The sequence below is a fragment of the Amblyomma americanum genome, chromosome 1 (genome assembly GCF_052857255.1).
Source record: "Amblyomma americanum isolate KBUSLIRL-KWMA chromosome 1, ASM5285725v1, whole genome shotgun sequence".
NCBI classification, from domain to species: Eukaryota; Metazoa; Arthropoda; class Arachnida; order Ixodida; family Ixodidae; genus Amblyomma; species Amblyomma americanum.
The window spans coordinates 120732998-120805086 of NC_135497.1; the positions used below are offsets into that span (position 1 = coordinate 120732998).

The 72089-nt window shown below is 46.7% G+C and overlaps 1 protein-coding gene across 1 annotated transcript; it reads left to right on the forward strand.

Moving 5' to 3' along the window:
* Positions 1–34411: 34411 nt before the first annotated feature.
* Positions 34412–36962, forward strand: LOC144113558 (uncharacterized). The gene is made up of 2 exons (XM_077646693.1): positions 34412–34502; positions 35598–36962. The coding sequence occupies exon 2, from the start codon at positions 35633–35635 to the stop codon at positions 36917–36919; it is 1287 nt and encodes a 428-aa protein (XP_077502819.1). The 5' UTR covers positions 34412–34502; positions 35598–35632; the 3' UTR covers positions 36920–36962.
* The last annotated feature ends 35127 nt before the right edge of the window (positions 36963–72089 follow it).

Consider the following 72089-nt stretch of genomic DNA (forward strand, 5'->3'; position numbering starts at 1 on the left):
AATAACCAAATAATTGAAAAAGATAAAACAGAAGATGTCCAACGCCGCCTGTGCGGACGCCGGTTAGCCCTCGTGAAGAACTGACTCTTCATCGCAAAAACTGACTCTTCATCGCAAGAACTGACTCTTCATCGCAAAACTGACTCTTCATCACAAAAACTAACTCTTCATCGCAAGAACTGACTCTTCATCGCAAAACTGACTCTTCATCACAAAAACTAACTCTTCATCGCAAGAACTGACTCTTCATCGCAAGAACTGACTCTTCATCCCAAGAAGTGACTCTTCATCCCAAGAAGTGACTCTTCATCGCAAGAACTGACTCTTCATCACAAGGACTGACCTTCATCACAAGAACTGACTCGTCATCCCAAGAACTGACTCTTTATCGCAAGAACTGACTCTTCATCCGAAGAACTGACTCTTCATCACAAAAACTAACTCTTCATCGCAAGAACTGACTCTTCATCGCAAAACTGACTCTTCATCACAAAAACTAACTCTTCATCGCAAGAACTGACTCTTCATCGCAAGAACTGACTCGTCATCCCAAGAACTGACTCTTTATCGCAAGAACTGACTCTTCATCCGAAGAACTGACTCTTCATCGCAAGAGCTGACTCTTCATTGCAAGAACTCACTCTTCATCGCAAGATCTGACTCTTCGTCGCAAGAACTGACTCTTCATTGCAAGAACTGACTCTTCATTGCAAGAACTGACTCATCATCGCAAGATCTGACTCTTCATCGCAAGAACTGACTCTTCATTGCAAGAACTGACTCTTCATCGCAAAAACTGACGCTTCATCGCAAGATCTGACTTTTCATTGCAAGAACTTACTCTTCATCACAAGATCTGACTCTTCATCGCAAGAACTGACTCTTCATCACAAGGACTGACTTTTCATCACAAGAACTGACTCGTCATCCCAAGAACTGACTCTTTATCGCAAGAACTGACTCTTCATCCGAAGAACTGACTCTTCATCGCAAAAACTGACTCTTCATTGCAAGAACTGACTCTTCCTCGCAAGAACTGACTCTTCATCGCAAGGACTGACTCTTCATCGCAAGAACTCACTCTTCTCCAGCGGTGCTGACATCCCTGAAATCAGAAGCGTCGATGGCGTGTGCAGCGATTTTACATCAAATGCCGCTCGAAGAACGTCTTCTCTCCCACATGAAGATGTCACGCCTCCCGTGTGCCGCAAGATGGTATACAGACCAAGAAACCCGCAGCGGATGCAATCAAAGCCAGCTAGATTCGTTTACCAGTGACGACAACGGCTTCACGTGCATCCCGACCTCGTCGTATAGCCTTGAAAAAATGTAAGATATTATGCATTTTGATAAGGCAGTTCGGTCTAGCTGACGTATACATCAAATTACACACAAATGCCGCTGATATTGCGGCAGCTTAAAAGAAGACTGTTTTTACCAGAGAATAGCTGAAGGCTAGCATAATATTACCCCTGTGCACAGCGGTGTCCCGTATCTTCCGTTACTGTCTGTGTGGTTCTTTTCTGCGGCGAGCGACAGCGCTCCGAAGATGACAGCAGATGAGGAACAGCCACAGCGGGGAATATACACCTGTCGCGTGCAGGCGCATCTTTCTGCACTTACGGGCGTCGTTGGAATTATTGCTGCAGGGCTGGAAAATGTCATACATGCCTAGTAATCAAATAGAAGTAATACTCGGCGGCGTCAGAGAACGAAGGGCGCAATATCATGCCAAGATACTGTTGGTTGTGTACAGAAATTTCGAGGGCTTTCAGAGCATTTCATGTGTATACCTTTGACAACTGAAACAAAGTTTATGGGCGTCTAGAGACCTGTGCGGTAGCGCTAAATGTTCGCATCTTGTTTATCGCATCGCTGTTAAATTTTACTTTATACAGGTGCCTCGCATGTGTCTTTTGTAACGTACGAATAGTGTTGCAAATATACAGGGTGATGAAAATTAAGCTTTACAGCTTTCTTACCATTAGGCATTGACTGGTAAGCGAAATCCACCTCTGCACGTTATTTATGCGACCAAGGGGACACAAAGTGAGATGATATATGTAACTGTCAAGCACCTGATTAACTAAAATATATCCTTTTTTTCACAGTAGCTAGCGTGAATTTTTATGCTCGAAACAGAGGCGGTCGCATTAATAGTCTGCTCCATTTGGTAGAATTTGAAGCCCGCGTGTTGCGAGGTGTTCGTACCCAACGTTTCCGCTAAGCTAATTTCGCGTAATTACGCGTGCAAAGGCAGCGGCGGTCGTTGCCACGTGGTGCCCCATACATCCTCTGGATATGCAAGGAAAGAAAAATAGCCACACGCATTCAGGCACCGAAATAATGGATATGGTAGCCGGTTAACCTAAGTCAGCGCTGGTCACAGGGATCGCTTAAGTGCCGCAGCGTTCAGCCGTTTGTTTCTGTACTGGACAGTGCCTTCAACGCACCTCGCGGCGTTCGTAAGTTTCGTTTTGCTGTTCTAAATAATATGACGCTTGTTCGCTCTTCAACGGCTTCAGTGATGATGCAAATGATGTTATACAGCTAATGCACAGAATTAGAGGCTGCCGGTTAAGGCATGCAGCGCGAGAGCACGGGGCCAAGATGAAACCCAGCCGGCGGTAAGGAGAGAAAAAGTCGATAGAGGCACTTCAGGCTGCTTGCGTGTGAGAAGGCGTAAGGCCGCCCGCTCACTTTGTAAACACAGTCGCCGCTCGCTGCGGCTAACTCGATTCCACGTTGCTGGCAACTCTACAGGCTCTGCATGGCTCTACGTAACCGCCGTCGCGACGCCGCCGCACCCTTCTGGTCTGCGCGCTAACTTCGTGAAGGCGGTCGCTGCCGTACCGCGGCTCGCGCAACGCCTTAAGGGTATGGCGCGATAGCTAATGGCTTATTGCCCACACATGCGGGATTGGCCATTATCGACTTTACATTCATAGATCCCTGGGAGTCCTCATACCACTCCTGGCACAGGGGAGCAGCGTTTAAGCAGTGCACCACTGCCCTGGGATGGCAGGTGCTGCCATCGGTGGAATTTGTGCGATCCAAGTTACTCTTCCGGAGCAACCTCGCGCGACCGGAAGGATGGAAGATAGGAGCGTCCCCTTCGAAACGGGGTGGTGGCAGTTGCCACCATGCTTGGCTTTTTTTATTTTTATTTAATTTTATTAGAAATTGGTCTTAAAATTCGCCATTTTATTTAAATACATTTTCAGTCCTGCATTTCTAACCTTATGTCACCTCTGCTTTTGAGTCACCAATCCTCCAATCGCTCTTTGCTAACTTCACCGCAGATTTATTTACCCAATCATTAATTTAACCGACACATGCAAGGTTGCACGAAGACGCTATATCTTATGGGTGCCACCGAGTGTACCACACACACACACACACACACACACACACACACACACACACACACACACACACACACACACACACACACACACACACACACACACACACACACACACACACACACACACACACACACACACACACACACACACACACACACACACACACACACACACACACACACACACACACACACACACACACACACACACACACACACACACACACACACGCGCACGCGCACGCGCACGCGCACGCGCACGCGCACGCGCACGCGCACGCACACGCACACGCACACGCACACGCACGCACGCACGCACGCACACACACACACACACACACACACACACACACACACACACACACACACACACACACACACACACACACACACACACACACACACACACACACACGCGCACACGCACACGCACACGCACACGCGCACGCACGCACGCACGCACGCACGCACGCACGCACGCACGCGCACACACACACACACACGCACGCGCACGCACGCACGCACGCACGCACGCGCGCACGCACGCACACACTTAAAAAAAAGCTGTGGTTTAGCTTTGGTTACACCTGGTGAGAAGGGAAAGAAACCTCCGACTCGGCTTCGCTGGTTACATGTACCACCTGAATTACTCTCTGCTGTTTCTTCGCCCCCCCCCCTCCAAGCACTCTGCCGCCGTTTCTCGACGCGTGTCGCACGTTCTTCTTCTGTCTCCTCGGCAAGCGTTTTTTCCTAGCCTCATTGAAACGTTGACCTTGACTTTGACGTTGACCTTCGAGAGATTTTGGGGGTGGCCCACCATCTTGGTTTGGCATAGATGCGCCACCATGGCCTGCGTGACTTTGCTCCACGGTTTGGCCTCTAAAGCTTTTCAAGGTCATAAATGGAACTGCACTACCATCTTGAAAACCTGGCGTAGTGAAGCTTTCGCTTAAAAAAACTGCGCGCGCGGAGAACGCCGGCGAGAAGAGTTAACCGGTAAGAACGCGCCGACTCTGCTTAGACATGACAGACTATGCAACCGTTGTGTCCCGTGACTGCGCTTTCATGCCTTGCAGAGAAACTCTCTCCGCTGAGTTGCCGCCTGGGCCCCCGTCACGGCGCCATTAGGTCATGATACCATTAGGCCATGACGTAAATAAAGTTGTTCCTCCTCCTCTCTCGCGCAGTGGAAGTGGAAATGGCGACGGTAGCTCCACCTAGACGGTTACGCGCATTTCTGCGAGCAGGTGCGAGGTCGAGTGGTAGTAACCGCCGCGCGCTACCTGCCTCCCGCCGCACGCTTCCGGGATGGCTTGGTGCCAAGAGCACGGCGTGCACGGGAGAACCTGGCGCGCAATGGCGCCATTCTCAGCGCCTGCTGAACGCGGATAAGTCGGAAGTTCGTCTTACGTGCAATTCCTTCCGAGGAATTGCACGTTTGCATTCTGCAGCTAGCTGGCCCGCTCAGGGTATTAATTGCACGCGTGATAAATAACATCTGAATGTAGACCCGTTGTGGTTCCCCTTTTGTTGCCTCGAGCACGAACTCCGCCGCGGTTAGCTAGCGACGACGCCACATCCACGGAGTGGTAGGAAGGACGACCCACACTGCCATACCCTCACCGCTGCCCGCCAAACTTGCCCCTCCAAAGTTTCCCATAAATCCTCCCTCAGAGGAAGGTACATGCTGCCCACTGAGGGCGTCGGTCAGGTATTGTTGTTGTTGTTGAAAACTTTTATTGTCCAGCAGAGAAAGACCACACCGCCTGGGCCGCTCTGTCTCACCCCCCTTTACAGGGGAGAGGACTTAGGAGCGGCCCAGCCGCACGGGATGGTCGCATTCGATGCTGGCCGGGTTGGTTTCGCCGGCGGCCTCTTCTGCCAGTTGGACGGCGGTGATTTGGAGCTCAGGGTCCGAGCTCCGCAACAAGGTTTCCCAGGCTTCCCTACTGCTAATGTTTTGCGCCCTGCCTGGGGAGTAAGCGCACTCCCAAATTATATGGTCGAGGGTTCCTCTCGCCCCACACTTTTTACATTTATCGTCCTCGCAGTCCGATCGGATATGTCTGTTTAGTACTGGGTTTGGGTATACTCCAGTCTGCAGGCGTCTCCACGCCGTCGCCTGACTCCTATTTAACGCCGTGTTTGGTGGGGGAAAACACCTCCGGCATTGCTTGTAGTGTTCTGTAATCTCTTGATACGAGATTAATCGCCCTTCTCTATCATGTTCGGCCTGAGCCGACCCATCCTGTACAGCACAGGTAAGAGGAATTTGGCTGCGTCACTGATGACGAAGAATCGCCGGCGTTAAGTGTCAGCCCGACCCTCAGCCGCCCCCACCCTAAAACCGACAATCGAGATTGCGGGGAGGGGATACGTGCTCAAAAAACAAAAAACAAAAACGAGGGAGCATGTATGTGCGCTGCCTGGAGGAAGCAATGGATGCGAGATGGATAAGGAGATTATTTCTATGGCGGGAGGTAGGGGAGGAGCAGGGATGTCAGTTTCACGTGAAAGGGTATCAGCTAGCCTGTAATATCGAGGGCAAAAGTGTCCAAGACATGCGAGCGCCCGCAAACAATGTGTCGCTGACGACAATAAATTTCTTTTATCGTGATGTGCATACTTGATAAAAGGGACGGTCGTCCTACAATGTCCCCTGAACAGTGTTCCTATTCTTCAGCTACATGCGCAAAGCAAGCTAGGTGACCGGAACCTACCACGCACTCCCTCACCAGAACAGGATCTGGTCACCCTGGTGTAGTACTTAGCAAAAACCTTTTATGAACAAACATATTAAGCGTCGGCACTCATTCCCCAGCGGCTGCAGAGAAACTGACCAAGGTGGCGGTCAGACCTGCGATGCAACGAAGGGTGCTAAGAATCACTGGTTCCGCAGAGGCCGCCATTGGAATATGAGCGTGGCAACGTTTAATGTTAGAACCTTATCTAGTGAGGCTAGCCTAGCACTGCTGTTTGAGGAGCTAACGGGCATCAAATGGGATGTCATAGGGCTTAGTGAAGTTAGGAAGACAGGTGAGGCGTTTACAGTACGAAAGGGCGGGCACATACTGTGCTATCGCGCATAGACAAGAACTAGGTGGAGGATTCCTCATCAATCAGGATATAGCTTGCAACGTAGAGGAGTTCTATAGTATTAACTATAAGGTGGCAGCTGTCGTAATTACGATCAAAAGGAGGCATAACCTGAAGGTGGTGCAGGCCTACGCGCCTATTGGCGTGTATCCTGCCGGTATCCTGTCGAACCGTCCAACCGCCTACTTCTACTGCACACTCCGTAATGATAGCGGTCAGATTATCGTTCATTGTATTTGCATTAAGACCGTCTTCCTCAGAGCTGAATATCTGTTCTGCGGCGATATCCTGAATTCCTTTGTTTTCCCTCTTACCGCTAACACGTTAATTTGCTTCCTCTTCACTAGCTTCTTCCGTTCTCTCTTCAAGTCTAAGGTAATTCGAGACCTTACCATTATGTGGTCGCTACAGCGTACCTTTTCGACGACGTCCACATCCTGAAAGATGCCAGGTTGATCGCATAGTATGAAGTCGATTTCCTTTTTAGCCTCACCATTGGGGCTCTTCCAGGTCCACTACCAGTTCTCTCGTTTGCGGAAGAAGGTATTCGTGATCCGTAAATTATTTCTATCTGTGCACTCTAATAATAAATCTCCCCTGCTATTCCTTGAACCTATCCCATAGTAGCCTGCCACCCAGTCGCCAGCCTTCTTCTTGCCCACCTTCGTATTGAAGTCGCCCATCAGCACAGTGTACTGTGATTTTATTTTGTTCATTGCTGATTCCACGTCTTCATAGAAGCTTTCAACGATGTGGTCATCATGGCTTGATGTATACATCCTGCCATGATGACCACATCGTTCAAAGTTTATATACTTCATACTTCATACTATGCGCTGAACCTGGCATCGTACAGGATGTGGACGTCCTCGGAAAGGTGCGCTGTAGCGACCGCAGAATGGTAAGGTCTAGAATTACCTTAGACTTGAAGAGAGAACGGGAAAAGCTAGTGAAGAGGAAGTCTATTAACCTGTTAGCGGTGAGAGGGAAAACAGGGGAATTAAGGATGTCGCTGCAGAACAGATATACAACTCTAAATGAGGAAGACGATCTTAATGTCCATACAATGAACGAAATCTGATAGCTATCATTACGGAGTGTGGAGTAGAAGTAGGCGGTAGGACGGTTCGGCAGGATACCGCAAGTTATCTCAGGAGACGAAATATCTGATTAAGAAACGCCAAAGTATGAGGGCGCCTAACCCTACAGACAGAATAGAACTACCAGAGCTATCGAAGTTAATAAAAAAGCGCAAGGGGGGTAGCGGACGTAAGGAGGTTCAAGGAGGGAATCGAGCATGCTTTAAAGAACGGAGGTAGCATAAAAGCGGTTAAAAGGAAACTAGGCATAGGTAAAAACCAGATGTGTGCGTTAAGAGACAAGGAGGGCAATGTCATTAACAATACGGATAAGATAGTTAAAGTAGCCGCCAGAAAAAATAGCGCCAGAAGTGGCGCTTGCGTCCTTTGAGAGTCTTTGAGTAGTACCGCTGTGAGACCGAAAGGGTGTGGGATGAAGCCCACACTCGCGCTTCCGTCACGTAGGCGATGGTAGGTCCTGACTTAGCACACCGGGGCCGGCGTGAAATCCAAGACGCTAAAGAAAACTTGGTAGAATGGGGCTCTCGCTTGGAGCGCGGCACGAAGAGAGTATACCCGAAGTCAAGGGTGCCTCGGCGTCTGGCAGGGGTGCGCAGCACGGAAGCGTACTACGGGGAGTGGCTAGCCCGCCTGTCCGAAGCTCGTGGGTTGGACCCACACACGACCAACGAGGTGGCAGTAGCTGATCGGTCCTCAGCGCCCGCTGGGAGGGCTTTAGAGCCAGAGGATGACCAAACCGAAATTGGTACAAGAGCAGACTCTGGTGCGGGGGTCCACCAGTTATTGAGCTTCGCTCTTTAACAAATGGGACTTGCCCTTGAGGAGTGGTCTGGCCCTGGCCTATTCCGTGAATGGATGGGGGGGGTACTGTTTGGCAGACCGAAAACTTCTTCAGCGCCCGTCCTGTGTTACGTGTTTATTCTGTCTTGTCCTCATTTCGTTGTGCTGTGTTAATCTGTTTCGCAGAAAGTATATATGAACAAACTAGCCCACACCAGAATCCTCATTCATCGTATTTCTCCTACATTGGGCTCTTTTTTTCTGTCCACGGCATAAGCACGATTCTGCTATAGCCCTGGTCAACCTATAGCTAGTTGCTGTCACCACCTGCCAGTCGAGAGGGCTTTCGTATACTGCCTCAAGAGAAGAATCACCCCGCAAGAGGCTCAGGCCTTGTTTGTTGGACTGGCGCCCTCCACGGGGCCACGCGCGTCGCGTCGGCAAGGTCCTGAAGTCTGAGTACTGGCGAGTGGCGACAAGTAAGGTTGTACCAGGACTGCCTCAGATGTGTTATGCAGGACAGCGCCCGTCCTGTGCTACGTGTTTCTTCTGCCTTGACCTCGTTCCATTGGGCTGTGTTAATCTGTTTCGCAGAAAATCGTGAATCGCTGTTCACCAATACCCCCCAAAAGAAAAGTATACAGCGGCTCACCTATGGGGCAGTACTCACCTATGGGGCAGAAATGCGTAGGCTGTCGAAAAGGCTTAAGTTAAGGACAACGCAGCGAGCTACGAAATAAAAATTTTGGGTGTAACGTTAAGAGACCAGAAGCGGGCAGAGTGAGGAAACAAACGTGGGTTAAAGGGCCTCTGAAAGGGGGGTCTGAGGTTGGCTATAAAATGGTTTCATTAAGTAGAGTACAGATCACTGAGCGTTCATGCCACGTACGAGGCCTCAGAAGCGAGCGGATAATTTACAATACATTTTAAAAAATACCCGCTTTCGCACCTCGCGGCGACCAGCGGTGGCGGGCTTTCGAGCAAAATTTGGCAGACGACGTCACATTTTGCAGATGACGTCAGGGGCCGGGGGTTCCCATTGGTTCGCCATACCAACGTGACCAAACGCCAGACCCCGTAATTACTGAAATAAAAACGCTAAACACTTAAATTTTTTGCTTTTTCGGAAACGTTTCTCATCTAAGAAAGGAAAGTAGTCATTTATATGCACGTTTACATCGTTATTGTGTGTGCAGCATCAAAAATTAGCGCTGCAGTTCCGGTTTTCAATACTGTTGTCTGCTCGTAGCACTTGGGTCACTCCGCCGGCGCCGCTGTTCAATCGGGAACTATGCCCAGCGTCTTTCCAACGTGTTAGAAGGGGACGCACTACGGTCACCTAATATAGACACGAAAAGTACGCTCGCTAACAAACGTAGTAGAATTCGGAATTATAGAAACGGTGCTAACGTTCCAGCGATATCGGTCGCGACCTCCGTCGCATGCGCGGCCAGAATGGATGGGCCGTGCTTTGTTGTCGGTTGTAAAGCTAGGGACCGCCAAGGTGTTACCATTCGGCGCGCTCTGCCGAAAGATAAAGGCACGCGAGCTGTCTGGATCCAGCCCATCGGACTCTCCCAGTCGGACAAGCGCCCCCGTGTTTGTGGTCGGCATTTCTCGCCTGACGACTACTGCTACAACCCAAAGTTCGTGCGGCGAACAGGTGTGAATGTGAAGAAGCTGAGGCTGAAGCCGAGAGCTCTGCCGGCGTTATTTCTTCCAACGACGAAAGTAAGTATTCCTGTGTGCAAAACTGCAGTGTGACACCCTAATAATTAAGTCACAACACCAGCACGTAAAGTATATGTGTGTGTGTGCGCGTATATATATATATATATATATATATATATATATATATATATATATATATATATATATATATATATATATATATATATTCAGCGTCGTGCGATTTCTGTGCAGGATCAACTGTGCCGTACGAACATGTACATGCGGGATTTGGCTGCAGGCCGCAGTCCTCGCGACAGCAAAAACATTTCAGTCATTCCCAAGGAAGTAGGGGTACCGCAAAAAAAATGCAGTAGCCAGTTATGGGAGAATTTTTCTGCCCGCAAAAATTTCATGAGTGCAAAGACATGCCGGCCATTGTAAGGAAGTCGAGAAAAGTAATGCTATAAAGACAGGTCCCCACTCAAAAGCGCTATAACAATTAAGCAGATATTGAAAACAGCTGGGCCTACTATTTTTGCATTTGTTTACTTTTTTAATTATCAGATAACCGAATAAACATTCTAATGAAATAGATTTCTCTTTCTGGCACTAATTGATAACTTCGTTTTCAGTATTCAGTGAACAGAAAGGGTTCTTTATATAGCACTGTGCAAAATAGGGCAAGTTGTTTACTTAAGGATCAAGTAAATTTGCATGTTCTTCATAATATAAACAAAATGAACAACACTGCATTAAAAGGAAAATTTCTTCTTGCATATGAGTGCTGGTTCACCTTGAGTGTTCTTGATATTGTGTTTTATCATGCCCTGCAGTTTGTTTCCTACATAAGAAAAATGAGGTAGCTCAGCCTTGTTTAATATACTCATCATAGAGTATAAATATTGTGCTTCCTTATGATGCTGTAAGACCCCCAATTTGGTTTCAGCGTTGAGTTCCAACACAGGCTGTGGTAGAAAACAGTGAAGCCACTGGAGCATCTACCAGCCAGCTAGGAAGTGCAGTAAATTGTAGCCCAAGTTGGCTGCCGCATGACACTTGTCTTAGTTCTTTTATAAGCTAGGAACTGTTTTCAGTTACTGTGCAACAGCTGCACTTATTAGCATTATTATGACATAACACATGCCTTACACACAACCAATGTAAACATTTCAATGCTGCTGTGCTGTGAACATTCGTTTCATGCATTCATTTGTTGCGGCCAGGACACAGACCGAGCCACCTGCAATGCTGCCTGCCCCGCTGTCGCCCATACCACCCAGCTTCAGAGAGCAGGTGCATCAACGGCACAGAAACAAGAGGCAGCGAGTGTGGTGTCGGAGACAGTGGACAGTTTTGATTGCGACGGAGGTGAACAGCCAGCTGCAGATCTCAACACCACATACATGCCATCATTTATACAAGTGTCGGCAGGTATGCGAAGTGTATGATTAATACTGTAACACCTACACCAGCATCTGCTCCCGTCACAGCAACCTTATGGTCACTGTTCGGTAGCTCAGCTTGAGCATTTGTGATTGATTCTTGCCCTTAGCAAACAAAATATGATGAACGCAAAATGCAGAAGGCATCCACATGCCGAACGATGCGAGAGCATATTTAAGAGCTCCATGTCACTGCAATAATTCAAAGCCCTCAACTATGGTGCCTTTTTCTTTCCAGTTTTTCACTCCTTCCCTCATACTGCATGAAAGGTATCCATTTAAAGCGATACACGAACTGTGCTTTCCTTTTTGCTCATAGCTAATTTATGTGTGCTTGTGCTGAAGTGCACTATGAAATAAGGTATATGCAGTGTTTGAAGGCAGGGTGGCATATCATTTACTTCAATAGGTGTTGAAGTCTTAACAACCTCAGCGTTAGTGCCAAACGGGCCTATGAAACGTGGAATCCACCAGGAGTGTTTACTCTGACAACATTCATTTCGCATTGTAGGAGTGCACTTGTGAAAACCTTGGACAAGGGCAGCTCAGTGAAAGGTCCAACCGTTTGTATTGCAATGAAAAAAAATGCAAGGTAAGCGCATGGCAACAGGAATGCAGTGGAATGCTATTTATTTTCAGTTCACATGCAGATGCAACTGTTCAAGGTGAACGAAAGATCATTATATTTGAGAGGTGCCTGCGAGAGCTAGTGGGCACCTGCCGCACCTGCTGCCATCCCTACCGCAGTCACTTCACTGTGGAGGGCACTCTGCTCACAGTGCAGGCTGTGTGTGCACTAGGCCATAGTTACACCTGGGAGAGCCAGCCACATGTGATTGATAAGGCAGCTGGCAACCTTCTACTAGCTGCGGCGATACTGTTCTCTGGATGCCCGGTGGCTGCATCACTGCGTTGTTTGGGGTCCATCAATGTGCAGACCATCTGCGAGAGAACATTCTACAATTATCAGCGGGCCTACTTGCTGCCCGCTGTAAAGAAGGTAACGGCTACATGCTGTACAAATCTCTGTGCAACTTCATGGCCCGGAACAAGCACCAGTTTCATCAGAGAAAGAAAACATAAAAAAGCAATAAATCAGTCAGTAATGATGCAGGCCTAGTTCATTTGTTTTCTGGAAGGAATTCAATGCAAGTAGTATCGTACAGTTCTAAGGATGCATGACTGTGTATAGCTGCAAGTGAGGCTTCACATGGGCAGGTTCTATTTATCTTTTAAAATTAGTATGGCAGACCATTTTTCTAATCAAAATAAGTGTTGGAGCTGGCACTATGAACCTTGGCTTGTGGCTGTCAGATTCTGATACTGTACAATGTTTTGAGATTTGACACGTCCTTTTTTCATTGTTGCATCAATGCGAAAACATGGTTTCTTTGCATGATTTATTGATTCACAATTTGGCACTGAATTTAGAAAAAAAACTCGTATTTATCGCTCCTTACAGCTGCCTCTTCAAGCATTATTTGCCAGCATATAGCCATGACTAAGCCCCTACCTTTCTGCGGTAGAAAATTAAAAATTCTGCTAACTGAGAACAAAGAATTGTGATTTTCTGCGGGAAGTATCAAATAATGCTGCAGAATACATACTACAGTGTGAATTGTTTTCAAGCTTTTCATGGTAGCTAAAGTGACCTTCACCATGAGGCTTGAGAGCAGCTTTTTGCCGGCCTTGGGGCAAAGGACTATGCGCAAGTGCAGAAAAGACGGCTATGGATGAAGAAAGAAGGTAGTGTGGGTCGCTGCGAAAGAAGGCACTAAAAGAATTGAGCACAGTAGGAGAAGAAATGTAAAACAGGTGCCAGACTGGGCAGCTTTCAAAACCGAGTAGCGGCAACAAGGCAGTGATGTCCACTGCTGCCGCGTCAGCAGAGGCTACATGTCTTAAATGTATTGCAGGCTTCACTTCCCTCTATTGTAGCATGCGAATCCTAAGAATCACCTCTTTAGTAGCGTGCCATCTGCATTTTTTGGAGGCTCTCGGCTATAGTTGGCCAGCCGTGACATCACAAGGTCACGTGACCTAAAATGTAACGGGCGGACGCGAGTATGAACCATTAAAGGCTATCGCCTTAAGATAAATCAGTGATTTTTTTATCATACTGCCATTCCCGCTGATCTACTGTCAAAACATTAGCACTAAACAGAGAATGTGGCTGCTAACAAACTCAGCGAAAAATGCATTAGTGATTTTTCATGGAACCGCAACAAACCAGGAGCCTTTGCCATGACTGTGAAACCCTAAAATATGGAGTCTATATCATGTACTGAAATATGGGGCTCATGTATGTCCCACAAGTGAGCTGTTTATTGAATTGAGGAACGAAATGAAAAGTATGTGTTGTCTTGCATACAGCTTTTTCAGGAGCAGCAGGCAACGCTGGCAGAACTGCAAGGCGTACAACTTGAACTGGCTGGTGACGGTTGCTGTGACTCACCAGGGTGCAGCGCCAAATACCTGACGTACAGCCTGCTCGCCGTAAAAGTCAGCAAAATTGTCTGCACGGAACAAGATGTGGTTAAAGAGGCGAGTTTTCATTACCTGCGAGCAAAGAGCAATGCAATCATGTCACAATGCTGACACAAAGATTGACCACCTGGCTTGTTTGTAAAATGCCCTTGGTTTAAATTCCCCTGCTACCGCAAAAAGAATTGGGGCTACATTAGAAAAACTCATTCCATTTAGTTAAAATATCAGCAGTCATGCAAGCTATGCATAACCAGGAAATAAAAGAGGCATATGTAAAGGTTCCAGAAGAGGCCTACAGACTGCACAGTAATCATGCTCCTTTACGCGAAAAGTTCAAATAGTAATCAGAAACATACAAGCTGACAAAATTCTTGCACTGCTCACTGCAAGTTTACATGAGGAATGAAAAATTGTTATAAAAGCTAATGAACAGCACCCTGGCAACCTTTGATTTCCTAATGACAGTGCTCTGCAAGTAATAAAGGGGAGGTACGGCAGTGCACAACAGAGGACGTGAACATGTCAAGGTCAATGGTACAACTGAAAGCAACGAAGAAAAAACTGAATTAAAGGGAAAGACAGTTTAAAGTAAGTAGTGAGGTATCAGAAGTAGAAAATACATCTGTCTTCGTCAAGTAGCAACTGCTCACCAGGCACACAAGAAGGAAGCCACCATGGAAGTTATATAACTATAGGACACTTCAAAGACCCCTCAAGTAAAACCGCACCTTACTAATATTCCTCAGATGAAGCCGAGATGAAGAGGAGGAAATGGTAGAGAACAGATAACTGACAGTCCTTAGCATAACGAACAGGATTGCAAGAGGACAAACACAGCAGGGTGAAACAAAGTCAAAGAAGCAGGAGACATGGGGAAATTCGCAAGCCACAGCTGGCACTGGACAGGGTTAGTTGGAAGTAATGGACACAGCTGAGCTGATAATTGTATGGAATGAAAGAAGCTGCTCAATGAATCAGCATATTGTAATTTTTTCTTTCTTTCACAGTCACGTGCAGTGCCAAACAGTGTGGCGATGGAAAAGGAAGGGCTCAGAAAGTGCCTGGAGACCCTTGAGAATGCAGGTGTCACTGTATGCTCTCTGACCACAGGCAACACTCCAGGGTTCTGTGCATTGCTAAGGCATGAAAAGGCGATGTGGCATGTTTTGCTAATACCCCTGCCACATGGGCACTTCCAACTGGCCAGTGAGTTCAGACGCGATGGCCACATGGCAGTGATGAAGCTGCGCAGAAACCAGCTAGCCATGCTGGGTGTGGAATATTGCAATTGCACAGTCGATGATCACCAGTGTCATTTTTGAAGCAGCTTGTGTGCTTGCCAAAGCTGGTGGGATGATGCACTGGAGGCGCTGCAGGAAGTCGATCAGTTCTCGCCCAGAGCCTGCCACCAAGATTGTCAATAGCCACTGAGCTGTAAAAAATTGTGCCGCTGCCACACGACAATCTCGAGCACTGCTGGAAGATTCCACTTTTCCCCACAAAGCTGCTGTGGCACCACTGTCACCACCAATATTTGTTGGCTTGCAAACAATCAGCCTGGAAATTTTTTACCTTGAAAAGGCTGAAACTGAAATGTTTAATGCTACAGCAATAATTTCTCCAAAAATGAGAATTGCTTGCAGCAAGCTGTAGTATTTATGCAATTTCAAGCAAGCCAATTTGGGTGTTTTTATATGCCTGGAAACAATGACCTTATGTTAGCTGCAGAGTTTTGTGGGTGCCCAATTTTTTTCTCTGCAAAATAAGCTGTATTTTTCAACTGCAGTAAAATTTCACCGCTTTTACGACTATGAATTCATTCATTTGAGCCTGGCTGTGGTTTCCCGCCACTGTTCAAAGGCCTTTCAAATCTCATTACAGTTCTCAGCCCCTCTGTTCATTCAGTGCCATTACAGCTGCCCATGTGGTCATCCCGGTCGATTGAATCTTCGCTTTGATCTTCTTCAGCTGGTGTGCATCCCGTTCATAACACAATGTAGACCTTATACACCTGTAATATTGTAGTAATGAAATCATTTTTCTGGAATTATAGCCTTTCCATATGGGCCATTATACTTGCAGTAATACCAAAAGACTTACTAGTTTATCATTCAGTGGAAACACACATGCTGAATTATCAGCAACTTGATGCTAATTGAACAAACTTGGATAGATACTTCGTCTACTACCGCTGTTGTATACTCAAACAACATCTAATTTGGTGTTTTTCTCCGCAGGCTATGTTGACAACCTCTTGCTGAATGTTGTCGAAAGTTGCGAGGGCTCCTCCTACAAGGAAAGCTTTCTGAGCAGTGAGCCACCAACTCTACACCACAAGACAAGCCACTACAACAGGCCCGAAAAGCAAGACCTTATTTCTACCAGACATTCCCTATTTTCAAAAACACTACCAGACCCACTCTCACTGCCTGCCCTGCCATCGCCATCATCATCGTAAGCAACACCTCTGAGCACAACGTGGCACAGTCCTCCAGTCTGGCCCACAGAGAAGGCACTCGACCATTTAATGTCTTGGCAACATTCACCCTGCCCTGTGTTTGGACACTACATAGACTATATCACTGCCAACTTGCTGGTCTCGCACTCCTATGCCTGTGTGCCAAGCTACCCCCTCTCTTCAAGTACTCTATGCCTTTGTGGAAGGTGATCCATATTTATTGGAGGTCCCAGTAGCCGCGGCTGGTGAGCCGGTGGAGCTGGCTGTCGACGTTGCTGGCCAGGCCGGTTGCCAAATGTGTTCTGTTCTACACGAGCCAGGTCGCGCTCCCAGCTTCATCGTCATCTTCATCAGCAATGCTGGCCATGCCAGCGCCACTACAGGTGCTCCTCCCCTAGTGCGATGTGCGATGAAAGAAAAAATTAATATGGTATCTACAATTTTCTTCACGCCAGTGAAGTTCATGTCAGAGTTCATGATGCCTGGCTGCTTCGCAAAGGGTGAGGGGAGCCAAAAGTTAAGAATGATGACGGAATGAGCAGGCTGGAAAAATCAAGGAATTGGAGGCGAGCTAGGCGTGTTTCAGTTATAAGGTCTACTGGTGGGGCCGCCAGTTGGGTTGAAGCTGGCCGGGAAATGTCCATACAGGAAATGCAGTCACGTGGGGATTTACAGGAGGGTTGCGATGTTCGCTGGCCCAGTCGGTGCGGACGAAGGTATTGCGTGGGGAAGCCACAGCTCTAGAAATGAAGACGATGCCTTGGCTGCTGGCTACAGCGAAACGACGGCGCACGACACTGGGCTGGAGATCTGCTGCGTGGGGCTCAGGCTGCCATTTAGGGAAGTGCACGAAGCGGTCGATGGGGTGAACCGGCTGTCTGCAAAAGCGAGCCCACTGTGGCATTGGAACGCTTGCCGGGAACAGAGGGCACAAGTCCGTGACGTAGAGGTCGGAATGGGAAGGAAGCAGTGGTGCTGAGTCCATTGGCAGTGGTGGATGGAATATGCTGTAATGTGTCGCAAGCATGGCACCACCTTCAGTGTCTTTCTCGTCAGTTGCGGAGGCACAGTCACTGGTGAAGGCGTCAGGTGGGCAGGAATCCGTGGCAGGCAGTTCGGGTGGCGTGCTATGCGCAACAAGGCTCTGGTGTGGCGTGCATGCGTGCATCACGACAGGAAGGACAGATGGGCTCACTGTGGTTGGGCATGAGGTAGCAGGCGAACAGGCGACTAGAAGCGAGTTGGCGCCCGGGTCGAGAAAGAGCTCTTCTGGTGATGGTCCAAGGACAGGCGCCACGGTTGGCAAGCAGGGCTGGGCAGGAGGCGCTGTGGGACGGGAGCTCGCAGGTGGATGGTCGTACAGAAGGGCCGGTGCAGCAAACTTGGGAGAGACCGGAGTGGGGAGTGGCTCCGATGTAGTAGCTGGCAGAGGGAAAACCGAAGCAGCTATGAGGGGGGATTCGGCCAGTCGTCGCAAGTTGAGTGGTGGCACTGCTTCTGAGCCCAGAACAGCAGCGCAGAGAGTTGGCGGGAGCTCCAAGCCAAAATACACCGTCAGACCGTTCTTGAAATCGGCGTAAATGTCCGGGCCAAGAGGCGGCAACCGCAGGCTTGCCAGCAGACTGGGTGGGAGTTTGCCGCTGGCATGCTGATAGCGCAGCAGCTCGCTGGACACGTGGTTGAGGTGAAAGTGCCAGTCCAGCAGCACCAGCCACAAAACGGAGTCCCTGGCATAAAACTCAGGCAGGCCAAGCAGCCGAGGAAGGAAGGAGTGCTGATACAGATGGAGGAGCTCACTGGATGTGATGGCAGGCGCGTACATGGCAGGCGAGAAAAAGCTGCCGAAAACCGGGCGCAACAACGGGCATGCAGCGGCAAGGTCAAGCGGAGGGACAGGACGGGCAGGAGTACAGAGCCGGTGGGGAAGGCGTTGCGTGCGTCGAAGCTGTCGTCCAGACGAGTCACCAGATGTGGAAGGTGATCCACATTTATTGGATGGTACTGTTAGCCGCGGCTGGTGAACCAGTGGAGCGGGCTGTCGACGTTGCTGGCCAGGCCGGTTGTCGAATGTGCTCTGTTCTGCGCGAACAAGGTCGCACTCCCAGCTTCATCAGCGACGCTGGCGATGCCAGCCCCGCTACGTCTTCAATGATTCCAGCTGCGCCGAGTGAAGTAGTCCAATGTGTATCAAGCCCAGCGCATCCATCTTTTCAGCTGACCTGTGCTGTCATCCTCAGCTGTGCTAACACTGAGAACATTTTCCCCTGGAGCCATCAGCCCCCACTATACGCTCACTACAAGTGACTTGTGGGGTCTGACGTCCCAAAAAAGCTCAGACTATTCTCAAATCTAGAATGGGAATAAGTGCACTGTTTTGGAATTGTTTGTTTTTATTTTGTTTTTGTGTGCTTGATTTATCCCATTGTATTGCATTGCCTTTTTTTGCAAGTTATTTTGCAACCCAGAGTTTATTTTTATTGTTATTTGTTGTTTTTTTCATTACTGCAGTAACCTGACTGTAAACGTTTTTCATGCGTGTATACAATTTATCCCTGTCCTGCAAAAGCCTCCACTATGAGGCTATCAGTATGTTGAAAGTAAACAGAATAAAATGAGCAAGGGCCGCAGATAAATTTTTGCCAACTAGGGTTCCTTAACACGCACTGACATCGCACAGTTCATACGCGTTCGCATTTTACCTCCATCAATATGTGGCCAACAAGGTCAGGATCGAACCCGCATACCCGGGTCAGCAGCTGGGCGGCATAACCACTGAGTCGCCAGAAAGGCTGAAGATGTTCTTTCCTCACTTGACGTGCACAGGAAGGTCCGAATGTTTACAATATTATCAAGGCTAAGTTCGAAGCCCATTTCATACCACATGTCATGTGAATGTAATCTACGAAAGGGCAAAATGCAAAATGAGGAAGCCTAGCAAACCGGTGAAGGCTTTCATAACAGCACTGCCCAGATTGGCAGATACATGCAGACACACATACAGAAGACAGAGTGAGAAACTGCAGATTGATGCTAAGCTCACCCTGCAGGGTGCTATCATTTTCTAGCATGTTCCACTGCTGGGCTGCCTACAAATGTAATGAACCTCTTCATCTGCTCACTTTAGCACCATTTTCAGCTGCATCCTGAGCGGCCTGTTTCGGAAGCTGGTGCGTGGTGCTTAGCTGGGCCCCAGCAGTGGCGAGACTAAGAGTGATGAAGAATCTTAATGGTATCCATGACTAGGCACCAGATGATGTGATATCCAACGGGACAATAAATAAGGTAGTTTCCTAGAATACAAGTTAAGAATTGAAGTGCAAAATACCACTTTTCTGTAAGCAGTGCACACCACGAAAACTGCAGAAAAAACTGCAGTCCTGTCCTTCCCCATTGTAGACCACTAGTAAACTGTGATGACCGCCACAGTGGTGCAGTGGTTATGGCGCTCGGCTGCTGGCCCGAAAGACGCGGGCTCGATACCGGCCGCACCGGTCATATTTCGATGGAGGCGAAATTCTAGAGGCCCGTGTACTGTGCGATGTCAGTGCACATTAAAGAACCCCAGGTGGTCGAAATTTCCTGAGCCCTTCACTATGGCATCCCTCATAGCCTGAGTCTCTTTGGGACGTTGAACCCCCATAAACCAGTAAACCGGCATGACGGCCAATATAAGAACCCTATCTACTGCAGAACTGGTTCTGGTAAAAATAAATATTTAGTGGCAGATAGAACCTGCAATGCACAAATGATGATGACACACAAATGAAGGAGGAATGATGAGAGCAGGTGTAAGGTGTAAAAAAAAAAAACCAAAATGCCTACTGTGTCCTTTCCTAATAAAAAGTCACAGCTGCCATACATCTCATTACTGCACCCATGGAAAGCAGCCCAGTTGCTGCTACCCTTTGATCATTCGTGTCCTCGTGGCATCCAAAATCTACTCAATGTTGTTCCAGCAGGTACGAGTTGCACTTTGTGCTACATGTTGTGATCCTACTACATTGGTGAGAAAAAAAGTGGCGTATGCACGATACTGCCTGCACAGATAAAGCCATGCACAAAACATTAAACGCATAAAGCACATGTATCTGTAGGCCCTAGAAGGGCCTATATAAATTTGTTGCTGCCTCGCCGAAGCAATGCCTCTTGTCAACAGTATCAAAACAGTTAACGACAGACATGAGCCGACACGGCACTAAGCAGCAAATAGACAGTAATATGCAGTTAATGGAAAATGTGAACATCATGGCATTAGTGGGCCATTACCTGCGCTATTGGGCAGGGCGCCGAAAGCCCACGTAGCTGGCTGGCAGCACCACACGGTTGGCTCTCCGGAGCGTCCCCCATATAAAATGGGTGAATGGCTGGTACGCAAGGAACCGGTTTGATCTAAAACAACGAAGGGTTACGGTGAAATTATAACTGTGTCTCAGTTGTAAGACACTTTTGGATTACCTGTGCAGCTCCTCGTCCTCTTCCAGGTGGGCGCCGTTCTCCCGCATCGCACAAATACACCACCCTGAGAACCTCAGGGGTGCAGCATACGCTCTGGAATGCGCGATGCTATGTCACGCACCCTTCCTCGCACTCCACAACTACTGCCGGAACGTCGAGGCAGCAAACTTGCTCCTGGGGTATCGGCTACACCGCAGAAGCCGCAACTGTACCTGCGTTGGCCCTGAATGTTTATCTGCAGAACATAGTTCGACGGGCGACAGCTCAAAATATTGATGAAAGCAAGCACTCACGCTAGCTATTATTTACCATTTTGTATGACTTACAGAACTTGTCAACTAAGAATATGCGGTCGATCATTACCAGACGCATCACTTACCCGCCAACAGCATCGCCACCGCCATCGTCGGGAGAGTCTGGTGAACCCGCCGACGAATCGCTTTCGTCGTCGTCGAAATTCAACGCCGGGTTTTCAAATGGCGTATTCTTGTATGGCTCGAAGCCCATCTCGGCACTCATCTGTATCAAGCGTTGCTCGACATCGGGGTCCATAGCGGCGACAAATAAAAAAACCTCGTCGATTGCAGACGATGCGCCAGGCGTGAAGCGAGCGAGCGAGCGAGAAAGCGCGGCTACCGGAAGTAAACAATGGTGACGTATTCGTAGGCGGAGCGTCGCGCCAGCTTGTATTCTTTATTTTTTTATGGCTCCCTTTGGCGTATGAGTTGAGAGGGAAAAGGCGGACTGTCATTTTTAATCACCTGTATCTGTGGTGTTGCGCAAGCTACGTCGAAAATTTTTGCTGGAGAATGATGGGCGGTTCAGTATCTATCAGTGTTGTGGGTTTTCTTACCCTTGGTACAAGCCCCTTTCTGGGCCCCTTTAATGACATTCTAGTCGAAATCAGTGAGAAACGGGCTTGGGCAGGGCATGTAATGCGAGGGCAAGATAACCGCTGGTCCTTACAGATAACGCAGTGGATTGGCCGCAGAAAGTAAGGTGGGCGGATGAGATTAAGAAGTTTGTGGGGATACGGACTGACGCTGAGCGGACCTGTTCCGCATGAGCTCCCGCCTTGAGACCGTTTTTCGGTGGAACGCGCTGTGCCTTGGTCTTGCTTTTTGTGGAATCGTCTGCAGGAAGTTGCCCTGTACCTGTGGACACCATATTTTGGCAAGTGTTCCCCCTTTTAGGGGTTTTCTTCACGATTTGTACTCGACCACGGTGCGGCAAAATTAGGCCTAATCTATAGGCCGAGCCGATGCCTACGGCGCCGGGCTCCAGGGCCGTGCCTTGTGGTAGTGGGCCTTTGCGAGGCTAAAGATGATGGAGTACTCCGTTGAGGGAGAATCTATAACGCCCGAAGAATTCGAGGCGGGAGAATGGGCCTGGGTTTTGAAGGCGCAAGATCGCTTCAAGAAGACTGTGTACGGGGACCACACCGAGAGTAGGCCTACCGAGAAACAGGCGGGCAGCGACGGGCGCCAGACGCACGGAGCAGCCCAAGTCAAGCGGGGGAAAGCGCCGGTGTGGAAGAAACGGGGACCGTTTCTTCAGATGCCAGCCAAGGATTTCAAGGTTGTGTGCCGGCCCAAGAATTGGGACTTGAGCATAGTGACGCCGAGGGAGCTCGGATATGCCCTGAGAGCGGCAGCGAAGCTGACGAACGCGACTGCGGTGGAAGAAGACCTGGTGCGGGTCAATGAGAGAAACAACACGATGACGGTGAGCACGCCGTGTATGAATCGTAGTGGGGCATATGCGAATGTCAAGACGCTCAAGCTGGGCGATCGTGACCTTGCGGTTTCGGCGTACGTGGCGGCGCCGGAGAATTCTGTGCGCGGAGTAATTTACAATGCGTACAACGGATGCCCACTGGCAGAAATTCGCGCAGGATTCTTGAAGAGGAATGAAGACATGGAAATTTTGGATGCCAGACCTTTGGGCAAGTCAAAAGCGATTCAGATCACGTTCGGGGGGAAGCGCGTTCCCCGGCAAGTCATCTATTGGAACTGTCTGTACGCTGTGATCCCATATAGAGAGTTAGTCGAGACCTGCTATAACTGCAGACGAGTGGGACATCGGGCGGACGTTTGCTATCGTCCGAAGACTAATTTGTGTCGCCGCTGCGGGAAAGAACATCCTGCACCACCGGAGGGAGAGTCGCTGACCTGCACGCCGGACTGCATCGTGTGTCATGGGGCGCACAGCACGGGAAGTCGGAACTGCAAGTTTCGCCTAGCCCGTCAGCAGCCGACGGGTCTGCAGCAGAGTAACGAGGACAAGAGCCAAACGGGCAAGGAGGAGCGGCGTTCGAGGCCCAGGAAGCGGTCATCTAGCGGTGCGAGAGGCGATAGCAAGAGCAGGGACCGGTCAGCTTCCTTCCCGCCACTGCCCGGACCCGAGCCTGGCAAAGGAGGAGGGCAAGGTTCCGGTCATGGAAGAAGCCCAAGTGCCACGAGGAAAAAGGTGAGCTGGCCCAACGCGGGCTCCCAAAATGAGACTGCTCGAGAGAAGGAGCTACAAAGGCAGGTGGTGCAGCAAGCCGAAACTATCAAAAAGATGGAAGCTAGGATAGCAGAGATGGAACGCGCGCTTAAAACCGGCAGAGTAGACAGGGTACAGACGCCGTTGGCCCAAGCCCCACAGCAAGCGGCGCAGGCGAACGCTTCTCGCGTGGACGATAACACAGCTATGGAAGTGGAGAAAGTGGAGAATCGGGGGACGGTCAAAAGGCCACCTCCGGCAGATGAGGGAGCTCGTGCAAAGAGAGTAGCAGAAACTTCGGCGGCGGACACGCCGCAGTCAGTAATTACAGTCACTTGTCTTAGGAGAGACATGCTTACCCTTGCGGAGAGAGTAGGAAAACTGGAAGAAAGACAGGATAGGCTGGATCGCCGGGTCGACAGGATAGAAGCTAGACTAGGCAACATTGAGGAGCGTCTTGACGCCTTCACCAATGACATGCGGGGTTTTGAGACCCAGGTAATGGACATGTTTAAACAGCTAAATGCTATGCTAGAGGTTAGATTGCCTCCCGTAGTCGGCCAAGAACCGATGTTAGTGAACCTAGGGCTTCACCATGGCCCCTCGCCAGCAAATTGAGGTTTGGCAGTGGAACTGCAGTTGCACATACAAAATCTGGATAGTAAGCCGGACATTATAGCTTTGCAGGAGGCTAGCGGCTCGGTGAAATTACCAGGATTTAAGACATTTACACCACCAGAGATTGATCGAGGGGGCGTATTGAGCGTCTTCACGGCCGTGTTAGTCCATCGCAACACCACAGTGATTCAGCATACCATAGATAGCAGCAGGGAGGACTACGTCCTGCTGGAGGTTTTGCCCAAAAGAAAGGACGATAAGAGTATTTGTTCTTAATGTATACTCTTCTCCAAAAGATAAGGGGGTGGGCCTGCCAGACCTTCTGATAAAGACGCAACGGCTAGCGGCTAGGTCTCAACTCATCGTGGTGGGAGATTTCAATGCGCCTCATCCGGAGTGGGGCTACATCCGAGCCAGCCCGAAGGGAAATAAGCTTTGGCAGGTTGCCCAGGACCTGCGATGGACGATCTTAAACAACCCGCTAGATCATACCAGGATAGGCAACAGCGTAAGCATAGACACCTCTCCAGACCTCACATTTGTGAATGGTATCAGGGATGCACAGTGGGTAAACACGGGACAGCCACTGGGAAGTGATCACTATATCCTTTCCACGATATTTAGTGCTGCTAAGCACAAAGACACGGTGAAAGGAACTCGAGTGACGGACTGGGACCGATTTCGGCAATACAGGAATGACATAGTGAACGGGGAAATCGAGGACTTAGGAGCCTGGATTGACACGCTCAAGCAGGCCGTGAAGAGTACCACAGAAGAGGTTCCGACGGAGGGGGAGGGCTTTACGGTTGACTCTAGATTGTTACACATGTGGGAAGCACATGCGAGTCTCCTTCGGAGGTGGAGGAAACAAAGGCATAATGGTGTCCTCCGTAGGAAAATGGCCAAGCTAGAACGACAAATCGAAGCCTACACATTGGAGTTGCAGTGTCAACAGTGGGGGCAGATTTGTGACCGGATGAATGGGCAATTCGGATGCAAAAAAAACATGGCAGTTGTTGAGGCACCTTTTAGACCCGGCCGCAACCAAATCTGCGCAAAAGGGGCAAATGACTAGGCTAGTGCATCGGTATCAAGGCACGATTGGGGAATTCATACATGAACTCCGAAGTCGTTACATAAACAGAGAGGCGGGCGGTTGCTTGCCGGATTACTCGGGAGAGGAAAACCTTGAATTGGATGCAGACTTTACGGTGGCGGAAGTGGAGTTTGCAACGGGCCAGCTTCGTACCACGTCAGCAGCGGGTCCGGACGGGGTTACTAATAAAATGCTGCGGAACCTGGATTTCAAGTCAGTGGGGGCACTCACGAATTTGATGAATAAATATTGGGCGGCCGGGGAGATTCCGCCAGAGTGGAAACATGCTAGGATTACATTTATTCCTAAACCAGGGAAGAAGCTCTGCATTGAGAATCTGCGTCCCATCTCGCTAACGTCGTGCTTTGCCAAATTGATGGAGCATGTGGTCTTGAACAGGCTTCAGGGTTATGTAGAGGACAATGAGTTGATACCTGAAACAATGATTGGCTTCAGGGCTAATTTATCGACGCAGGACGTCATGTTACAGCTCAAAAAAGACGTGGTTGATCCTGGGTACGGCACGGGCACCAAGGCTATCTTGGGGCTCGACCTCACTAAGGCCTTTGACAATGTTACCCATGAGGCAATATTGAGGAACCTATCAGACATAGGACCGGGGGGTAGAACCTTCCGGTACATCAGATCGTTTCTGGAGGGTAGGACTGCTGAGATTGTAGTCGGAGAAATGAAATCGGATCCCTTCCCATTGGGGGGCAGGGGGACACCGCAAGGGTCGGTATTATCGCCCTTCCTATTTAATCTCGCCTTGATCAAGATACCACCCAGGCTGCAAGGGATATCGGGACTTAAACATACATTTTATGCGGATGACATTACTCTATGGGTAACAAGAGGCAGTGACGCACAGTTGGAAGAAACTCTACAACAGGCGGTGGATATTGTGGAGGAGCTAGCAGGGGAAGCAGGACTCTCGTGCTCTCAGCCCAAGTCCGAGCTTTTTGTTCTGAGGGATAAACCAAGAGGGATACATGCGAGGCACTATACGCCGCCATCACCTTTAGAGGTGAAAGTGGGGGGAGTACTGGTCGCTGAGGTCCAAACGATCAGGATCCTGGGTATGTATCTGCAGACTAACAGGAAGAATAGCGAGTCCTTGCAAAGGCTTAAAAATACGGTCAATGCTACCGTGCGGCTAATCAGGAGAATCGCCAATCGTAAGAGAGGTGTTAAGGAAAAAGACTTGTGTAAGCTAGTGCAGGCATTTGTGCTCAGTAGAATAGTGTATGCGACGCCTTATTTGAAGTTGGACGCGGCGGAAAAAGGAAAGGTGGAGGCCATGATTAGGCAAGCGTATAAAGCGGCCCTTGGGTTGCCTCAAAATGCGTCTACCGAAAGGCTGCTGGGATTAGGGGTGCACAAAACCCTAGAAGAACTACGGTAGGCGCACTTGGTGATGCAGCTCGGTAGGCTTTCAAAAACAAAAGCAGGAAGGGATATATTGGAAAGGATCGGCATTGGAGTTGACGTTCCAGCCGGTGACACGAAAATTCAGATGAGGCGGGAAATGCACAAGGGCTTGTACATAAAACCTTTGCCCAAGAACATGCATCCAATACATCATGAGGACCGCAGGAAGGCAAGAGCCAAAGCTTTGCATGCTAAGTACGGGAAGTACAACGGGGCAGTCTATGTAGATGTCGCCGAGTATAAGGACAAGGATGCATTTGCAATTGCGGTGGTGGACGGGCGAGGACGCTTGATCGCCTCTGAATCAGTCAAAACCCGCTCCCCAGAAACTGCTGAGGAAGCGGCGATAGCACTAGCTATGACTAGTAGTAATGCTGACCTGATCTTCAGCGATTCAAAAACAGCCATCCGAAATTTGGCGAGGGGCAGAATATCTGTCACAGCGGCGCGGTTGCTGAATCGGGCCACGGAGCGAGGGATTACGGAGACGGAAATTGTCTGGCTACCTGCACACTCTGGGAACCCTGGGAACAAGACGGCTCACATGAATGCTCGAGGTTTCGTCAGCCGAGTAGGTGAGCTGGACGTCCCGGGAAGGTCCACGAGAGATGGGCTGGTATCCTTTCATGACATTACTAATCATTTAAGACTTGAGCGGAGGATTTACCCACCCCCGGACAAGCAATTGGTGAAGGCGCAGGAATGCGTCTGGCGACGATTGCAGACTAGATGTTTCTTCAACCCATACGTATTGAGCAAAATCTACCCGAACATTCAGCCGGAGTGCAAATGGTGTCACGAATTGGCAACCTATGACCACATATTATGGAGCTGTAGCATAGCACCGCCACCGGCGGACCTTATGCGTGATCCTTCCCTCGAGCAGTGGGAGGCCGTGTTGGCCAGCTCAGACCCGGTCGTCCAGACCAGGGCCGTGGAGTGGGCCACCCAGGTCGCCGTCAGCCATGGGTTGATGGCCATCTGACACGGAATCGTCCACACATGCTCTCTGACGAAAATAAAATTTTTCCATCCATCCATCCATCCATCCATTGTGGGGATACGATGGCCGCAACTGGCAAAGGCAGGGTTAATTGGAGAGGCACGGGAGAGGCCTTCACTACAGTGAACTAGAACATATATAGTTCACTGTGAACTAGAACATATATAGTTCACTGTACCTTCACCCTGCAGTGGACGTTGTCAGGCTGGTGATGATGATGATGACGGTGAGGGTGAACGCTATTGGGTAACATTTGCACAAACCGCTGGTTCGATCGAAAGACCCCCGCAAGGCAGCCGTGCTATAAGCAATGGAAATGAAAAAAAGCCTCTATATATATACAGGAACAGCCAAAACGTAGCCATGTTTTATTTTATGAAGGTGCCTTTTATCAACGGATAACAAAGAAGCATAGCCACGTCGACTCGAGGATCCAGATTCCTGGAGGTATAGTTAAGATCGAAGCTCAGATTTCACTATCGGCTCTTGAGAACTACGGCTTGTTGTAGCGCTGGCTTCTCCAAGCGAAACGAATGCGTCAGCTGATGCATTTGACGTTGCCGGCACTGATGACCCCATTCACCCAAGTGTGGAAGAGCGCGTGACTTCTGCCGTGCTGACAATGTCAACAACAGATGTTTAGCAAGTTCCTGAGCATGACGGCGAAAGTCCTCCATATCTCTTGGCAGCCACCGCAACGGTGAGCCTGTCTCCTCATCCCTTCTCTCACCGAGTGTGCAGAAGCGCAACATATACGTCGTCTACCTGTCAAACGACGAACGTATGAAGAAAGACGAGTAACCGGGTGAGCGGCATTGGCTCCGTCTCTTCCTGATCATAATTCATTCCCTTTTTTACTGCGCTACTGTGCCTGAGCGAGCGCCGCAGGCACAAACTGACAGCAGCCTCAAAATGTGCGGTGCATTTTTTTCGTATCGAGTATCTTTTCGTATCGAGTATCGTTAAAATGCACGATACACTAACAAGGTGTTTTAGATACCAATACTCCATGCTTTCATTTTTGACAAGCGTTACCTAATACTGATGGACAAAAGTATCGAAAAATAGTACGAAGATACAAGTATAATCGGTACTGCCCGTGTCTGGCTCACAGCAACAGTAATAATAATAATAATAATAATAATAATAATAATAATAATAATATTCATAATAATAATAATTGGTTTTTGGGGAAAGGAACTGACGCAGTATGTCTCATATATCGTTGGACACCTGAACTGCGCCGTAAGGGAAGGGGTGAAGGAGGGAGTGAAAGAAGAAAGGAAGAAAGGTGCCGTAGTGGAGGGCTCCGGAATCAACTCCGGAATCAATCAGCGCCCTAACCACTGGGCTGCTGGTCCGGAGTTTCTGGGTTCGAGCCTGATCGCGGCGGCCGCGTTTTTATGGAGGCATAACGCTAAGGCGCCCGTGTGCTGTGCGATGTCAGTGCACGTTATAAAGATCCCCAGGTGGTCGAAATTATTCCGGAGCCCTCCACTACAGCACCTCTTTCTTCCTTTCCGCAACAGTAGCGCTTAAGCATTAACGTTCCCAGCGCTTCTCCAACCGACTGAAAGTCAGTCGCCGTTTCTCAACTGTCGTTAACCCAAGAGCCGGCGGGGGCAGCAAGGCGCACCGCGTTCCGGAGTGAGCCACCAAATAAAATATCAAATGCCCATAGCGACGCGCCGGGCTGCGCACGCGGCTCCATCGCTGCCGCTTCTACTTCCATCATCCGGAGTTCCCGGGTTCGAACCCGACCGCGGCGGCTGCTTTTTCATGGAGGCATAACGCTAAGGCGCCCGTGTGCTGTGCGATGTCAGTGCATGTTATAAAGGTCCCCAGGTGGTCGAAATTATTCCGGAGCCCTCCACTACGGCACCTCTTTCTTCCTTTCTTCTTTAACTCCCTCCTTTATCTCTTCCCTTACGGCGCGGTTCAGGTGCCCGCCGATATATGAGACATACTGCGCAATTTCCTTTCCCCAAAAACCAATTATTATTATTATTATTATTATTATTATTATTATTATTATTATTATTATTATTATTATTATTATTATTATTATTATTACGTCCATCATCTGCAAGAAACGCGGCAAGAGGAAGGGGCCTCCGGCAACTCGGCCGCCGCCGGAGTCATTAACGTTTTTCTTTTTAACGCGATTTTTAACGCGACAGGGTTAAGAAGCTCGTGTCGCAGAAAAGCCGGTGTCGTCGGCGTCGGCGTCTGGCCGTGAGCGAAAAATGGCTTATCTCGGTGGACACCTGAACCGCGCCGTAAGTGAAGGGATTGTATCGCGACGGCGTTAAGGGTTGATTGATTGATTGATTGATCGATCGATCGATTTTTCCTTCTCTTACGCGCGATCCGGGTATCCAGCGAGAAATGTGAGACAGACGTCATTTCCTTTCCTTAAAAGCAATTCATTTCATTTTCCTTCCATTACGGCCCGTTTCGGGTGTCCGCCGAGATATGTGAGACAAGCGTCATTTCCTTAAATTGTCCAACGGGCCACGCGTCGCGCCGAACGGGCGATGGCGTTCCGTGTACTCCTCGGCAACGCTGCGACACGCTGTCGCGTGTCACTCTTAAAGACGAAGCTTGAGCGGCCCCCAATTTGTTTATGTATATATATAGCGCGCTTGACCAGCAAATTGCGAGAGCCGCACAACGAAAAAGAAAAGCTATTCATCCTTTTCTTGTCTTCGCTGTATTAATGCCTCGTGACATGTTTCAGGCAATCATTCAAGACTGCCCGAAGTTCGAACTTGAGCTCGCAGCGGCTCGAGACCGTTGCGTGTCAGACACTAATTTTGTTTGCGAAGTTTTGACAACCCATCATCCATACGCCGCGACAAATGACGTACATTGCCGCCTCATCACCAAGCGTATACCGTATATTGTGTTGCAGTGCGCCCGTGCAATTTCCTGAGCCGATATTAGTGAGGTGTTTTTCGTTGGAGGTGTGTGCGTTGACCTAATCGGCGTTGGTGCGGGTGCAGTGAAGTGATACAATCAAGGCCGAAGTGTTTTTGCCGACAACATGGAACCTTGAGAATATTTGCAAGTACAGATAGGTGCGAATTCAATCGACTTACTCTTCAATTGTTTTTGAAGCGAAAAGCTTCACTACGCTAGTCAACACCGCGCTTCGCGCGAGTCGGCGTGTGTCGGAGCACGAGTGACGTCACGCACGGCGCAGGTGGCCGCCGCCGACTCCGTCGCCTGACCTTTCGCCGCTGCAGCGTTTCTTTCTCGCTCGCTCCCTAGTTACTAATGCGCACGCGCCGCTAGTAGCACCGAGCCGCAGGTGTACCGCCGCTGCGCAGCACCGCGCCTTTCCTCAAAATCCTACTTTCAATTATCAGTTTTCTCTTCGTTCCCTCCCTCCTTTACCCCTTCCTTTACGGCGCGGTTTGGGCGTCCACCGAGATATGTGAGACGGTTACTGTGCCATTTTCTTTCCTCAAAAACCAAACAAGTGAGCCAACGGCGTTCATAGAGTTCATTAGCAATGACACCTTTGCAAAGGCCGTTCATTTTCACGAAAGGAAAGGCGAACAATCGGCTCCGCGGGTAAGTGGAGACCTCAATCTCGCTTTCATGTACGTGGCGTTCGTGTCCAACTGATAATAATAATTGGTTTTTGGGGAAAGGAAATGGCGCAGTATCTGTCTCATATATCTTTGGACACCTGAACCGCGCCGTAAGGGAAGGGATAAAGGAGGGAGTGAAAGAAAGGAAGAATAGGTGCCGTAGTGGAGGGCTCCGGAATAATTTCGACCACCTGGGGATCTTTAACGTGCACTGACATCGCACAGCACACGGGCGCCTTAGCGTTTTTCCTCCATAAAAACGCAGCCGCCGCGGTCGGGTTCGAACCCGGGGTGTCCAAGTCCAACTGCAAAAGCCTGCTTTGATTGCTTTCCGCACACTCTATAAGCAGCGCGCACTCACTCCCTGCCACCCTGGGAGGTGGCATGCAGTTAATGGTTGATCGCGAGAGATTGATCACCAAATGAACGCTGCGGCCTAGCTACAGCTGCAGTGCCGCATATCAACCACAACGCTGTCAGTGCTAATGAATTCAGGCCACATCTCTCTCACCACCGCCACATGTATCAAAGCACGAATGAGGCGCCCGCATATCCAGGGAGCCAGTTATGCGCCCTTCATTTTCTCAGATCCATCGCCATCTAGAGCATTGTCAACGCCAACGCCAATGAACACACTGAACGCCGACATCTTTCGCTTTGTATATCCAGGATTAGCTGAGCTAATCCACATAACTTTTTATGCATAATGCTATTACTACAGCACCTCATTATCGTGTATTTCAGAACTTTGCGTTCCTTTCTTTTTTTACGTGTAGATATATATGAAGAAAAAGAGCTAGTTCGCAGCAGCAATACTACTAATAATAATTGTTTTTTTGGGGGGAAAGGAAATGGCGCAGTATCAGTCTCATATATCAGCGGACAGCTGAACCGCGCCGTAAGGGAAGGGATAAATGAGGGAGTGAAAGAAGAAAGGGGAAAGAGGTCGCATCGTGGAAGGCTCCGGAAAATTTCGACCACCTGGGGATCTTTAACATGCACTGACATCGCACAGCACACGGCGCCTTAGCGTTCTGCATGACTCCATAAAAACGCAGCCGCCGCGGTCGTGTTTCGAACCGGGGAACGCCGGATCAGTAGCCGAGCAGCAGCAATGTCAGTGTGCACATTCGTAACAGTATAACTCCGGCTGAGCTTCAGTTGCCATAAGTCCTCACCTCTTGTGTAGAATTCATCCGTGGAAACGCGCCCGTCAGTGCAGGCCGTCACAATCGGCCGAGTGATTCCGTGCGGCCTTCGTTCTTACTGCAACTCGCATGAAGGCAGCAAAGCGCGGAACTGATTACTTATTGCCGCGAAAAATGGCAGTGTTAAACGGCCATCGTTGGAGTAACTACGGGATCCTTTGGCCACCGTTGCCGCTGTTGCCACTTTAATCGGCATCAATTTGATGATTTTCGGCTGATTTGTTTGTGTGTCTTCCCCTCCGGCTTTTCTTTGCGTACTACAACTGATATGACCTTGGCAGAGCGTGCCTCAGCCTTGGAGTGCGAGTTCTCGGTCGTCGGATTTATCCGCCGCTCGTTCAATAAATTACGTTCAAAAGGATTAGAGCTTGTTCAATACATTAGGGAGCGGCATTCAACTGTGTAGGTATTGCCTTTCCCAACTGCTTCTGTGAGAGGATTGACTAGAACGGAGGGTCGACTTCACAAGTGCTGTGTGATACTAAAAAATGGACTCGAAAACTTTTGTTCACGTATGGCCGCCATCCCAGTCACTCGGCCACAGCGTATCTTGCCGACGCCACACCTCGGTTTTTCATCGGCCGGTCTCGAGGGGAGCCAACAGAGGCGTTGGGAGAGCACGCTCCCCATCAAGAGCGGCCGCCACGTCGGTTGGGTGTTGGTATATATCCTCTTCAGTCCGTAGTTCGTTAGTGCATATAAAAAGTCACATCTCAACTATGGGTATATAAATGCATCTATACAAAAAAAAATTTCAGGCCTAAGTCGATTAGTTCTTCCTCGAGTTTTCTCCATGCTCGGTGCTACGGGTCTTTGCGCCTTCATAAAATGCACCTGCATCGGATGACGTATATTAATAAATACACGCATGACAAAACGAGTAAATAAATCAAAATGAGAAATAGTTTAGTGCGAGAAGCTTCGGAGTTATTCGGCCGCTGTGAGCAGGAAGCTAATTTCGACTAAGCAACCAACTAGAATGGCTGCGGAGCACTCCTATTGATTCACTGTTCTTCAAAATGCGACTACATGGAGACACAATTCGTACTCCTCGACTTCTAATAGCACTTAGGCTGCAGAAGTTACGCGTATGTTAAAGGTTGCTCAAAAAATGGATGCGCATTATGATATACGTTGCGATGAGATAGTGTTCGCAAATCTCACGCGTAACCGTGGAGTAAAGTTTACAGGGAGCGCATGCAGCCCAGCTCTCGTGGAACTTGGGGCATTACTTGGGAAAGCGCGAAAGATGCGCAATTTTTTACGCTTGCATTATTAAACCGAGAACGTCATGTCTGCACGGCACTTGCCCTTGCCTGCATATTTTATTTGCCTCCAAAAACATTCAGAGAGCAGCCTCGCCGCCACCACTGAACTGCACGCACTCGTTGCAGGACTGGGCTGGCCGGCGACTAAATATAATGTCGAATGCAGCCTGTTTCTCGCAGAGGCCACCCGCAGAAACGCCTGCTTTTGCGTCGCCGACAATGCTGCCGTGAATAGACGCAACAGGGACGAAGAACGAGGTGGTTCAATTTTCTGTATTGAACGTATTCTTGAGATTCGACGGATCGCAGCACGCCACGAAACCGTGGACATTCTCCTTGCACTCTTGCAGGTGAAGGAAGCGTTCCTGTGGCGTTTGCGTTCGCATCATGCGTAATGGGTCTGGCCATATACCCACCGCGGTGGCCCAGTGGCTAAGGCGCTCGTCTGCCGAGTCAGAGTACCCGGGTCTGAACACGACCGCGGAGGCCGCGTTTCGGTGGAGGCGCAACGAAAAAGGCACCCGCGTGCTGTGCGATGTGCAGCGCGCGTTAAATACCCCAGGTGGCTGAAATTATTCCGAAGACCTACACTGCGGCACCTGTTCCTTTCTTCTCATACTTGTTCCTTTATCTTCTCTTATGGCGCGGTTGCGGTGTCCACCGAAATATGGGACACAGTTATTGCGTCATTTCCTTTCATCAAAACCAATTTTCATTTTTTCGTATTTTTATATTCACGCATAATTCTGCCACATTAATAGATGATTCCTCACAAAAGTAAATTAAATTGCTTCAATTAATGATGTTCTCACAAAATACTTTTTTTATCTTTTAATCTGCGTAGCGGCTACTTCGCCACCTGTCATCGCTGGTCCGATTTCCGGTAATTGGCGGCTACCATACTGGTGACACAGTAGTACGGCACTTCTTCGCAAGGTAAGCTGATGCTCAACGTGCTTTAGGCTGTTCTCGCTTTTTTATAAGCGTTCAAATAGCTTTTGTACTGCTTTTGTTGCCCGACACGTGCTTGTAGCTGCTTAGTAGCCTCAAAAAATTCTAGCAATGAGTTTAGCACCTCGTTTTCTCGCCTTTCGTCGTTCGCTGTTCGCGTTCCATAGTCGATCTCCAGCAGGACGCACTTAATCGTGCCCTACTTGTGCGACCGAAAATCATGGAGACACCCAGGCCTTCAAAACTGAACACGGTGCGGTTCGTGTTCTGAACTCATGTACTCGTACGTGATATTTTTCCTTAGTAAATCGAGGGTCCCGGTTAGGCCTACCACGTTTGCGTTCGAGATGGACCATGGGGAAGACATGGTGGCGCTTGCGGTCATTTCGAGCCATTATCGGTTTAGAAAAAGGTTAAAGAAACAGAAAGAGCTCTGTGGAAAACAGGGATGCTGACGAAATCGGCACTGAGAACATACAAGATTGTCATGCAGGAAATTGCCAAAGAAAATATTTATGATAATTGTAGGGGAACCTCTTTGTTGCTGGAGGCCAGGACGGGAGTTTTGCGGACTAAGGCATATAGAGTCAGGTACCACGAGATAGACACGTTGTGCGTTGCGTGCGGAGAGGAGGAGGAAACGGCTGAACACTTTATACTTTTCTGTAAAGGGCTTCACCCTGCAATGGAAAGCAGTGGGGTTGATTTATCCAAGGCATTGGGGTTTAGACACAGTGAAGGAAAGCAGATTTTATTCCGGAGCCCTCCACTACGGCACCTCTTCCTTGTTTTCTTTTTTCACTCCCTCCTTTATTCCTTCCCTTACGGCGCACTTCATGTGTCCAACGATATACGAGACGAATACTGCGCCATTTCCTTTCCTCAAAAACCAATTATTATTATCCTTAAGATGCTTGCTCTGCTCGTTCTGCCGTGCGCCATGGCGCTGTGGTCAGTATGGAAGCACTCGGCGCAGATTCCTTGCAGAGCTCTCAGAGTGTCCCTGCTATATAGTTAGCGTAATTCTCGCGAAGCGCAGTATATAATCTTTGCCCGTAATAATTAGTTCGTTGCTTTCAGTTGACGCAGGTGATCGAGAAGTGTCCTACCTAGCAATGTCGATGCTGGAGCGAAACTGGGATGACTTTACGAAAAATCGGCATCAGTTCTTCGCTACCTTTGTCACCAGCGACGATATAGCCATGCTGGATGTGAAGGATGAGACCTGTGTGCCATTGATCACTGACAACTACGGTGACTGGACGGATGACATTGCCGTTACACTGGGCAGCGACGTGCTTCGCCGCTGCATAGGGTATCCAGTGGAAAGAGTTCGTCAACGCCTCTATAAGACATGGCTGGCCAGGTTTGCTGCACAAGAGTGGCCTGACACATTCGACCAGGATTTGCTGGAATGCGTCGTAGCCACACCGTCTCCCTCAGACCCGACGAAACCACTCTTTGGTGACTTGTTTCGACTAGCGGCTGTAAGTCCGCGCCCCGAAAGGACTTTCCTGGACACCAGTACCTTGAGCCCCCTTTTCAAGAGACCCGCAGTGCTTGATGCAGACTTCAAGACGGCTAAAGGCCTCGTGGCCTACTTGGACGGTTTGCTCTATGTTGACGACCAGAAGGCCTTGCACGAAGCAGGGCTTATTATCGGCTTTTTGAGCCTGCTGCTGAGCTCGGTAACAGCTGTTAGCGTCAACCGCCTCATGGGCATCTTTCGGGACCTCGAGAAAATCGGACTAGCAACAGTGTTGCCCACGTCGTTCTCAGGAGAATTCCCCTGCCCCACCAGTGCCAATCTAGAGAATCTCCGCAACAGGTGTGGGTGGGGCCAAAGCGCCCTCAGACCGTACATCCCTGCCCTTGCCGTCGCACAGTACACGCTCTATATGAGGGCGATTGATGAGGCACCGAGGGAGGACGTTTTATTTTTAGAGCGATCATTTATGGTCCGTACAAAATACTCAGGGCTCGACTGTGTTGATCTGTTGGAAATGTTCGCCAGAAAAACTCGCCTCCCCATGGACTACCTGAACCGAATGTTGGGCGGTAAGGCCAGTGCCTGGACAAGGAAGCTAATGGAGTTCTACTTGAGCAACGTGGCTTCTCCTGGGAACATGCAGAAGTCGGCACCTTGGTGTCGGGTCGTAGACCCAACTTTCTTCAGAGGGCTCGAGGTAGGAGACGGGCCGAGCTATGCGCTCAAGATTATGTCCTTCCTGACTCGCAGCCCACGGGGCCTGCTGTACAAGAAATGGAGCCGATTGGCGCACGAAACCATGCCAGAATCTGAAGTCGAAAATGCGCGCGTCTGGGCCGATAACTTCCGCGCACTCCTTGCAAAGGGACAGCTGCGTCCGGTCGAAGCCAGCATGGCAAGTGCCACCAACTAAGAGGACGTGGTTACGCTCGGCAAGTTGCGCAACGTCTTGTGGGTGCCGTATGTTTTTTTTTTCTTGCAAAGAAGGGTCCTCGTTTTCTTTATTGCATTATTGATTAAATGACTGTCATTGTCTTGAGATGACACTGTGCTTTGTTATTTTTTTCATTGTTTTCTGTTTGTGAATGGTTTAGTGCATTAATGGCTAAATGACGGCAATTGTCTTAAGATTGCACTGTGGTTTGTGATTTTTTTCGTTGCTTTCTGTTCGTGAATGGCTTGGTGCATTATTTCCTAAATGACGGCCATTAATTGGCTTTAGTTTGCACTGTGCTTTTTTTGGTGCGTTTTTTTCATTGTTTTCAGTTTGTGAATGGCTTAGAGTAAAGGGTGGTTCTTTTCTTCTTTTCTTGTCGTACGGAGAGGTTGTTCCTCCGTTCTTCTTTTTTCCAACGAAGTACTGAGCCAGTAGGAAGACAGGGACTCTTGTCGAGTACTGATATTGGTTTTATCTACACAGACGACTATTTACAAGGAGTATGTACATGACAGCATGATGTCTGACCAGCCGCCCCGTGGACCCACTCCACGGCTACTCGAGAGCACGGTCTGCGTGCCTGGCTCCGGTCGAGACCAAAATCTCTGTGTCGCGATGGCGGCAGAGCATCGCGCGCCCCCGCTCTCTCTCCCCACGCGAAAAGAAAAAAAAGCAAGAAGTTGAATTATTCTTAAGCCGCGAGCAGGAGGAGCCTCGTCACTACATGTGTTTTTGCTCTCTCCCTAAAGCCCCGGCCTTGGCGCCATACGCAGCTTGCAAACGCGGCGACGAACGCTCTCCCGCAACAGGGACCGCGACACCCCCCTCGGGGCAGGTAAGATGCCGCTAACCGTTCCCAGATGAGGCTAGCAAATGGGCGCGCAGCCACCGGGCATTGTCCGTACCGCGCCACGCCGTGTGGCGCCGGCCCTGTCAGAAAAGGGGTGCCCTCGATAACCGCAAGCGCGCCCTCCGCGAGTTTAACCCTTTGAAGAAAGCCGCGAGGCGCACATGCTGCCCTTCCCTCTCCCCACAACAGACCTGTGGGCGATCCGCACTCGGCCACGGAGGATGCTTTCTTCCCGCAGGCCGCGACCGGGCGGAAACGCGACCTTCAACTGATAGGGGAGACCTCTTGTTTACTTTGGTAAAAAAGAACACGGAAACGAGCTTCCAGTGAAACAGCGAACGCCGTCCAGACTAACGACCGCGATGCTTTCGCCGCGCCGCTCGTAGAGCGGCGTTTTCAGTCGTTATTACGGCGCCGGTTAAAATGGAAAGAGGCGATTGAATGGCGCCAACCTTACACTTAGTGTTTTGTTTCCTGAATGACTGTCATTAATTGGCTTGAGATGGCATTGCGCTTTGTTGTTCTTCTTTCATTGTTTTCTGTTTGTGAATGACTTAGTGCTTTATTGAGCATTAATTGGCTTGAGATCGCACTGTGCTTTTTTATTGTGCTTTTGCCATTGTTTTCTGTTTGTAAATGGCTTAGTGCAATATTGTCTAAATAATTGGCTTGAGATGGGAGTGTGCTTTTTTCAGTTGTGTTCCGTTTGTGAGTGGCAAATAAAGGGCACATTTGCTCTTAATGAGTGTATTTACTCTAGATCTTATTTGCACGGTCTGTTCAGTGCGCTATTGTTTTCAAATAAACTTAAATGATGGAATGCACGGGCATTTATGCCTGCTTGTTGCCATACAGAGCAGAATTTGCTGCGGGAGCTACGTGTAGCACTGCGCGCCGGTTCGCTTTCTCCCATGTCATGCATGACTGCCAGAGCTCCATTTAATGTCACTGTGGCCATTCTGCGCAAGTTACTATAACCAGCTTTAGTTTGTAAACGGGGTGGTGTTGTTGCACGGCGTTGCCGCTGACTGGTGCGGCAGCCGAACCAGGCTTCGGCGCGTTGCCGGCGGCTGCCGGTGTTTTGTGGCGCACAATGCAGCGTTCTTCACCATCGCATCAGCGTCTTGTCTACCGCAGGGGACCAAACACATGAACGCGTCTCCAGACGGGGGTGTTTAAAGATCGTGAACAAAGCCCCTCAATTATCCTCTTTCCGTAGCTAATTGTGCTAGTCATCGGCGACGGGAACCTACTGGGGGGGGGGGGGTGATTGCGTGGAGACCTCCTGTCTTCACAGAAGCGGCACGTGCATTTCGGTATAATCTGAAGATCGCTGCCAATGGTTTATGGCGGCTTAACATCCCAAAGCGACTCAGGCTTGAGGGACGACGCAGCGAAGGGCTCCGGAAATTTCGACCACCTGGGGTTCTTTAACTGACATCGCACAGTACACGGGCGTCTAGAATTTCGCCTCCATAGAAATTCGACCGCCGTGGCCGGGATCCAACCCGCGTCGTTCGGGCTAGCAGCCGAGCGCCATAACCACTGAACCACCGCGGAGATCGCTGCCAATGCGCGGCTAGTCATTGGTTACCAGCAATCCCCGCCTACGAGGAGTTTCCGGCGCCAACGCTGAGATTTGGCCTCGCCAAATATCTGCGTCTCCCCGCGTCGACAAGTGCCGGAATTTGGCCTCCCGCGACTCCTGCAGGCGAGACGCTGACGCGACGCCGAAAAAACGCTGCCTAGTGGCCGGACGGAAGCCAGGGAACTCTGGGGCGCCGTCTTTCTGCTCGTGTGACCGTCGATGAAGCAGTATGCCAACATGCTGCCTACCCTGCTGCACAAGTAGGTATAAGGGAAACAAAGGTAAAAAAGACTTCTTGGCTCCACGTTATCCAAGCCCCGCGTGGAATCGCGTTATTCCTCTGCCAGACAGGAGGCTGTCAGGTAATTTTTCCGAGAGTGGTATCCATCCACTTTCATGCACAGGACGCCCTGAAGGCATATACTCACGTCGATGGGCAGAATGACGGCCACAGTATGGGCTAATAAGTGACGTTTGCAAAATGACGACACAGAGTGCGGAACAAAGAAATCAATAAACCGATAGGTAGGACAATACGTGGTAACTTTTAAATAAAAAAGTGATTATACATTTCAGCTCCGATGTCTCTTCGAAGTGTTTTTTGTGCTCTATGTATCTTTGATAGGTAGGCCAATTACCTCTTTCAAATTAAGCACCCCTCAACGCGTTCTGTTAACGTATGAATGTGGTTTGGATAGCGAAATATTTTTTCAGATACTGAAACTGGAACTGAATTTATGCCGCCAAGGGGCCACCAGTACTTTTGATACGACACTTTCGACAGTTCAACGTTCGTCATTTCGATTCCGCGCTTCTGCCTTCGGTATTTGTCCATGCAGCAGTCCCCGCTATGTCTCTGCGTGTATCAGTGGCTGTTTCAATTTGCTTTTTCGAATGTGTTTGCGAAGTACCGTGGTGAAGCGTATTGTTTTTCGTATGCATATACGACCACAGGAGTACGCAGGTTCGCTAACTGTTGTCAGCGCGCCGCGCCGGACTTTGAATGTTCTGCTGAGCGTGCGTTGTTCTAGGGCTGGAAAAAGGCCGCCGCCTTCTCACATTTTAAATTGTTAAAAACAGGAAGCATGGACAAAGTTATTGCGTGCGCGTGATCATACGTTGGGATGCATTCTTAATGCAGCAGTCTTCGTGTGAAAGTCGGAGTCATTGAAAACCCGGTGCTGTGATGTGGAGGCGTAGAGGCGTCCTGCACAACTACGCACCTGCCTGGAAAGGTAGTGCACGTTTCAAGGCATGCTTTGCGAAAAGAGCGACCTGTCGCTTTGCATTACGCCTAGTTGGTCAGAAAAATTGCTACAAACGATTGCTCAGGGGCCTTACCCCCAAGAGTAGGACAGTAAAAAGTTGCGCGGAATCATTCGACTTGCTGCTGTTATCTTTATCATGAAAGTAATGTTACAAATAATCATGCATATGCTGCGCGAGCCACAAGTTGAACGCTAATGGTTAAGCCTTCTCGTTTTGTTCTAGAGTTTCTTCGCACATGTTGATTTATGCGGCCATGCGCTGGGGGAGCATGGGCAGCAGTGTAATCAATAAGTCTGTAGAGACATTTAAGACTGCTTACTCATGTGAGAGGGCGTAAGCACGGCCGCTAACTTTGTGAATTCAGTCTCCGCGCGCTGGGTCATAATGCAACCTGATGCTACTAAGCTGGCAATTCTACCTCCGCATGGCTCGACGTAGCCGCTGCACCCCTTCTGATCTGCGCGCTAACTTCGTGAAGGTAGTGCTGCTGTACCGCGGCCCTACTCCGCCATTAAAGATATGATGCGATAGCTAATGGATTAATGCCCATCTATGCAGAGTTGGAGTTTCTCTATTTGTAGAAGAGAAAAAAATTTGCTCATACAGACTGATCATGATAACATCTGTTGCATATCTGCTTGTAATGCACACTATTAAAACAGCTACAAATATCGATAGAGAAAAATGGAATACTGGGTAAACTGCAAAATGGTTTTAGGCAGAGCAGACATTTGGAGAACAATCTGTTGGTAGTAACGCAGTGTATTGAAATAGCTATGGCACAAAACGGGCTGCTATAACTGGCTCTTTTTTTTTACATGAAATATGCATGTGACTGTGAAAGCCGGGAATTTCTGTGGGACCTTCTAACGGAAGTAGGGCTCGATGCTGACGCAGGGATATTAGAATGCAAATAAACTGCGAAGGGTTAAATGGTATGGAGGAGGTGAGCATGCATTGAGAGTTACAACAGGGACACCCCTTATCGCCACTATTCATGATATATATGGTGCTCAGATAAGAACGGTAATCGAGGCCCCATCACCATTTTTTGTCTATAACGAAATTTTTACATGTGATGGGCAAATGTGTTGACACAAGAAAATCATACGTAGTTTTGCAGGAAATGCTTTAATTTTTGGGGAAAAAATCATATATCACACCATAGGTGGAAAATGGCGATTTTACAAAATCATTATATAGTTCGGATCTCTGCAGAAAGTAAACTAAAATTTCGTGCAACGTGATTATTTTTTAATAATTGTATGCAGACTGTCCTGTTGGAAGCAATGCAAACATATTTTTTGGCTCTTACAGTTTTACGGTAAAAAAATTGCATACATTGCTGATAAAGTAAGGCATTCCAATAAGGGCAATGTTTAGGACAAGGAGTAGGAACCTGAGGTTGAAATTTCTGTTTTAATCAGTTTTAATATCCCCGTTCAAAATTTATACATCTAGAATGAGCAAGTAATTCTTAATTAGGCATTCAAATTGTCTAAAATTTGAAAAAGGTGAATTGCTGAGGATGATTCAGGCATGGACACATCGGCACAACGCTCATCATACTCCTCGTATTACAGCTGGCCCTGACTGTCTGGATCACTGTTGCGGCTTCCCAGTTCAGCAACACGTGCCAACGATTGCCGAAGCAACTTGCTGGCTTCTGCCTACCTCATCATACCAGGCCCAGTGGCTGCTGCGTCGACGCACGTGCATATGTTCCGGCTCTCCGGCTGTAGCACACTGATGCGATGGGGGTATAAAATCTGAGCTCCTGGCCCTCGCCGAACCATTGCTGAGGACAATTCAGGCACGGACACATCGTCACAACGCTCATCATACTTCTTGTATTACAGGTGTGTAATACTGTTTACTTGTATTTCTTTAAATGCACAGTTTGTGCCTGGGTCATCCTACGGCAATGGGTGGTGATGATGAGTCTGGCACCGCGTCTTATACGAAAGTAAAGGGTGGAAGACTATTCGATAGGGCTGCAACTACTCTGAAAGAGGTTGAAAGCTTTCTTGAGAAGCTTAATGGCAAGTTGGAAGCCTTAGTAAATAACCTCAACCATGAACTTGGCACCCTGTTGGTATCGGTCGAATTTATGAATGAAAGGTCTACACTTAGCGAGTCATTTAGAGACATTGTCTCCGATCTTGCCACGAAGGTGGCAGCAGTGATAATGGTGAACGATGTTGACATCGTGAACACCAATTTGATGACTGCAACGCGGCGCCAAATTATGCTGTGAAGGGGACCAACCCGTGTACTCGAGGTCATGCCCATCGTGGAAGAGAGAGAAAGAGATAACTATTACAAATAAGGAAAACATAACATAAGCATGAAAATTATTTGCACAAAACCCCAGTAGGCATGTTGGTTGTCTGCCAGGCTGGTCTCACTGCTTATTGGATTCGGATCAGTCAACAGTTTGTAGTATGGTATCTCAAGAAGCCTGCGCAATAGGGCCATGTTGTCTGTAGCCTTCGCATTCTCACGCTGCTCAACAAGAGCTTTACAAACAATACTAAATTTCTAGACTTATTTTGCTTCTTTTGTTTTGTTAATACATGTTTGTGCTGCATGGAATGGTACTGACTAGACTCGATTTTTTAGCCTATGCCTTGGGTGGATTTTGATCGTATGCCACGTGAAACAAATCTGCACACTATGTAAATGCAAACAAAAACTTGGAGTCTTCTTAAACACATTCTTAAAGAAGAAAATTTGATAGCATTTAGGTTGCCTCCTACAGTCTTTACATAGATTCCCCGCCAAAACTTCAGTTGGAACCAGTTCCGTTGCCCTTAAATCACCTTCCAGAATGTCGGAGTGCCTTCTATTTGATTATCATATGGGATTATACTAATCTAGCCACTAATCCACCTTAATTCATTTTCTGAGGTAGCCCTACTTCCGAAATTTTGGTGGTCCTTTAAGAATTTTGGGGCTGGGCCAACGTTCAAATTTTTGCCAACTTTCGAAAATTGGTCAATGCCCTTTTATTAGTCCACTGCTGGTCACATAGAATTGATGACATCATGACCTTCTCAGCCGCATTCATAGATCGCAGGGAGTCTTCATGCCACTACTGGTGCAGTGGCTAAGCGACGTGCCACTGTCCCAGCAGGTGGCTGTTTCAAACACAGCCACCAGTGGGCCTTATAAGACCCGGGTTGCTCTTCCTAAGCTCCTGTAATGCTCATGCGCAGTGCCACGGTGGGAAGGTGGCAATTGCATTGAATTTATTTTGGTTAATTTTATTTCCACATGCCACAGGGAGCAGGTAGCTCACAACCCAGTGTCCAGTGTGTGATGGCGTCGCAAGGCCACATGGCTTTTCTCGACTAGTCATTAATTTATCTGCCATGGTGGCCAAGTTGTGATGATGTCACAAGGCCATATGACTTTTCTTGACCAATCGAGGAATTTCATGACAGAGAAGCTGGAAATTTTTGTGAGACGACAGTCTAAATGCTGTTGCATTATTAAAAGAAAGGCCTGCCCTGGACAGTTTATCATATTTTCTACAACGGGCTTGTCTCCTATGACTTTAGTCACTTGTCCCGCAGAGCCACTACACTGTTTAATGAATGGATGTTTGAAATATGTGCATGGCAGGGAAGAAAGGAGCACATGGGCAAATGAAATGCAAGGGAGAACAAACACGACACACAAGGTTCAACTTCCAACTTTAATAACGTGACCTGAATAAAGGTGTGCTTTTATAAGTATCGCGAATCGCGATATCATGGACCATTGGTGCGGGAATATAATCTGTGCCTAAGCGCTTCTTTTTTGTTTTTGCTACTCTTCTTCTCACTTTAGCCAGTTTTATTGCTTGTTAAAGTCGTCTAGACACCTCTCTTTTTTTCTCACCCTTTTGTTTGTTATGTTGTTTTTCAAAGATCATGAACCAACTATCAAAAAGTGCTCATCAAAAAAAGTGTTACTCGAATATTTAGCTTTTCACAATGTGGGAGCAAGACTCAGCAGGCTTCGGATAGATTGAAATAATCATTACGATCTGTCGCTGCTCTTTCAGTTGATGTCCAAGTGGCAATACAGGAAAAAAAAGAGGTTTCATTTTAGTTCAGCAACACATGTATGCTTACTCACCATGAATATTGGCAATTAATTTCGCTTGCAAATATTGAATGCATTTGTTTTTCCCAGTTTCATTATCACTGCTTTCCACAAGCCCGCATCAGCATCAGTCAATCTTATGTATGTGATACCACTGCCTCAACACACTGAATATCTGTACTTCGTGTAAACAAGGCAAAATGCTTCAAATGGTAAACAAGCCAGAAAGATTGATAGTGGGCCAAACACATGCTGGCATCATTCTGCAGTAATAAGAGGTAGCGTACTAAAATCTGCTGCTTGTCTTAGCAAGTCTCTGTACACTCACCTGCAGCAAGCGCTTGGCGTGTATGGACAAGATATCATTCCTGCAAACTGTTATGCTCGGTACGCATCCACTCATGCAGTATGACACCACATGGCTTCACCACAAAAGTAACTGCGTGGGACATACTGAAACAGAAAATCATGCACGTGCATTTTGGCCATAATTGCAGTGACAACGGAGAGCCATGCTATGGCTGTGGTGACTGGCCCCCCTGCAGTTCCAAATTCTCTTCCTAAGGATACCTCAGTGGCGCCGCTACAGGTGATGCACACACTGTATAGTGATACTTGTAAAAAAAACTTTTTCTTTCATTTTAAGGGCTTTTTATGGCTATATATTGCTTTCCCCCGAAGTCATCATTTCATTGGTCATGTAGACTATGGAGAGTATTCACAGACGTCACAGCGGCCACCATTTCGTGATCTGTGAAGCACTGCAATAGGCCCCGCATGTTTCTAATGAAATTATTGCCTCCTGCTACTACTGAAGCTGCGTCCTGGACCACAAAATGTTGCCCGTGACATCACATGAATACCCCCTATACCTGCATGTGTTGCCTCTGCACTTAGAAATGCCTCTCTTATCCCTTGTTTTTACTAGGTGCTAGATTGGAAACAGTGAGTGCAAGCTCTGATTAGTAGCATCTGTGCTTTCTACACTATAGTAGCATACAACTTAAAAAAATATCCGCTGACTGGTCACAACAATAAATGAAATCAGCTGTTTAATGTTTGACTACAGTTGTGGCTCGTTAATACGACCCCCGTTAGTACGGACGTCTCAAATTGCGGACAATTTTTATGGGGACCAAACTTTTTCAATGCATTTATGCCTCACTAGTATGGAAACTCTCTGTCCGGATAGTGTTCAGGGCGCAAATGCACAGAGCCCATTGGGGTCCATGTATTTCTGTTGCATTAATATGGACTGCGATGAGAACCAAATCTACCTGCCCCGACCAGATGTTTCCTTTCCTGTATTTTGAAAGCAAGACAGCAGCGAACGGTAGCACGAAAGTGCATGATGGTCTTATTATTTATTTTTTTTGTGCTTTCATGTTCTACAGTGCCAAGGTGCCCAGTTGATGTTCCTTACGGTTTGCTGTATTTCACGAATTGATGTGAAGAGAAGCCGATTTCAACAGCTGCCAGCGACTAATATGAGTGGTTTATGGGATGCGAAGAGTTGTAGAAGATATACCATTACTCCATGTAACGCCATCATGTATGTGCATGGCACTAGGGTCTTCAAACTGCGGCGAAATATTTAAAATGTAATGGTGACCAGAACAATGCTCTTCGAACTCCTGAGGGTTCGCCTAATGCCCTCTTCACTGACTACCACTGTGCAGAGACATAGAACTTAATTATGTACCGATTATTTTTATTTCTGATCATCTATTTCTATGATTCGTTATGGGCGACGCACTTTATGGCAGTTTTGGTGAGGAACCAAAGTGTCAATCTTTATTAACGAGGCACAGCTGTATGTCAAATAAGCCAGAGGCATTGGTGACGATGCATTATTTGAACACAAGACTGACAGGGAAGAAACACAGCGTCCTGTCATGTTGTTTCTTCCCTGTAGTCTATTGCACAACATAATGGATAAAATTAATCCTTTTTAGGTTAAGTGTGTTATGACACCAGCAACTAGAAACGGAGAACTGACTTTTTGATGGCTGTACCAAGGTCTTTCAATACTCCAAATGCTCATGAAACTCCCGCTGAAATTTGGTTTGTGGGCAAAAGCGGCCGCTAGGGGCGCCGCCGTCGTCGATCGAGGAGCCGTGAGCAGTGGCGCTGTTTCCCTATGGTGGGGTTGCACCAGAAAAACTTGGTTTTGTGCCTGGGCTGTTAATTCATCTTTAATATTTTATGCAGAATTGATGCGGAGATCCTGTATCTGTTTAAAGTTCCGTAATCTTAGCCCGCTTGAGGTTTGTATGGAGAAACAATGCTGCTGGCAGTGCCATGGCTCGCTGCTCAACTGTGATCATTTGGCTGCTGCTTAGACTTGTCGTGCCTAACGGGACATCGAAAAATTGCTTAAATGTGCAGTGTACTTGTTAAACTACAATATGCACATGACTGCAACGCAGTGTGTGATAAGTCAAAGTCCAATGTTCTTGGACAAGGTCAGTTTCGCAGTTCCGCACAGGGGGTTGCTGAAGCGGTGGTCATGGGAACCAGTGGCACTGTAGTTGAGCTTTTATACATTGTCTGCCAGCGCAGCAGTTTCCTTCGTTGCAGTAATGACAGGCTAGTCGGTTTTTGCTTGAATGGTGCTCTTAGTGATTGCGAAAACTTTTTTGGTGGAATTTGAGCACTTGATGACTTCAAGCGAGTGTTACACATGCCATCCTGCTTTGCACTTGGCTGCATAAGTGGCAAAAGAAGCCACCGATCATAATTTTTTCACGGCACCTTGCAATGACAGCCAGATTAAAAGGTGGAAGCAGATATAGTCGGCCGCAAGAACAGCTCTCTCGCAGGTATGAGGTATGTGAGCGTCATTTTGAGGATGGCAATTTTATTAAGGATTACAAGCACATTGTAAATGGGCAATGGACAATGTAATTCCTCGCAGGTGTGTACTGCATGCTGCCCAATGTCATCCATGGACCCTCTTTCTCTGCCTTCCGGAGCGACTCTGTGCAATGCAGGCTTATAAGTCTGGAAATCCTTGCCTCAACCTTGTGTATGTTGTATTCAAGTGAGCCGTTATTACGTATGTCGTCTTGAAGTGAGCACTCATTCCGTTTGAATTGATGTCACTTTCCTGCTCGGCTGAGACCAGCACTATGTGTGCCCTGATGCTTGGTAACCCGGTGACTGTGATGGTATTTTCTGCGGACTGGCGACATCAACCTATATGCACAATGAAATAACCGGGAATGTGTGCAGAGTTTTCTACTGCAGAAAGCTAGCAGAAAATCGTCTAATAATGGCAAAGGCTCATGTCAATATGTTAGCTGTGTCATGAATGGCTAGAGCAAGCTGTACAAGCAGCCGTTCAAAATTGCAGCCTCTGTCACCAACCTTGAAAGAATCCTTATGGAAGCAGATGGCTTGAATATTAATGCAGTTGTAATTACAAAATTGACCTACAGGCGATGAAGTCGGAAACTGCTCATCAGAGACAACTGCTACGTGGAAGAAAAAAGAGCAAGGTCTTTGCACTGAAGGCAGCACTTTCAGAAGTTACAGACCAAGAATATGTAAGAGCACTAGTCGATTTTCCAACTTTGCAGCACCTGGCATTCATGTCATCGACATGTGGCATGCTAGGCCGTTCAGAACACAGCTCAACTCTTGTGCAATGAAACAGTTTTGTCATAACATCTGATTGGTGTGCAGTGTTAGAACCGCCAATAAGAGCTTAGCGCCTGGAAAACTAAAGTGCTCAAAACGCATTACACATACACAACATGCAAGAAGGTGAAGCGTGTCTTGTGTAGTACCACATCTTTCGTTCCAACCTTAGTGTCTTTGCCCTTGTGCCTGCCAAGCAGCATATATTTTTCACCATGTACCATCACCAGCTAGGCCACATTATTTTTTTATTTATGCCGGGGAAAAAAAATTACCTGCAGGTATGTATGCGGCGCTGCCTTTCTTTCCAGAGGCGTAGCGCACCATGCCTGAGACATGTATAAAAGCGTGACTGCTGCGTCGTTAGTTCCAGCAATGTCCGCAGCTGGGTAAGGGAAGCTGCGAAATTGATTGGCCAAAGAACATTGACAGAGTCTGCGTTAGCAGACGGCACTTGTTGGATTTGTGCTGAATTTGTGTCACTTGCCTGGGTTCGGTGGACGTGACTACTGGTTTAACTGTATGTTGTGCATACTGCGGTGCACTTATCACTATATGACATGCGTTTTTAATGAAGAGTTTAAAGCATGGCTAATCCTCTGCAAGAAGTTGATGAATGCGTCAAGATGTCGCTGTCTGTTGCTGTGCTTGGCACCACAGCATTCAACTTTCGGAAGCACAGTGCATTCGATTCTGCTCCTGATGCTAATTCAGCAGAGGGTATTTTCACTTGCTCATCTTTTGAGCTTATAAATGGCCCATTTTGGCAGGAGCTGCTCTGCCGTTTTGCAAGCAGGGTGCCGCTATTTCTAAAATGACAATGCTGCGCCTAGGCACCTCGAACTGCCCTGAACCCTATCGAATAAGGCCATTCTGAACGGTGATGTGCTCAAGTATGCATTACAGCTCTAAATCGTGGGGCACGGTACTATGACCGCCATGGAAATCTTACCGCTGCGGATTTTGCAGGCCCTGCTCCTATGTGGCTGCTGCTGTTTTCCGGGTTCTGCTATATATTCGCCATCCTGCGCCGGTGCGCGATCGTCGTTCTCGCCTGCTTCTTGGCCAAGCCTGGCCAACAAGTTTTTACACCTAGCAACATAGATCTTCTGCTATCTCCGATATCGGCGACGCATATAAGAGCGAGCCTGGAACCATCCATCTCGGGCACGGCACCGTGACCGCCATGGAAATCTTACCACTGCGGATTTTGCAGGTTACTGATTTGGAAGGCGCCACCTGTGTGAAGAGCAGCGATTATTGTCTATTTGCGGTGTCATAGCCTGGAAAGTATATTGATGCACTGAAGCGTTTATTTTCTTTGCCATCTCGCCTTTACTTACTTTTTTATGGTATGCTACTCTAATTATCGAGTGACACTGAAAGCAATTCTGCCTATGAATGCAACTGAAAGGGAAACTCTGGAAAGTCTCTGCTGACTGTCCAAAGAATTGAAGCTGGCCAAGCTACAATACCTAATGAAATCAAAGGTGTTAAAGAAAGGCAGGATGCTACCGAAAATGAAGTCAAATAGCTGATGCTGAGAGTTGCAGCCGTTGAAACACCAACAGCCTCACCCAATCAGCCTGAGTCTTTTATGGCTGACAATGCCTTTCGAAACATTTCTTCCCAGCTTTCTAACATTTACTCAAGATGCGATGATGCTGAAAACAGGTTGTGTCAAAATAACTTACTTTTCTTTGGCTTCGACGATGTGGAAGACGCAAACTGGGCAGATTCTGAAGAGCAAATTATCGCGGTTGGTTCAGAGCACCTAGGCTTATCTTTGACTCCTTCACAATTTGGTAGAGTTCATAGACTCGGCAAATTCAAATCTGATATGCACAGACTGATTATAGCCAAAATAACGTTCTTTAAAGACAAGCAGAACATCCTTTCAAATGGGGACAAATTGAAAGATACTAGTTACGCTATCCGCGAGGATTTTTCTGCTACAACTCGTGAAGCTAGAAGCAAGTTGACAAAGTTGGCTAAATCACAATCCATGCCTTATAAACTGACATTTGACAAACTTTAAATGGACAAAAAAAAATTGTGTATGACTGCACCAGTAATTCGGTCACATTAGTCTCGCCATAGCTAGGCAATGCAACGAGCTTGCGTGAGCATCCCCAACCCACGTCATCCACCTCCGCTCTCAAGCTGTCCCTTTCATTTTCTAATATCAGAAGCTTAATGCCTAAACACGATCAACTCTGTCCCTTTCTTAAAGATAGTGAATCTGATATACAGTGGAACCCCGTTCATACGTTTTTCACCAGACCGCGAAAAAAAAACGTAACAGCCGGGAAAACGCAACAGTGAGGAAAGGTCCGAAAATGAATGAAAACAGTGCAGCTTTGCCTTGAAACAATTTATTTCGACATCAAGTGAGCTTAGGTCTTAAAAAAATCGAGAATGGTCGATTGCCGTTTTTTCCGCTCGCTGGAAAACACCACGCATTTCTCGATGGCCTGGAAAGCCGCATTGCTCTCAGCGTCGCTTTGAGGTGCGACGTACCTGCGGAGGAGTTCCAGAGCCGCGACGGCTTCTCCAAAGCTCGGATCTGCCAACTCCCCGGAATCATGCGGCTCGTGCTTCTCGTCGTCATCACAGTCTGAGGCTTCACTTGCGACCGAGACTGCAACGATCTCGGCACCACGAGCCTGCTTAGCTTTCGGGCCGAAGAGCGCGGCATTCCCTTGTATCTCGGCACGCTTCGAGACGATGCTGTTAAGCGTTGAGGGTGGCAGACCAAGATCCTTGGCGATGTCGACTCTTTTCCGCGCTGGCTGCCTGTCGACTGCGTTGAGCACATCCAGCTTTTCCTCGAGGGAAAGCGCCTTGTGCTTGCGCGACGCCATCAAAGGACGACAAATCGCTCGCGGTGTTAGCGAGGCCCGACGAGGCGTAGGCAGCGTAGGTGTTGACAGGAGGACACGGACGACTCGGATGGGTTGAACCGCACAAACAAGAAAGACTGGATTAGCGAGGCCTGACAAGGCGTAGGCAACGTAGCTGTTGATGGAAGGACACGGACGACTCGGATGGGTTGAACCGCACAAACAAGAAAGACTGGATTGCTGCGGGCCTGCGGGTTTTACTCGCTTCGGCTGACGAGGCAGTGGCCATCTAGTGGCAGCCTCTCCAACTCTCGTGCGGCTTTTTATGGCCTCCGAGATTACCCACGCACGTGCAAGTGGGTGATCTCGGAGGCCATGGTCTTGTAGCCAATTCCGTAGCCAAGCCTGGCCAAGACTCGTCAAAATGGCGGTTGGCGCGCGTTGCTGGGTTCGGGGTGCCAAGTTGCGACGTATCATGCGGGAACGTTTTCACAGCTACAACGTAACAGCGGGGTACCCAATACATTGGATCCTATGGGAGCTGAGCCGGGACCGGACGAAAACGGCGTAAGATCTGGGAAAACGCAGCAGTGAGGAACGTAACAGCGGGGTTCTACTGTACTAGTTTCTTTAACAGAGACTTGGTTGCACGCTGGTATCGAAGACGGTGAAATCATTCCCGGTGCCCATGCTTACAATATCTACAGACATGACCGTATAAACAAAAGAGGGGCCGGGGTTCTCCTTGCAATCAAAAGAATGTTACCTTCCATCACTATCGCATTCAATTCTGACCTAGAAATAGCATGGGCCACCTGCAAAGCTGTTTCTTCAAATCTACTTATTGGGGTGTGCTACCGCCCACCTGACTACGGGATTTCTTTCGTTCACAATCTGCGGTCTAGCATTTCTGCCGCTGCTGATCACTGTGCGCCGAGTAACATTTGCTTGCTCGGCGATTTTAATTTTCCACAAATAGGTTGGGTTAATTTGTCTTCATCTAATACTGTTGCAACATAATTCATTAACCTAACTAGATTTCAAGTCAAGCCATTAGCCAGAATACCCGGGGTTCTAACATACTAGATTTAGCGTTAGCCATCATTCCTGACACCATAGGGCCGGTTATGTACCTTGATGGATTTAGCGACCATAAGATGCTTCAGTTTGAAAGTCTAGTTCCTAGTTTGTTTTCAGGTAAAACAATACAAAGGAATAGAGATTATAGTAAAGCAAGATATGATGAGAATAATACGGAACTTACCAAATTTTTCAATGAAGTATTTTTTCCCCTAAGTAACCAACGACATACCGAAAACAACTGGTTGCTTTTCAAACACAAACTCTCTGCGCTGATAGACAAGCATGTTCTGCTAATTTCAATAACGAATGACAATACTAATCCATGGTTCAACAAGGCCCTCTGTAGATTACGAAATAAAAAGAAGCGCTTGTACCGAAAAGCTAAATCTGCTCCCTCTCCATCCTCGTTGGATAGTTACAAACAGTGCCTGAAGACATAGTGTTCTGGTATTACTACTGCCAAAAACAAATATTTCACTCATGATCTCCCCTCACTTTTGTAGAGTAATCCTAAGAAGTTCTAGCAAACTATATCTCCCGAATGTAAACAAGACTTCATACAACTACACAATATTGATGGATTGCCGCTAGATGACACTGAATGTCCAACTGCATTTAATAGATTTTTTTCTTCAGTATTTACTAAGGAAGACCATTCCAGTATGCCTATTGTTCCCGACTCTGACTACCGATTCATGGAGTCTATCAGCATTAGTGCCGAAGGTATTGCATCGCTGATTAAAAACCTTAAGTTACCCTCATCTGCCAGAGTGGATGACATAAACTCCAAGATGCTTAAAAACACCATGTCAGTTTCCGGCCAGATTTTGTGTCATATATTTCAGGAATCTTTATCATCCGGAGAACTGCCTACTGACTGGAAAATTGCCAAGGTCACCCCTGTCTTCAAAACCGGTATCAAAAGTTCACCTGATAACTATCTCCCTATCTCGTTAACATGCATATACTGTAAATTACTTGAACATATTATCGCTTCCCACATTTACAACCATCTAGAACGTAATCAGTTTTTCTTTTCTAATCAGCATGGTTTTAGGAAAGAAAGGCTACTCGTGCGATACCGGGTTATTTGAATTTACTACTGACTTGCATTTTAACATGGACGATAACCAGCAAACAGATTGCATTTTTTGAGATTTCTCAAAAGCATTTGACAGAGTTGCACACGGCCGGGTATTTACTAAATCACCTGCCCTTTCTCTTGATTCTCTCACATTGTCTTGGCTTCGTAACTTTCTCTCATTTCGTCAACAATTCGCTGTTGTCAACAGATCTTCCTCACCACTATGTGATGTAACCTCTGGCGTACAACAGAGAAGCGTACTTGGACCCTTGCTTTTCCTAATTTACATTAAAGACCTTCCTAATAACATTTCATCCTGTTTACGACTTTTCGCAGATGACTGTGTTGTTTACCGCATGATCACTTCAGAGACTGACCACCTAACCTTTCAAAATGATCTTAACATTATTGTTGATTGGTGTAAAAACAGGCACATCATCCTAAACCCTACTGAATGTAAATCTGTGACATTTAGCAGAAAACATGATATGTCTAACTTCAACTACTCTATTAACAACACCTTCCTATCCCAAGTTATGTCTTACAAATATCTCGGAATTCAGCTCACTCCAGATCTTTCATGGTCTTGTCACATTTCAGCTGTCTGGAACAAAGCGTCGAGGACACTGGGTTTCATACGCCGTAACCTGCGCAACTCTCCTAGCTCCGTTTGTAAGCTCATATACCTAACTTTTGTACGACCCCAGTTGGAATTCATGTCATCTACATGGTCCCCCCATCAAACATATCTCATTAAAATGCTTGAGACTGTTCAAAACAGAGCTGCCCGGAACATTGTTAGTAATTATAGTCCCCTCGCCTGTGTCTCCCGGCTTAAAACACTTAATGGTTTACAGATAATCGAAATTCGTCGTTCACTTTCACTTCTCTGTTTATTTCATAACTATGTTTACACCCGCCCCTTGTTTCTGCCTCTAAAATCACCTTTCCGCTCCTCAACGCGCTTGAATAATCATCTCAGTTTCAATCGTATATATGGCAAAACTCAATCATTTAATTTGTCTGCATTGCTTAAAGCAATCAGGCTCTCCTGTCCTGATCCTATAGAGTTTAAAATGGCCCTATGTATGCATTTATCCCTTTAGTATTGTTTCAAATGCTTTTCTACAGTTTCAGTTGCTGTTATATTGTTCTCTGATGTACCACTGTTTTTGTTTGCACCTGACTACTAGTAACCTCTTTGCATATTCGCATTTTGCAGTTTTTTTGTTTTTTCTCTTGTTTTGTTCAAATGTTATTTTTGCTCCATTTTAAATAATCTGTGTTCATGTTTTTTCACCTTCTACTGCGTTCATTGTACCGCTATTGCTGTTTATTATTTCGGTATATTCCTTTTCCTTGATTCCCCACTCACTCAATGCTCTTCGGGCCCTGTGAGGTATCAATAAATAATAATAATTAAAGCAAAATATTTTCGCAACTAAGCAGTGGTCGTCTTCGCCAGTGTACACGCACTAAATGAAGAAGTGAGCGTCTTGTACAGAATGGACAATTTATTCACATATACTTCGTAGAGCAAAAAAAGAAGCGTCAACATAGCAGCTTTTAGTCGCTTCACTTTTTGCCCCCACAGACTGGACGTTTTGTATATACAATTGCGAAGCTGCGATACATATAAGTAAGCGTGCACGTTGGGATTGTATGACACCTTTATATTTTGCCAGGCTAAACCCACACTGGAATGTGTACTTTCTACAGCTGAAAAAAGAAAAGAAGGAAAGGTGTCATTCCAGCCAGCACCTTTTGTAGCATTTCAAGCTATGACACATTGGCACCAGCGAGCTATCTGTCTTGACACTGGTGCTCACCATCATTAGCTGCATCAGCAGTGTCATCGATGGCCAAGTAGTTCGAGAACGAATTATTCAAAGCGTTCGCTGCTGTAGAGGCATCTGATGCGATACAGTGTCGCTATTTTAATGATCAGGAACGTGGATTGTGCTTGGTTAAATATCGTGGGAGCCTTTCGAATAACATAGGCAGAGCGCCAGGTTTCAGCTTGAGCAGCTTTCATCGCAGCAACACGACATCCCCATTCACTACAAACTAGTGCCCATTGATGTCCGTGGGATTGAAATGTTTCTCACAAACACACACGTTTCGCAAATCAGAATAGAAGTTGAAACTGCCAATTTCTTTTTTGAGGGATGGCGCATCTCCTCGTCTCTCTCAGTTCGGCATCAGATGAGAAACATTTTGTCGCCATTGCTCCTGTAGCCGGAGCGGCAGCCAGTCACACAAGGTAACGGAATCATTCACAGATTCACAGACAGCATTCGATGGTCCACAAAAGATGTGCATTCAAGTACTTCGACACTGTAAATGCCTGAACAAGAAAACAACACACCACAAATCGTCACTTTCTACTCAGCTAGGTAGCCACCCGCTCTGCCGCTTACCAAAACATGCTCCTCGATTGACATTAGCGCTGCTGTGCTGCCGCTTTGGGCAGTGCACCAAGCTCTTCTATTAGATTTATGGAGAAGTTTCATCACCATAAAGCGCTATTGAAGAACTCTGGCTCTACTGAGGCAGTTTCAAAAATGCATGCAAGCATTCTCCTTCATAATCCAATCTAACCAATATTCACCACATGCTATATTGCTGAACTAGAAAAGCTTGGTACTTTATTGAAACAGTGGCAGAGTGCTACACCTAGTGCTTAGGTGCACTTTGATAGTTTAGCTGATAACCTGTTTAGTGTTCTTGTCAATGCAGTTACCAATTGTGCTCAAAGCTGAAGGAATGATTTTTCACTCTCTGCTGAGTCCCCGCAGAGGGGCGTCTGCAGCTTGCAGGCGTTGGTGAGTGGCGACACCACGGGTTCCCGAGCATCCGCAGGGACATCCCTGAAAGGGGATGATGGTGAACAGTGTGTCACCACGGACCCGAGCACCCGCGCTTTGCCGTGCGTGGCATCGCCGTGCCCGGGAAAAAGGGGATCCTGGTGGTTGAGCCGATGCTGAGCGTTTGGACGTTTAAGGCCCCTCGACGGAGGCAACACAACACTTTGGTCCCAGCTTCCTGTAGACGGCACCTCCGGCCTGACCTGACCGGGGGAAGTGGGCAGTTGCCTTTTCCTATCCTCCCCTCTATCTTTCACTTTCCTACCCCTTTCTCACAACTCTCCTGTCTCCTACTCACTTCTAGTTTCTTCCTTTTTTCCTGGCGGCGAGGGTTAACCTTGTGTGGCCAACCACCCTGAGTTGCATCATATTGGGTTATAGTTGGGGTGTACAGCTGCTGTGGGTAGGACTTGTTTTCAAATTCCTGTCCCGTCCCCAAGTTGGGCTCCATGGTGGGTGGCTGGCACCGTAGCCAAAAAACACACTTATCCTATGGCTAACCATCTCTCAGCAACTGATCGCCCTCACAAGAGAGGGTGGACGGAGGTAACTCAGAATTTCGTGAAAAAAAAAAGAAACAAAGTTTTCCTAAGTTTCATGTGATTCATAGTGAGCAAAGTGATAAATCTGCTAGAATAATCTCCCCATTCATTGTAGAAAAATGTTTGACGGGTGCCTTGGGCTTTGGCTACAAGGTTAGAAAAATGGCCAGTGGAGACCTCTTACTGGAACTCCGAGATAGCATCCAACACTCAAAACTTTCCAACATTATGTCCATGGGTGACATCCCTGTATCCATATCTGCCCATCGATCCCTCAATACAGTCCGGGGTGTAATTTCTGAGAAGGATTTTCTGCATCTTACTGAACAAGAAATCAAAGAAGGGCTTGCTGAACAAAACGTCGTTGATGTCCACAGGATAAAAATAAGAAAAGAGGGCAAAGAAATTCCAACAAAGCACATAGTCTTGACATTTGCACATAGTACTCTCCCAGACTCAATTGAAGTGGGTTATCTAAAAATAAATCTGAGACCCTACATTCCTAACCCTCGACGATGCTTTAAGTGCCAAAGGTTCGGCCACGGTTCAGTGAGTTGCGGTGGTCGTAAAACTTGCGCAAAATGTGCTTCAAAAGATCACTCTTCTGATGACTGCGACGGCGCCCCACGCTGCACAAACTGTGAGGGAGACCATGCTGCATACTCCAGGGCGGGTCCATCCTGGAAGAAAGAAAAAGCAATAATCACACTCAAAACTACTGAAAACATTTCGTTCAAAGAAGCAAGAAGGCGATGCACACAAACAAGTACGTTCTTCTTCACAGCAAAAACAAACTTTGCCGATGTGGTGCGTGGGCGCGGTGCACCACAACAGTCTTCGGCACCTGCCCAGGCGACTAGCAGTGAGCCTGTGGTGGGGCCATCCGCGCCCCCAGGTGGAGTAGGTAACACTACCCCGCCAACCCAAAAAGAGGCCTCGCAGACCCCTGTGTCCGTGTCCCCCAAGACATCCTCCCACAGGTCGAGGTCCAACTAACGTCCACGTGCCCTCTGCGCGGTCGTCCAGTGCTTCTGCAGAGGCGATGGACACGACCCAGGGCAGCCCCGTGCCATCCACGTCGGGTGGTCAGCGGAGCTCTCTGGATCGGTCAAAAAAAGACAGGCCCCGAATCAAGGGGCCATAAATAACTTAATCTAGTTTTAACTACATAGGAAAACAAAATTAAGATGGCTTTCATAATGCAATGGAACTGTAGAGGACTTATCAATAACTACAGTGACATAAAAGATATCCTAGGAGCACACGCTCCTGTTGCATTATGTCTACAAGAGGCAAATTTAGGGCCTCAAAACAATAATTTTCTTAAGAATTATGCTGTTTTCCGCCGCAACCGAGAACAGGCGAGCAGGCTGTCAGGAGGCGTGGCAATTATAGTGAAAAACGGTGTCCCGGCTAGTGAGCTTAAACTAAAAACAAGACTTGAGGCTGTAGCAGGCACTCTGCTTGCACATAAAACGATTACAGTGTGCTCTTTATATATTGAGCCACAGCTGAAAATAACAATCCTTGACTTAGAGGGCTTTTTAAAGCAGCTACCAGAGCCATACCTGGTAGTTGGCGACTTTAATGCACATTCTCGTTTTTGAGGAAGTGAGAAAACGTACGCTAGAGGGCAGCTCATCGAGGATTTTATTCTATCCACTAACGTCTGTTTGCTGAACTCGGGTAAACCCACATACTGTTCCCCATCCTCGGGAAGAATGAGTGTTTTAGATTTGTCTTTTAGTTCACCGTCTGTTTGTAGCGATTTTAACTGGAGTGTTTTAGACAATCCATATGGAGGCGATCATCTCCATGTTATAATAGGTCAGTCATCCTCGCCAACAGTTATTCCAACAAAAACGCAGCGTCGGAAACTACATTTAGCTGATTGGGCATTGTTTAAAAAAAGCAAGATTACAGGATATAATTTTAGAAAACCACAGCATAGATGAGATAAATGAAATGTTCACAACATGCATTCTTTCTGATGCACATGTATCAATTCCTAAATCCACCAGAGTGGTGCGCCAGAACCACAAAATTTGGTACACACGAGAATGCAAGGAGGCAAAAGAAGTGCAGAATAAAGCCTGGGGAGTCTTTCGCAGATACCCAACTCATGAGAACCTTATTTTTTTCAAAAAGACGAGAGCACATGCGAGGCGTATCCGGCGCAAGGCCGAGAAAACATCATGGCAAACTTATGTCTCTGCTATAAACCGCTCAACCACATAAAAAAAATGTGGCAGCAAGTTCGAAAATTAAATGGCCACTACTCACCTTTCACAATTCCTCTTCTCACAACACCCGGTACACAAACGAGCTTAGAGGAACAGGCAGACATATCGGGGGAGCATTTCGCTGTAGTTTCCGGTTCAGCTTACTATACGCAGTCATTTCTTTAAATACAGAAATATAGCCGAAAAACAAAGGCTCCCCACAAGTGGAGGTACTAATGAAAAATATAATAGTCTTATTACACTCCAAGAAATCAACACTGTACTGTCTGCCGGTAAGAAAACTGCTCCAGGACCCGACCATATACACTATGAAATGCTTGCCCATCTTTCTAAGCCAGCTGTAGAGGCACTTTTAAGATTATTTAACGAAGTATGGGTATCAAAGAAAATACCCGAAGCCTGGAAAAAAGCTATTATTGTACCATTCCTTAAACCTGAAAAACCCCCAACCTCCCCTAGTTGTTATAGACACATAGCCCTGACTAGTTGCCTCGCGAAATCCTTTGAAAGTGTCCTTAATATAAGATTAACGTTTTTCCTTGAATCCTGTGAACTTCTTGATGCCCATCAGCGTGGTTTTAAAAAGGGATGCTGCACAACAATTCACCTAGTCCGTCTTGAAAATACTCTTCGAGAAACTTTCATTCATACGCAACACTGTCTCGCTGTATTTTCGATTTAGAAAGGGCATACGATACGCCCTGGCGGTTTGGGATTCTTCAAGACCTTGCCGAGCTTGGCATCCGAGGAAGAATTTTGAACTGCCTAAAAGACTTCTTATCTAACCGTTCATTTCATGTCCGCCTGGGTACATCCCTTTCGAGAAATTTCATTCAGGAAAACGGAGTACCTCAGGGGTGCATTTAAGCACAACTCTCTTCGTTGTGAAAATGAACTCTCTTACGAAAATGATCCGGTCCGTTATGTACTCGGTCTATGTGGACGAGCTTCAAATAGCTTGTACATCCTCCAATGTATCAACATGTGAAAGACAAATACAAATAACAATAAATTAACTGGAAACATGGTCAGACAGAAATGGTTTCCGGTTTTGCCCACAGAAATCGGTGGCAATTTTGTTCTTATTCAGACGAGGCATACATACAGATCCCACCCTACACCTGAACGAAATAGAGCTACCAGTGAAAAATGAGCATGAATTTCTTGCTGTAACATTTGATAGAAAGCTCACTTTCCTACCTCACATAAATGCGTTGAAAAAGAAAGCTTCTCGATCCCTAAACATGCTCAAAGTGTTGTCGAGATAACACTGGGGAGCCGATAGGAAATGTCTCTTACAAATTTACCGCTCTGTAGTCCGCGCCACCCTGGATTACGAATATATAGTGTATGGATCAGCGAGGCCATCGTACCTTAAAAGGCTAGATCCAGTACATAATTTAAGCTTGCGTCTTTGCACTGGTGCATACAGGACATCGCCCATAGACAGTCTGTATGTGGAAACGAACGAACCGTCACATACAGACAGAAGAATGATGCTCACGTGTGCCTACGTTCTAAAAATCCATTCGCTACTTAAACACATCTGCCGCCAAATAGTCACAAAGGGCCCTTCCAGAATACTGTTTCACAACAAACCGCAAAGTACCAGGCCACTGCTCTTGCGTTTTGAAGAGATGTGCGAAAATCTCGGCGTACTGGACACATTGCCTGGCATTGCTAGAAGACGAGATCCACTGCCGCCATGGTACAATTTCCCGGAAATCTCTGATTTCACTCTTGCACATTTCGGCAAAAAACAAACTCCACCACAGCATATAATACAAGAATTTTTTGCATTCCAGGAAAAATACAGTACTTGCACGGCTTTTTATACACATGGCTCAAAAACAGATTTTTACGTTGGTAATGCAGTCGTACAAGGGAATTGCAATTATATAGTGAGGCTACCACAGTGTGCATCAATCTTCACTGCCGAATGTTACGCCGTGTCTGTAGCCATTGAACAAATAGTAAAAGAGTACCTCGCAAACAGTATTATTTACACAGACTACCTAAGCTTACTTACAGCTCTCCACTCTAGAAACGCAGTCATTCTTATACTTGGTGATATCATACACAGCATAGTAATAGCCACAGGTAAAGGACAAAACCTAAAACCCTGCTGGGTACTGAGTCATATCGGAATTAGAAGCAACGAGAGAGCAGACTTCTGCACTGCTCAAGCACGTAACAAGCAAATCAAGAATGTAGATATGCCACTAAAAGATTGCATTAACTTAATACATCGTAGCGTAAGACAGAAATGGCTGTCCACGTGGGACATCAAAGTAAAAAACAAACTACACAATGTAAAACCAGTTATAAGTGAATGGAAGTCCTGCACCCACCAGGAACCAATGATTATCTGCCGTCATCGTATAGGACACACGCACCTCACATACAATTTCCTGCTGACAAAACAAGATCAACCAGTTTGTGAAAAATGTGGACATGAAGTTACGATTAACCACATCTTGATTTCTTGTGCGAAACTGGAAAAACTAAATAAAAAGTACTTTACTCAGTTTTATAATGAATACATCCCTTTTCATCCTGCACTGCTTTTAGGAGATAATGCAATTGTTGATATATCATGTGTTTTTAGCTTTCTTTACGAAACGTGATTTCTCAAGAGACTCTATAAACTTTTTACCCAGTGGTTTGTTCGAATTTTAGTACACCTCAGCCACTTTCTCATGCCTGAGAAGAAGGCTGAGGCTTTAATTTTGATTGGTTGGGAGCCTCGATATCCTTGCGCAGCCATGGAAAGCTACTGAGGTTACCCAGCCCTTTTTAAAGCTTTTACTAGTAACCATTTCTAAAATTTGTGTATGTGTTTACTGGGTAGTATTAAGGTTTGAGGGCCTCTACACCAGGGACGATTCTTATATTTATATAACATTTAACAAAAGACTTTTCTTATACCTTGTTCTTGACGCATGATGGCCGCAGTTGCCTATGTGCCATTAAACCCAACACAACACGACACTCTCTGCTGAGGTAAGCTATACTGTGTTCGTCATAGCTCATGTATTGCTTTGGGACATTAAATTGTACAGTTTACAAAGGGCGACTTCGGGGGGTTTTCGAGATTCATGTATTCTGATGCTTTTACTGTAGGTTTTCCTCTGCATCCTGATCATTTGTGCCAAGTTTGGCAGCTGTGTGGGAATTCATTCCTGCGCAAATCGATTTTAGAGTTTTCTATTTCCATGGCCTCAGTTCAGGTGATTTCTGCGAGTAACAGTGCATTTGCAATGTCGCGAACGTAAATCGCATGTTACTGCCCACTCCACATCAAAATCAAACTTTTATGGCGCGTTCACACTTGGACATTCGGCGGCGAGAGGGAGCGGAATCCGTGGCCGCCGAAATGCTGTCTTGTTCACACTTCCCGGCCACCGCGTCGTCGCTGATCGTGTGTGTGCCGTCTGCTCACAACGTACACAGATGTGGCAAGAGGTTAATCGATGCTGTCTACATACCAAAACCGTATGCACGCTTGCGTACGCTAAATGCAGCTATTTTGTCGGACGTTACGCCATTTCTAACATTCTCATTTTTTTTAGACGCCTAGTGGCGCCATCTGGTGGTTAGGAGAGGAATCATTGTTTTCAATAAACCGACGCCCCTCTTAAGCCTAAAAGGGAAAGAATTGTCACCCGAAATAAAAATTAAAGCAAATTTATCGCTCAAACGTTTTCTTATGGGCGAGATAAGACAAAGCGTAAGACCGCTGGCTCTTTTATGGCCAGTGAATGCGCTGAAAAAGGCAGTAACAGTGACGAATTCAGTCCGAAGCGAGGCATCCTGCATCAAAGGGCGCCGCCATGTTTGTCGCCGCGGGTACTCGCCTTCCTATTAGCTGACGAGATTCGGCGGATCTTTTTTCCGGCGGCAGAATTCGGTCCTGGACCGATCGGCCTTTCCGCTGGGTATTTCGGTGGAATCTTCGCCGCGGCAGCGGATTCCACTCGCTCTCGCCGCCGAAAGTCCAAGTGTGAACGCGCCATGAGGCTAGTATAAGGTTGTCTAAAGAATTTTATGAATACTGTCGTCATTTCAGCCATTCAACGTTTTTCCAATAATGTCTGAGGTCACTGCAGTGCCAAGTGGAGCATTGTCTCTGGCTATGAACCTAAGCTTTGCTTTTGGTTTGCTGTTTATTTCTTTTAAAATAGTTATACTTGGTATTTCGAAAATCGGTTTCTTATGCCGAAGACAGGTAACCTTTAGGAATGTGTTTTGATAAGTAACTCAAAGTATTGAAAAAACCTCCCGAGTTGCCCTGTGAACATGCTTAGTGCGCTTTTATTGGGTGCCAGAGACATTTCTTCTGATTTAATTGGTCATCTTTCCAATTTGGCAAATATCTTTTGAGTGTGTAATGGCGTACTTTTTTTATTTGTTTGTATATAATGTAGGAAAACGGCTGTTAATATTTTGTAAATTAACTATTACATGCATGCATTGTGTAGAGTAAATGTCACCTAATGTGCATGCCGCCTACAAGTCCTCGGAAGTGAGCCAATAATTTATTTATTTATTTATTTATTGTACCCTCAGGGCCCGAAAGCATTACAGAGGGGAGTGGGAATACATAAAAATTCAGCCTAAACAGCAACAACAAGGACGGAAAACAAAAATAAACCAGGAATACATAAAAAGTGAAAACACAGGAAGGCAATAAGATTAGAATGCAGTGGGGATATATTAAAACAGTGTGTAGACAGTAAAAAGGCAATTTTTATACAGTAATAAACGACACATACTCAGAAAGAAACATTAAGGACTTTACGAAATGCATTGTTATCGGAAATACCTGCGATGTCGTGGGGAAGGTGATTCCAGCTGACACAAGTTCGGGGTATGAATGAGTCATGAAAACATTTGGTGTGACAAGATGGGATTCCAACTTTATGACGGTGATCAACGCGTGCTGATATGTAACATGGTCTAGACAGTAACTTAGGATTGAGAAAGCTGTTGTGGTAAATTTTATGAAAGAGACACAATGAGGCTATTGATCTGCGGTGGGAAAGAAGTGGTAGGGACAAACTTGATTTCATGGCGGTTACACTGCTTGTTCGGTGATAATTAGAAAGAATGAAACGGCATGCGCGGTTCTGTACAGCTTCCAAATCTGAAACGAGTGAATCGATGCCAGGGCTCCAGACAGATGCAGCATATTCTAACTTGGACCGAACCAATGTTTTATAAAGTAATAATTTTATTGAAGTAGATGAACGTGAGAAATTTCTGCGAAGGTACCCAAGCATGCGATCAGCGTTATTTATTATGTATTCAACGTGAGTTTTCCAAGACAGGTTACAAGAAACGTAAACACCCAGATTTTGATAACATGACACGGTTTCGAGAGACAGGTTGTTAATGTGATAAGAAGAAGGGGCATTAGAGAGACGAGAAATGCGTACATGTTTACACTTATTAATGTTTAGTTGCATGTTCCAAGTAAAATACCAGTCAAGAACCTTGCTAATATCGGATTGAAGACAAGAGACATCATTACCATCTTTAATTTCGCGGTAAATAACACAATCATCGGCAAAAAGATTAATTGAAGAAGAAATGTTAGCTGGTAAGTCATTTATATAGATGAGAAAAAGGAGGGGCCCAAGAACTGACCCCTGAGGCACGCCGGAACGGACAGGCAAAGAATGAGAGTTTATATTGTTCGCTGTTACGAATTGTGAACTGTTAGAAAGAAAGCATTGTAGCCATGCAAGGACATTAGGGTCTATGTTAAGATTGCTTAATTTAAGAAAGAGAAGCTCATGTGAAACAGTGTCAAACGCTTTCGAGAAGTCCAAAAATATGCAATCTGCCTGAGACCCGTGGTCAAGGATGCAATGAAGGTCATGTGTGAAACATATAAGCTGAGTTTCGCATGAAAAAGACTTACGAAAACCATGCTGGGCAATGCTGAAAAAGGAGTTAGATTCTAAATAAGAGATGAGATGAGAATATATGACGTGTTCCATGATCTTTCACGGAATACTAGTGAGTGATATAGGTCTAAAGTTATCAGGAGAATGTTTACTTCCGGACTTATGCAGTGGAATCACCTTCCCAATTTTCCAATCATTGGGAATACAACCTGTTGCAAGAGACTGCTCAAACAATCTAGTAAGAATTATGGAACAATAGTACTTTGTATTAATTAAAAACTTCGAATTAATGTTGTCAACACCGCAGGAAGAGGAAACCTTAAGATTTTCTATGATGCACTTTTTTCAAATTCCCGCTTCTGCGCGTAAGAGCTACCTGCAGTGCCAGGCTTTCACTTGAATCCCCGCACGCTACATGATGCAGCGCACGTTACATCAGGAATAATGAGCTGTCATTGGCTTGCATAAACACTCAGCAAGGAAGGCGTGGTGAATGGCCAGCTAGAAATTGCGGTATCTCCCTTTCCATAATCTCCTGTATTGTCAGACATGGCAGGAGAGTGAGCGGCAAAAAAAAAATCAAGTAAACAACTGAATCTGTTTGCCTGTGTGACGGTTTCATAGACAGAGTGGGGTGCTAAACTGTAATCTTTATTTTTTTCTCGCTCAGTTTGCTGTATGAGTTGAGAGGGAAAATGCGAAGGCTGTTTTTAATCGTCGTTATCTCAGGTGCTTGATGCGCTAGGCTAAAAATTTTTGTGCAAAGATGATAGGTGATGCAATACCTATCAGTATTTTTTTTATCTTGGTAGACACTGTTTAAGTTTTCCTTTGACGTGTGAAGAACACATCTTGGTAGACACTGTTTAAGTTTCCCTTTAACATGTGAAGAACACATTAGCTAGGTGCATAAGAATAAGCCTGAAAAATTTCCTGCTCTAGCAGGTTCTCACGTAGTGTGAATGAATATGCATTGAAATTGGTGCATGAGCCATGTTGACACCAAACACTCTTCATTAAGTATTCCAGTCGTACCAAACTTCTTGAAAGGAGTCTGCACATGTGTGCTAGAAGTATCAGAGACCCTTTGCTGCTGGCATCTACTTCTTGTCATATCGCAGTGAGTATATTTGGTAGAGTGGGAAGAATATTAATGATACCGTCAGAGTGCTCAGTGTCATGGTTATGCATCTGCAGAAGGTAATGACTGAGATTGATTTTCCTTTTTATGCCTGGGTATAATTTTTAGCACCGAGTAGGTCGGGCTCCTTGGAAGAGTTGCTCAGGGTATTGTCACATAAAAACCACCTTTCTGCTTGTGATAAAGCAGTACTATGAAGCATTTAAAACTTGCTTTGGAATGTATTTAGGAAAGTGAAAGTTTTGTACTTGTTGATGAAACATGGGAAAAACATAACACAGACAGACAGACTGAGAACAAGATGGGATAAATCAAGTGCTCAAAACTGAATGCTTGTTGGAAACATCCTTCTCAGGAAATGACTACACATGCCGAGAAGCTTCGTTAACAGCAGGAATGTGATATGATTGATACCTACGTATCACACAGCACATTTCACAAGTAAACAGATAACCTACTGAAAAATTCAACAATAGTCCCTATTCATCATAAGAAAAGCTCAAAATAACTTAAGCAGCAGAAATTGCCAGCACTTGAGAAGCATAATCTTTTTTCTTTTGCATGAAACACAGCAGTAGGTGAGCAGGTAAATTTTAAAGGTTAAAATCAGAGAAATGTTTCTTGAGGCTTGTAGGGGGGGCCCTCATTGCAGGGCTCCACTGGCTTGAGCTGTCAGATGGACCTGCTTTATGAGGGCTCTTTGGTCCTCGATACGATCACTCGTCAGCATCACCTCCCAAAGCTGAAATGACGTGTAGTACTGCGTCTGTAAGTGGTTCGGTTTCGCCTCGCATCCCCACAAAATGTGGAAGAGTGTTGGGCGGGCCTGGCACCATGGCCATGTGTCAGGGTATAGTGTTGGGTGCATGAGGTGAAGATTGTGGAAATTAGGGACAGTGTTCGTCTCGATCTGATGCCAGGAGATAGCGTCCTGGGTGTCTAATTTTGTGTGAGGAGGAGGGTATTATACATTGATATACATGCGGCTTCCTGGCTTCTGCATTATTGATGTATCAAGAATTTTGCCGGCCAACTTTAGCTTGTCCAGTGACTGCAATACTTTTCTGCTGTGGACTACAACCATACATTTTGCTGCATGTTGACAAAGACACGAAATATGCCATTGGGGAAGATTTCTCTCCGAGAATTCGAGAAATCAGAAAAAAACTGGAACAGTGCCAAAGAAAATCGACAAAAAGGGGACAAAGTTTCGCTTGCCTTCGACAAATTATTTATAAACAGCTGCGCCTTTGTTTGGGATCATGAAACGAACGACAAAGTTCCGCTGAAAAAAAACGAAGAGCAGGAGGAGACAGTCGAAAAAAGGAGCCCACCAACGACACGGGGAAGAGCACGATTAAAGCACTGACCATCATAAATGTAAACGCAATGAGCATAGTAAACAAAGTAGAATCTTTAGAAAACTTATTAATTGATCGGGAACCTGATATTGTTGCCGTCACGGAGACTTGGCTTTCACCAGAAATTTCGAGTCATGAAATCGCACCACCCAACTACTCAGTCATTCGGAAAGACCGAGACTCCCGTGGCGGTGGTGTGGCTCTCTTGATAAAGAAAACCCTGCCGTTTGTTATGCTCCCAGATGTGTCGGGTGCTGAAAGCGTATTCTGCAGACTTGTCTGCAACAATACTACTGTCTGTGTAGGCTGTTTGTATAGGAGTCCCTCTTCAGGAGATGAGTGCATTTCTGTCATTCATGACTTCCTTCAACAATATGCTTGCAGCACTAGAATCATTCTCATGGGTGACTTTAACCTTCCGGACGTGGACTGGATAACTATGCAACACACATCATCATCTTCAGAAGCTCTTTTTGACTTAATGCTCTCCTTTAATCTCCACCAAATTATCCTAGAACCAACGCGCAAGCAAGGATCAGCAAACAATATACTCGATCTTATACTAATCAGTGATCACTTTCCAGTACACCAAGCGCAGACAGAAATCATCGAAGGCATCTCTGATCACAACATATCATTATGTTTGTTACCTCTAGACTGCTCAATACAAAAACGATCCGATGTAAAGACAACACTGAACTTCGATAAGGCTGATAATGCCAGCATATTAACCTACCTCGCACATGAATTTGAAGCATTCAGTGAAATGGTCTCCGACCCGTCAATCAATATTAACAGGGTTTGGCTTCATTTAAAGACTATGGTTTCACACTGCATAACTAATCATGTTCCACTAAAAACTAAGCGTCCACAAAGAAACAGTCCATGGGTAACAAGGGATGTTATCCACGCTAAACGTCATGTGAAAAGGTTGCGTATTTCTATCAAAAATCATGGTTCATGTCCTTCTAAAACGACAAAACTAGCGTGCGCAATCGCGAAGTTCACAGAGATAGGCAAACGGGCCAAGAAACACTACTTTAATGTAACACTGCCTAACTTTCTGACAAACAACCCGCATAGATTTTGGAACCATTTCCGTCCAACTAAGAACCCGTTATCTGACTTGTCTCCAGAAGATAGAGCTAACAATGCTAATGCGTACAACACGTTTTTTCACTCAAGTTTCACAAAAGATGACGGTAATCTCCCGGACTTTTACGGCAATCAAACATCACGCATTGACCCTTTAATCATATCAGATGCCGGCATTTTTAGTCTATTACTCACGCTTGACCCTAAAAAATCACCCGGACCAGACAATATCCCAAACGATTTCTTGAAACGATACGCAGAATGGTGCAGCAGATACTTGGGTCTAATATTTCGTAAATCTCTCGAGTCATCAACTTTACTGGACGACTGGAAGAAGGAAAAGATTATACCAATACACAAAACAGGAGACACCACATTACCATCGAACTATAGACCAATATCTCTCACCAGCACGGCTTGCAAGATGCTCGAGCACATCATCCTTCAACACCTAACAAACTTCCTTGATACACACAATCTGTTATCTCCAAACCAACATGGATTCCGTCATGGGCTATCAACCGTCACACAGCTTACAGAGGTTGTGCATGACCTTGCATTCGCCATCAATAACTGTAGCCAGACTGACATTATATTATTGGACTTTTCTAAAGCATTCGATCGCGTCTGCCACAACAAATTAATAGCAAAGTTACGGGGTGCCATCGGGGATGGGGAAATTTTAGATTGAATATCAGATTACTTATCAAACCGCACACAATTCGTACTGTTTCAGAACATGGAATCTGCGACAGTACCCGTCATATCAGGTGTACCTCAAGGATCCGTGTTGGGGCCACTGTTATTTTTAATTTTCATCAACGACATAACCAACAATATCGATTCTAACATCAAACTCTTCGCCGATGACTGCATTATCTATAAAACAATTAACAGCTACGAAGACCACATTTCACTCAGCGATTCATTGAACAAAATAACCGAATGGTGCAAAACATGGCAAATGACGGTAAACACGACTAAATCTGTTTGCATGACGGTAACAAGAAAAAGGCAACCTTATGATTTTCCGTACTTTGTTAATGGCAGAATACTGACGAAAGTTCACCAGCATAAGTACTTAGGCATCACACTAACTTCTGACCTCAGATGGGACGCGCACATTGCTAGCATAACCTCGAAAGCATTACGCAAACTATTTTTTCTTCGAAGATGTCTGCGCCTTGCACCCACATCGACAAAGCTTCTCGCATATACTACTTTCGTCCGACGAGTTTTAGAATACGCTAACACAGTTTGGTTCCCCCATTCAGTGACTAATGTAACAAAACTAGAAAAAGTACAGCGTAAAGCATTGCGGTTTATACACAACAAATATAAGCGCACAGATTCACCAACTAACCTCGCGGCTATTTCGGGTTTAGAGACGCTATCATCAAGAGCGCAACAAGCACGACTAAAATTTTTATTTCACCTGATGCACAACTACTACAAGATAGACGTATCAAAATACATATCTTTCTCGCAATCACGCCCGTCGAGGCATAAACACGCAGCCGCGATAACAGAATACTCATGCCATAACGACACGTTCATGTATTCGTACTTTCCCCTCGTGATCAGAGAATGGAATCGCCTTGATCCCTCAATCATAACTGCAACCACATTATCTCAGTTCACGTCACGGATAGAATCATTATCAATTAACGAATAAAGCAGTTTCACTGACATACTCAACCGCCTCTCATCACTTCATTAGATTGTTATTTAATTGTGAAGAAAGTCTTATTTTTTCCGCTGCTGTGTTCCCATGTGCTCTAATTGAATTCCTTATGGCAATGCTCTACCCGACTCCTAGACATGTATTTTTCTTTTTCCTTGCTAATGTTTACCTTTTCTTGTATTTTTCTTGTTCCTTTCTGTTCACGTGTGTTTGATTTGTATTCCAAAGTGTACGGCTCAAATTTTTATCATGTTTGTCATTTTTGTTCGCCCACCTGCTATGGTCCCTGATGGGACTGGCAGTATTGTAAATAAATAAATAAAGTGCACCAGGGCTAGAAAAGACTGATGCTGCATGGTGTCTTACACTGGTTATAGAGGCAATGACTGGTTTTTCTTGTGTAAACACATCAACAGTTCAGGGATTGTGAATTATGGCTTTTGTGCAGACAACATGCAAATGCGTTTCATTCCATGCAAAAACAGCTAGGACTGTGGTGTTTAGCATCTGGGAACTGCATGTGGGCTATCAGGGTCACTGCAGTGTTTTAGACTACACTGGTATTGCAGAGCACAGTGGCATTTTTCTTTTTTACGTCTATCGGAAAGCAGCCAGCATGCATGGAATTTGATCCCATGGTCTCGGGTTTTAACAGCTGAAATCTAAAGCCACAAAGCCACTGTAATGGATCACAGACATGTTTCATGTCTTCCTCATTTGTAACGTGCACAGAGGCTGAGGTGCTTGCAGGGTGTCTAAAACTGAAATTTCATCCCATACTCTTTAGCAGCTGTGGTACTGGTGGGTTTCGATGAGTTGCCGGCACAATATCTTTAACAGGCCGTGCCCAGTTTCTGCGAGCAGCTATACAGGGAAACGTCCCAGCTGAAAAAGTCCACTGGTTCCAGTTGGAATTCCAGCTGGTATTCTGTGGAACCAATTGAAGTTACTGGGTTCCAATTGGCGGCAGCTTGTCCAACTTGTCTTGCCAATTGGTATTAACTGGAGCCAATTGGAGTTACTGGGTTCCAGTTGGCTGCAGCTTGTCCAATTGGATAAATACAATTGGTTCTTGAGATTTCAATTGAACATTCCAATGGGTTGCAGTGGTTTCAGGTGGCCAGTGTCACAGCTACATGTTGCTCATTATTGACATACAGCAGTGAACTAAAGAGGTTTTTACTGAAAAGATATTAGCCGCTTTACCTGCTGAATTGTTTTCACCATTTCCACTACCACCGCGGGTGTGAGTAAATGAAATAATTTCGCTCAATGAACAAGCGTCACTGGCTCCAGCAGTAGGAAGCAGAAGTGTGTTCTGTGCATATATACAGAGCTTATGTTGCTTGTGTGCAATGCTTTTGTGATGGTTGTTTAGCTTCACTTCCCTAACAGTGTGCAACTCTCATAATATCAGTTTCCCTGTAAAAGGTTGGCACAAAGTAGAATGTTCCCCAATGGTCCTGGGAGAAAATCTAATTGGTTTTAGTTGGAACCAATTGTTTTTTGACGCCACTGAAACCAGTTGGAACCAATTGGAAGCACGTCCAATTGGTGTCCGAAAACCTAACTGGCCCCAAATGCAAAAATTCCAGTTGGAACCAATGAACTTATTCAGCTGGGGTGTGCTTGTGCAATTCTCAAGAAAGCAAGTTTCCTTGTATTGGTGCTCATGGTGGTTCTAGAGTGCCTGTTAAAGGAGCGCAGATTGTGCTAATTGTTACCAGTGCATCGAAAAAATAAATAAAAGAAAGGTTATGGTTTTCCTTATGCCCACTGACTCTTTCCCCATTAATTATGGTGGCAGAAAAGCCTGGATGAGCACATCATTTTCAGGGCGCCCTGCAAGC

Bases quoted from the DNA above. Each gene is read 5' to 3' on its own strand.
- LOC144113558 (XM_077646693.1), top strand. From the start codon at position 35,633: ATGTCGATGCTGGAGCGAAACTGGGATGACTTTACGAAAAATCGGCAT.